At 42.0% G+C, this 72,089-nt stretch overlaps 1 protein-coding gene across 2 annotated transcripts; it reads left to right on the forward strand.

The window, feature by feature from the left end:
• Positions 1-3,868: 3,868 nt before the first annotated feature.
• On the forward strand, positions 3,869-48,424 carry LOC112234358 (glycophorin-C). Of its 2 annotated transcripts, none has more exons than XM_024402413.2 (4): positions 3,869-4,206; positions 6,975-7,186; positions 46,319-46,360; positions 47,354-48,424. In XM_024402413.2, the coding sequence occupies exons 2-4, from the start codon at positions 7,105-7,107 to the stop codon at positions 47,548-47,550; spliced, it is 321 nt and encodes a 106-aa protein (XP_024258181.1). In that variant the 5' UTR covers positions 3,869-4,206; positions 6,975-7,104; the 3' UTR covers positions 47,551-48,424. The 2 variants fall into 2 exon arrangements, with proteins under 2 accessions (XP_024258181.1, XP_024258182.1); XM_024402414.2 differs by having other exon boundaries at positions 7,049-7,186.
• The last annotated feature ends 23,665 nt before the right edge of the window (positions 48,425-72,089 follow it).

Genomic DNA, 72,089 nt, shown 5'->3' on the forward strand with positions numbered 1-72,089 from the left:
TTCAGTACCGATTGCCGCGCGTTAGCAGAGAGAACAGTCTATGACTGGGTGGCTGGAGTCTTTGGCAATCTTTAGGGTCTTCCTCTGACACCTTTTAATAGACATTTCGAGGTCCTAGATGGCAGGAAGCTTGGTCCCAGTGATGGTATATATCAGGCTATTATATGGGGTTAGGTATATATCAGGCTATTAAATTGGGTTAGGTATATATCAGGCTATTAAATTGGGTTAGGTATATATCAGGCTATTAAATTGGGTTAGGTATATATCAGGCTATTAAATTGGGTTAGGTATATATCAGGCTATTATATTGGGTTAGGTATATATCAGGCTATTAAATTGGGTTAGGTATATATCAGGCTATTATATTGGGTTAGGTATATATCAGGCTATTATATTGGGTTAGGTATATATCAGGGTTGTGGGGTTATATGGTGTTAGCTACTGTAAATATCAGACTACTACAGGAACCTACAGTATGCAGACACTTCATCACTGCATATGATATGACTGATATGTGTTATTCTTATCACTTAGCATGCCATGCTCTGTGACTGTGTAAATTCACGAGGGTAGGTGATGCAAATAAATGAGCTTTTATGCTCATGTTTAGTATCACCACTTCAGTAACTCAATGCATGCAGTGAAACAATGAGGTTTCTAGGTAATTAATGTAATAGCTAAAATGGCAGGCAAACATCTGGTGCCACCAAGACGGATATAAAAACTGTTTGCCTGGCATCTGTAGTCCCTGACAGTCACCAGTCACCCCCATTTTTTAAAGAAAATGACTGCAATTAAAAAGCTATTCAGTTCCAGCTAGCCAAGCTTTATTTAAATTGCAGTCCATCAATGTGTCGAGGACCCCCGCAACACTCTCCGCTCAATGGGTGATGTGTACAATATAACTCACTTTTTATCTTTAAACAGCCTCGATTCACTTATTTCAGGATAAATTACATTTGGCCTGTATTTCTGTTTATTACTATTATTTTGTATATAAGCAGGTTGTGAACCCCATAGTATTAGATATTTTCCTGTCTATCGGTGAGTCTGAGGCTTGTTTCTTAGATACTATTCCTCAGCTACAGAGAAAATAAAACGTACAGTATGTGATTAAAAGACAGGGGGTGATCTTTCCTTCTCTGTTAGTTACTGATTCTGGTCTTTATTTAATGAAAAACTGAACATTAAATGTATTACAGGTAATACAATTACATCCAGTTTCCAATTGTCTTTTTTCCTGAAACTATTTCCCAAGTCGCTGCTGCAAATGATAATGTATTCTCAGTCAACCTGATCAAATAAAATAAAAAATAAAAAATTGTTTACCATTTACCAGGTTGGGTTGACAACAATGCTTCAGGAACACAGAGTTGAAGTTGACAACAATGCTTGAGCAAGACAGAAGTGAAGTCGTGGCAATCAAGAGGCACTTGAACAAACCTAGATAGGAAGATTGGGTCATGAAGATTTCTTTTTTATTTTTTACCTTTATTTAACTAGGCAAGTCAGTTTAGAACAAATTCTTATTTTCAATGACAGCCTAGTGGGTTAACTGCCTGTTCAGGGGCAGAACAACAGATTTGTACCTTGTCAGCTCAGGGATTTGAACTTGCAACCTCCTGGTTACTAGTCCAACGCTCTAACCACTAGGCTACCCTGCCACCCAAAATGATTTAAGAATTTGCCAGAAGGGTTTAGTCAAATCGTGTGTGTCGGTGTGGAAGTAGAGCCAGAGAAAAGTATTTTATAGAGTGCAAGACATCTTAGATATATGGCCAGATTGATGAGCAATCCCACTGCATGTATATGTCAAAATGAATATAATGCTGTTGAATAAGAAATATTATCGCTCTCAGAAAACAAACACCCTAGAAAATCAGACAGGGAGGAATAAAGATGTTTGTCAACTGTAAACCGAGACAATGAGTTCAGACATCCCCTGAAAAAGATGTGGAGGTGGTGCATTGTCAATTCTTATTTTAGTACAAACATGTTAAAACAATGTTAACATATATCTTATTATCTTAGGCTTGGAGCAGCACAAGATTTTTTTTTAAATGTGTCATGAAACAGGAAACCTATTGAAGTTGTCCCCATCTACACCTAGTGGTAGTGCCACTAGATTCACAGACACAGATCCCACATGTTCAGGGCACCTGAACCAAACAACACCAAACAACACCTGCCTTTTTTCATACCTCAACGTTTCTCTTTGCCACTAACCAGATGAATGCGCCGAAGGAAATATTTTCTAAATATAAGCAAAGGACAATAAAATAAATGTTTGAAATGGTGGTTTAACAAAACAAGATTAAACATTAATTGTCAGTTAGTGTTTATTGAGTAGATGTAACAAAGCCATCATTGATGCATTCATGGGTATAGCATTCTTGGCTCAATCTAAAATTATATATTCAGTCTATTGCCTCATTGACCGTCAGTAGTAAGGCAATACCCTTAGCCTACCTTCCTACTTTGATCATGAAAAGATGACGTCATCCTTTCAAAACATGTTTTGCTGTGTTGAGGGTATTGTTGTGTAATCATGCCAATTTTCTATGCATAATTCAGTAATCTCAGAATCGTATAGTTGGGTCCTTGTGCAGAGATGAAAGACACCTAGGTTCTATGTAGTCTGTGGGACGTGGAACATGAATAGAGAAGGACGAGATTAGCTTCGAGCTTGGCAGAGGATCTCTGCAGAAGTCAGGAATAATGAGAATGAACTGACACATGGAGATCAGATACATATCTCCCACCTCTTTGTCATTCAGTCATGGATTGGTTATGTTCACAATCGAGTCTTGCTGAGGTGAAAGTTGACCGCGCATAATGAGCCAAGCATGGCCATTAAAAAGGATTCTGGCTTCGAGTTGGAGCTAACGTATTATGTGTTACATGAATACACTTTTCAACGATTGTTACACTGAGTGAATAGCATGTTTAAATTGCCAGGTTGACAACAGACTTGATACATCAGACCAAACGAAAGTCGACATCTACTGTAGGGAGAGTGCATTAAGTCTTAATAATCTGATTGGATAATATCCCTCGTTAGTCTTAGAACACCTGAAGAATTCTTTAGAATCTTTTCCAGAATGATAACAGAGGCAGATATGGTTTGCACTGTTCTTGCTACATGTTCTGTGTAGTGCAACTGGAGATGGCGTTTGGATGAACTCTCCCTAAGTATTGTGCAGCTGTTCACATTCCTGTCCCGTTCTCTCATCGCTCTCCCTCATTCCACGCAACTGTAACTCTAGAGCCATGGATTTAATTCCCTATAGGCTCAAAATCCTCTCTGTTAATGGGGCAATCTGCTATTGGTACATCCATTTTTGGACTTTAAAATTCATTATTGACCCATTGATTCTTGATAAATACAACTTACGAGCTTTGTTCAACAGTTGTACCACATCGGAAGCCAAATATGAGCTTGCTTTTCTTTGTTTGTCAAAAAATGTATTGTAAAGAAATTGTAAACCCTCAAAACATGGTTAAAACTATAATTTTGATATAATGTATTGTCAGTCCTTGGATCCACAGCTCTGTTTAATGAATTTGAGAGAGGTTCAAATGTTCCAGTCATATCCCTCAGCTGTTTACCAAAACAATACTGGGGTGACCCTTTGTTATTGCTCCTTCATGTCAGTTTGAGCAAACCTTGCCCCCGAATCGATCCCAGGGTTCTGGACTACATAAATCCCATGATGAATGTGTTTCTGCTCGGTCCACAGCCTTAACAGTCAACGGCAGTCCTTCACAGACTACATTTTGGATAGTCAATGCCCTACCCCTTCTTCTCCTCCCTCTTCCTGTCTCCTCCCTCTAGCCTACCCTGGCCTAAATGAAACTTGGGAATCATTTGCTTGTTGCTGGGAGGGGCCTCTCGGTCCATTGGTTGAGCAGAAGAGATCATTAGTTAGGGGATTGAGTTTACAGGCACTGGGGGGGAAAAGTACAGTTCACATGCTGCACAGCACACCCGGTTTTCAGGGCGAGATTTTTAAAAAGGAGTGTTGTCTACAGACAGTATTTGAGTGAACGATATAAGGTGAAAGGTTGGTGAAAAGGGAGGACTGACTGACTTTAAATATTCTGTTGCTCTGTTCTGAATAACAGTTTCTTCTTGAAGAGTGGAGTTAGAGAGTGTAGGCAGGAATTCTTGGAAACGTGGTGCTGTGCAGCTCTGGAAATTTGGTGAGTGCATGCTCCTTTTAAGGTCCTTTGTGAAAACTACTTCTAAAGTATGTTTTTTTTCTTCTTCTCAGCATTAATGCTGTTAGAGGATCATTTGGACAGGGGCCGTCTCCCCTGTCTGCCGTCTCCCCTGTCTGCCGTCTCCCCTGTCTGCCGTCTCCCCTGTCTACCGTCTCCCCTGGACAGGGGCCGAGTGAGAACGGTCTGAGACGGCTCTTGACAGATGACGTGTTGTCATAATAAAAGAGCCGGTGAAGGCAGAGATATACTATACGGTGACATCATAGCTATTATTGAAGGAGGAAATGACGAGGCAACTTGTTGATTGGTTGTTTACTCACACAAGCTACCATTTCCATTTGGAGATTTGTGACATCCACAAGACTCTTTTCTCACCTCAACATTGGTCAAAGCGTGCCTGTGTCTCCTCACATAAGACACTTCTGTTAAGTTATAATGGAGGCAGACAGTGGTATGTACAATAACCTACATAGGTCTATGCATCTAAGATGCAGTAGTCTGCGTTTTTATGAAAACGAAAGTCAAACTGCCCTTTCAGCTCATGTGACAGTGCAGCTGGGTTTGACATCTGGTCCTCGTAGTGGCACCCAGTCAGCCGTTAGACACCAGACACTGAAAACGTTGTTCAAAATTACTTCTGTGGTAAATTAAGTTCAGAATGAATGCTTGGATTCTACAAGAGACCCTGGAGTCAAAACATTTTGATTGTTTACTAACATTGGTTGGGTACTGCAAGACTCTCCAAGACACAGCAGTTCTGAGATGAAATGATCCAGGACATTCGGTCCCAATCAAGTTGATTACTGTTACTGACATTTTCTGTGTAACCATGGTGATGTCAGAGCATCACACCTGCCGTGCGTGCTGAACCTAAATCAAATCAAATCAAATTTATTTATATAGCCCTTCGTACATCAGCTGATATCTCAAAGTGCTGTACAGAAACCCAGCCTAAAACCCCAAACAGCAAGCAATGCAGGTGTAGAAGCACGTAGAAACCTAATGTTCTGTAGTCGCATCCGCTCTTACTTTCAAAGCACAAAGGCCAAAATATTAGACCGTTAGACACATTCATTATTCCTTTGAACAGAGGAAGCTTGATCACACAGAAGATCGTCTATTGTGACATAAGAGAGGCTGACTGAGTAACATAGGAAGAGAAGTAGACAGGACAGACAGGACAGACAGGGGAGACGGCAGACAGGACAGACAGGAGAGACGGCAGACAGGACAGACAGGGGAGACGGCAGACAGGACAGATAGGGGAGATGGCAGACAGGACAGACAGCGGAGACGGTAGACAGGGGAGACAGTAGACAGGGGAGACGGCAGACAGGGGAGACGGCAGACACAACAGACAGGGGAGACGGAAGACAGGACAGACAGGGAGACGGCAGACAGGACAGATAGGGAGATGGCAGACAGGACAGACAGCGGAGACGGTAGACAGGGAGACGGTAGACAGGGGAGACGGCAGACAGGGAGACAGGCAGACACAACAGACAGACAGGGAGACGGAAGACAGGACAGACAGGGAGACGGCAGACAGGGGAGATGGCAGACACGACAGACAGGGAGACGGCAGACAGGACAGACAGGGCAGACAGGACAGACAGGGGAGACAGCAGACAGGGGAGACGGTAGACAGGGGAGACGGCAGACAGGGGAGACGGCAGACAGGACAGACAGGGGAGACGGCAGACAGGGGAGACAGGGGAGACGGCAGACAGGACAGACAGGGGAGACGGAGAGACGGCAGACAGGACAGACAGGGAGACAGCAGACAGGAGAAACGGGGGAGACAGCAGACAGGGGAGACAAGGGAGACAGCAGACAGGGGAGACGGCAGACAGGGAGACGGCAGACAGGGGAGACGGCAGACAGGACAGACAGGGGAGACAGCAGACAGGGGAGACGGCAGACAGGGGAGACGGCAGACAGGGGAGACAGCAGACAGGGGAGACAGGGTGACGGCAGACCGGACAGACAGGGAGACGGCAGACAGGGGAGACAGGGGAGACAGCAGACAGGGGAGACAGGGTGACGGCAGACCGGACAGACAGGGGAGATGGCAGTCAGGACAGACAGGGGAGACGGCAGACAGGGGAGACGGCAGACAGGACAGACAGGGGAGACAGCAGACAGGACAGACAGGGGTGAGGGGGGTAAAGTGGAGAGTTATTCAGCTCTCAAGAGTATACTGTATATCTGACTGTTTGACTATGATAAGGCTGGGCTCCATGCTTCCTCAAAGCTGCACTTCCTCTGTTTGTTAGAAAGGTGTTGGGTCAGCAGCAGGCTGCAGATACAGGGAAGCAGAGGGAGGGAGGAGGGATTATGGACTACGTCCAAGGGAATGGAATAGGATAGGTAGCCTCAGATTCTTGGTGAGCCACGACCCACTGTGATTTGATTGACAGTTTGGAGTGAGATACTTGCAAAACTTCTTAGATATTGTCTATTTAGAAATGAGAGATGTGATCTGTTATTCATATACCTAAGTCTGGGACAGAACAGCATGATCTAGTGAGTGCAACAGCGCAACTGTGTGTGTGTGTGTGTGTGTGTGTGTGTGTGTGTGTGTGTGTGTATGTGTGTGTGTGTGTGTGCTCAGTAGAAGTTTATTTCACCTATACCAAACAGGCTAAGAAGAAGGATTGAGAGATGAATATACTATTTCCCCTGACTTCTATTCTTATAGAGATTTGATACAGAACCCAAGTAACACCCCTACACTCCTCCTTCAGGATCCCCCTTTACCCTCCAAATTCCATCTCTCTATTGCTCTCTCTCTTTCTCCTTCTCTTCCTCTCCCTGTCAGCTGTCCCGCTCAATCCCCCTCTCCTGACGTCCTGCCTGACACCCGCTCTGCTCGACATGGAGAACTCCACGGCTGTGGCCTTTAACGCAACCCCGGACCAAGCGAAACCAGAAGCTATGACACAACTCATGCCAACCAGTGAGTATTCTTCCACGGTCAGGTCTGGTACCGTTGAACCACCACACACCACACCACTCTTTACCTGTCTGAGCTGCCTGGTGGCCTGGGTCTTGCAGATCAGAATAATCCCTAAGCATGCGTGACATTCCACAATGACTGACTGCTGTGTCATCCTCTGCTGCTGCACTGTAAAACACAAAGGAGAAGAGTTTGGAGTAGAAGTACTGAAACAGACTCGCTGTACTGTAACTCCTGACAACTCCCCATACTCCACATTGTAAAGCACATGACCACTGACCTTGTTGACCCCTGAGAGAGAGAGAACTCCTGAAGCATAACATGTATCCAACACGTGGTGGTCCAAGAGGCATGTTGAGTGCTGCTCGTATAACTGGGAGCTCAGGAGTGTTGCAATTAAGAAAAAATAAGAAAAAGAAAATGAACAACAGCAAGCAGCTGTTTTATTATACTCCGTTTTGTTCAGTTGACAGGGGTTTTTTGTTCATTTTTTTTACTCCACCCATGTGTTTCCTGTCAAGAGCTGCCTTGTAAAGTGGCCAAACATTGACAGAGCAGGAAGAAGAATGATACAATTGTTAAACTGAATTAATCATTGAATATGCTTTGACAGACAGGTTGCCACCTGCTATCAGACCAAATAGATGCTGGAGGTGTATGGTTATGTATAGAAAAATACCTGAGGCACACAAATATGGGGGAAAAGGAGGTAGATGCTTGTCTGTTAGAAATGCTTTCACTTTTCAAAGTCAGGGGAGACTCCAGCTATGCTGTCCCTTGTGCATGCTACTGTTGTCTCCTCGGGTGTCGGGGAGAGGGAGCAGCCAGGCGATATGACAGGTGTGAATGTAGACCTTCTCAGATCCCTGGGCCCTGGCCTGACAGCAAGGGACCCATTGCCAGAGAGGCAACTAGAAACCTGCAGGATAAAAACAGCTCTCACAACCAGGCACTTTAACACTGCTGTTTAATGGGACTTTTATCTCTGATTTAACAAGGCGCAATCGCATCATGAGATAAAATGTACACTCTCATTAGCGATGCAATGACAAACAATCAGTTAATCTGACTGGATATGAGAAGCAAAGCAAATTTCTCAGGCTTGTACCCTAGCATCCCTGGCTGAAAATGTAGTAGCCAGTTACCGTGTATATCCATCTCTGTGGGTTTCAGGATTACACTGGGGTACCAGTGTAAGAAATAACACGTAAAAAAACAAAAAACTGCATAGTTTCCTAGGAACGCGAAGCGAGGCGGCCATCTCTGTCGGCGCCGGAAGTGTGTCGTACTCTCATGCCACTTGGTTTACATACTCATCTCATATGTATATACTGTACTCGATATCATCTACTGTATCTTGCCTATGCTGCTCTGTACCATCACTCATTCATATATCCTTATGTACATATTCTTTATCCCCTTACACTGTGTATAAGACAGTAGTTTTATGGGGGGGGAATTGTTAGTTAGATTACTTGTTCGTTATTACTGCATGGTCGGAACTAGAAGCACAAGCATTTCGCTACACTCGCATTAACATCTGCTAACCATGTGTATGTGACAAATAAAATTTGATTTGATTTGATTTGATTTGATAAATGGTGGAACCACAAAGGGAGGCTGTGATTGGAATGTAGAGAACACTACCACGTCCGCCATTGGCTTTAGTTAGTGTCTCTCCAGCCAGTGCTTAGATCCCGTTTTCTCTCCATACATCGTACTCTCAAACATTTAAGGTAATAATGTAATAGCAAGTCTTATCACACAATACACCTGTAGGCTACACAATGACAGAGACAGCTATAGGCCAAGGAGAGAGGGAAGCAAGCGCCTTTAGAATTTATAAATCGGTCTTTCAGGACCTGACTGTTCCTATTTTCTGTTGATGCATTTTTTTTAAAACTTCATTTTGGTAACAGAGGAGCGACAGCAGGAAATATAATGGTCTTCCGCTACATTACATGATTTGCACAACTTATTATTTCTCCTAGTAACAGATTCATTTTACTCAGCACACCCCCCCCCCCAAAAAAAAATCTGTAAAATAATATTTGAGGGCTTTAAGATTTAATTTGATATTGTGCAGTAACTACTGACAGGAAGTTGAAGCAAAAGAGGTCCGGTTATTTCAGAATCCACGGGAAAAAGACCCAACTTTAGAGACTGACTTGTCACTTTTGAGTGAGGATGAGCTCCAGTAACTCCCTCTGTGAAATGATCATGATTAAGCGAGCATAAAATGTGCCATCAAGCTTGGCTGCTGATGTTCCTAAAGTGCTATGGGGCAAATTTTTATGTTAATTGACAATTACATGCCACCATGCCTACAGGTTGAATCATTCCCTACCTATAGCACAGGGCAACGTTTGTGAACCTCAAATAAAGTAGATGTGTGTGGCAGTCATAACATTGCATTGGAGTCATCCTTGTGTAGTGATGTATCCTTCTCCGTACGACTGCAATATGACCTTGTAGGGGACATCTTGTTGCTGAGGTCAAATAAAAAACTGGCAGAGTGAGGCATTCTGTTGTTTGTTTTTTACGTAAGGCTTTGAGTTTATAACTCCCTGACTGCACACACAACCCTGAATACAAGGTTGATTTAACCACACACGTCTATATGTATGCAGGACTGTTAACAATCCATTTGCAACAAGCACCAATTGTGGGCCAGGACACATTGAATAGGTGTTGAAGAATAATGATCTGTTTTGCAACCAGCTGGTAGTAGTTGTACAAAAGCAGTGTCTGTGAAGCAGCCGGTGCCTGATGTTTTTTGTTTGCAGAAACAGCTCTGCTGGCTGTCAGTCAGCTGGTCCGGTGGCTGTCAGTCAGCTGGTCCGGTGGCTGACAGTCAGCTGGTCCGGTGGCTGTCAGTCAGCTGGTCCAGTGGCTGTCAGTCAACTGGTCCGGTGGCTGACAGTCAGCTGGTCCGGTGGCTGTCAGTCAGCTGGTCCGGTGGCTGACAGTCAGCTGGTCCGGTGGCTGTCAGTCAGCTGGTCCGGTGGCTGACAGTCAGCTGGTCCGGTGGCTGACAGTCAGCTGGTCCGGTGGCTGACAGTCAGCTGGTCCGGTGGCTGTCAGTCAGCTGGTCCGGTGGCTGCCAGTCAGCTGGTCCGGTGGCTGACAGTCAGCTGGTCCGGTGGCTGACAGTCAGCTGGTCTGGTGGCTCTCAGTACTCATTAGCCTACTATAGAAAATAGGCCCTCTATGTGTGTTATTGGTGCACGTAGGTACTGTACCATGCTAACTTTTTGCAACAAAGAACAGACATGGAAACATTAAATCAAATAAAAAGTTATTTGTCACATGCCCCAAATACATCAGGTGTAGACCTTACTGTGAAATGCTTACTTACAATCGCTTAACCAACAATGAAGTTCAAGAATTCAAGAATAAGAGGTTTTTTTTTACTAAATAAACTAGTGAAAAATAAAAAGTACCAAGGTAAAGTAATACAAAGGCTATATACAGGGGGTACCGGTACAAAGTCAATGTGCGGGTGTACAGGTTAGTCGAGGTAATTTGTACATGTAGGTAGGGGTAAAGTGACTATGCATAGTAAAGCAAATATTCATGTCAGTGTAAATAGTCCGGGCGGCCCTTTGATTAATTGTTCAGCAGTCTTGTGGCTTGGGGGTAGAAGCTGTCAAGGAGCCTTTTGGACCTAAACTTGTCTGGCGATCCAGGTCTGCTTGGCGTGCAGTAGCAGAGAGAACAGTCTATGACTTGGGTGACTGGAGTCTTTGACAATTTTCTGGGTCTTCCTCTGAGACCGCCTAGTATACAGGTCCTGGATGGCAGGAAGCTTGGACCCAGTGATGTACTGGGCTGTACTCATTACCCTCTGTCGCGCCTTGCGGTCGGAGGCCAAGCAGTTACCATACCAGGCTGTGATGCAACCGGTCAGGATGCTCTCGATGGTGCAGCTGTGGAACTTTTTGAGGATCTGGGGACTCATGCCAAATCTTTTCAGTCTCCTGAGGGGGAAAAGGTGTTGTCATGCCCTCTTCACAACTGTCTTGGTGTGTTTGAACCATAATAGTTTGTTGGTGGTGTGGACACCAAGGAACTTGAAACTCTCGACCCACTTCACTACAGCCCCATCGATGTGAATGGGGGCATGTTTGGCCCTCCTTCTCCTGTCGTCTACGATCATCTCCTTTGTCTTGCTCATGTTGAGGGAGAGGTTGATGTCCTGGCACCACACTGCCAGGTCTCTGACCTCCACCCTATAGGCTGTCTCAGTTGTCTGTGATCAGGCCTACCACTGTTGTGTCATTAACAAACTTAAAGAGGGTGTTGGAGTTGTGCTTGTGCTTTACAGGAGGGGACTAAGCACGCACCCAAGGGTGCCCTTGTTCAGGATCAGCATAGCAGATGTGTTGTTAACTACACTTACCACCTTGGGGTGGTCCATCAGGAAGTCCAGGATCCATTTGCAGAGGGAGGTGTTTAGTCCAAGGATCCTTAGCTTAGTGATGATTTTTGTGTTAAACGCTGAGCTGTGGTCAATGAAAAGCATTCTCACATAGGTGTTCCTTTTCTCCAGGTGGAAAAGGGCAGTGTGGAGTGCGATTGAGAATGCATCATCTGTGGAGGTATGCAAATGGGTGTGGGTCTAGGGTTTCCGGGATGGTTTTGGTGTGAGCCATGACCAGACTTTCAAAGCCCTTCATGGCTACCAACATGAGTGGTACGGGGTGGTAGTGATTTAGGCAAGTTACCTTTGTTTTCTTTGGCACAGGGACTATGGTGGTCTAATTGAAACCTGTAGGCATTACTGACTCGGTCAGGGAGAGGTTGAAAATGTCAGTGCTTAGTCCCCTCCAATGAATATACTTACCAGTTGGTCTATGCATGCTCTGAGTACACGTCCTGGTAATCCATCTGGCCCCGTAGCAGCAACATTATGTACAAAATAAGTTAAACAATGTGAAAAAGCACAGTTGGTTTGGAGGCCCTAAAACGGCAGCCATCATTTTCCCCAGACATGGAGATAGAGCTATACCCCCGAACACTAACCCCCGCACACTAACCTCTGTTGTAGTTCAGAGACCTTTATGTGGCATCTCAGACAGTAAGGAAAGGACACAGAAAAATGGAGACTCTCCATTTTTAGCATGAAAGCATGTGTCTCAAAGGAGCTGAGAGATGACAGAGCGGACCTTGAATTGTTTGGGCTGCTGGAGCAGTGCGTTCAGCCGTGGCGCTAGCGAGGGAGATTTTCCCCTTCCTCTACTTTGACCTTCAGGGTTTTTACTGTAGAAAAACCTAAGTTCCAAAGGCTGGGCCTAATATAGTTTAAGAGGTCATACAATAAGTTCTGTAGTGAATCATATGTTGATGACGTAAAGAATATTTGCTGGTCTGTAATGAGGAGCAACCAGACGCTGCACTTGACACATCTATGAAATTGCTTATTCCAGTTACTAATAAGCATTGTAGCAAGATCAAAGGTGTGGGGTTACATCACCAAGTTCAATAACAAAATAGGCACCAGTAGCACAAATAGGATGCAAAGGGGAAGTTTATTAGGTATGTTCATACATGGGGAAAGAAGGGGGAATTCACCAATCACCTCACAGTCCACAAGCCGTTCTCTTTGTCTGTTCCGTTTTTCAGGGGTCCAACAGTCCAGGTCACAACGGGCAATCACACAGATTTCATTCTCTTTCCTCTCACTCTTCACACCGCTCTTGTTTCTCTCACCTCCTCTGCCCCTTTATGCAGGCTGCTTCCTCCTTTATCCCCAAGCACTCCCTGGCTTAATTAATGACTCGCAGCCTTTCCTCGTTGGGACAGGAAATCCATATAAGGCCCGGGGGCGGAGCCAGCTACCTGCAAGATATCGCTTAATTACCACTCCCCTCACCTCTCCCTGCCGTCTGCCACAGCATGCACTAATTAAGAAAATGACTGTAAAAACGATTAAATCTCCTTGAGTAATTTAAGCATTTTATGGTAGAGAGGGATGAGACAAAAGGTATGACAAATAAGTCTGATAAAAATAAACAAATACAAATACAAAGCAAATAAATACAAATACTCTACTTTCAAAAGAAAGAAGACAGGTGAAAAGAGGGAGAGAGAGAGTGAGAAAGGAGAAAGGAGATGCGAGATGAGATGAGAGAGTGAGAGGGAGGGAGAAAGAGTGAGGGAGAGGAGAGGGGGAGAGAGAGTGAGAGTGTGAGAGAAAGAGAGTGAGATAATTAGGCAGACAAAGATAAAGAATCAGAGAGTGACAGAGGGGAACAGTGCAGGCGAGGCTGAGAGAAAGCAGTGTTGTAAAGTACTTAATAAGGGGGTATCTGTACTTTAATTGACTTATTATATTTTTGACAACTTTTACTTTCACTACAATCCCTCACTACTTTCACTACACGCCTAGCCTAGAAAATAATCTACTTTTTACTCCACACATTTCCCTGACCCCCCAAAGTACTCCTTACATTTTGAATACTTAGCAAGTCAGGAAAAAATTCCAGTTTACGCACTTTTGAAGAGAACACGTGGTCATCCCTACTGCCTCTGATCTGGCTGACTCACTAAACTCAAATGCATAATTTGTAAATGATGTCTGAGTGTTGGAGTGTGCCCCTGGCTATCCGTACATTTTTAAAACAAAATGGTGCTGTCTACGTTGCTTCATTTAAGGAATTTTAAGTGATTTGTACTTTTGCTTTTTGCTTTTGCTTTTTCTTTTGACTATATTTTAACAATTATATTTACTTTTGATACTTGAGTATATTTAAAACCAAATACTTTTAGACTTTTACTCAAGTAGTTTTTTAAACTTTCTATTAAGGTATCAATATTTTTACTCAGGTATCACAATTTGGTACTTTTTCCACCACGAGAGTGTTGCAGAGATATATAGTTGAAGTCGGAAGTTTACGTACACTTAGGTTGGAGTTATTAAAACTCTTGTTTCAACCACTCCACAAATGTCTTGTTAAAACCTCTTTGGGCTAGGCGTGCCGCTCGACAACATCCGGTGAAATTACAGAGTGCAAAATTCAAAATACAAAAATCGTAATATTAAACATTTGTGAAAATACAAATGTCACACATTGTTTAAAAGCTGAACTTCGTGTTACTCAAACCACTTTGTCAGATTTCAAAAAGGCTTGAAGGTGAAAGCGATTATCTGAGGACAGCGCACCGCATACACCAGCATTAAAAACATTTTCCAAACCAGCAGAGGTGTCACAAAAATCAGAAATAGCGATAAAATAACTCACTTACCTTTGAAGATCTTCCTCTGTTTGCAATCCCAAGGGTCCCAGCTATACAACAAATGGTTGTTTTGTTCGATAAAGTCCTTCTTTATATCCCCAAAAAGTTAGTTTAGTTGGCGAGTTTGATTCAGTAATCCACCCATTCCACTCGTTCAACATACAGACAAAGGAATCCCAAAAGTTACCAATAAACTTTGTTCAAACAAGTCAAATATCGTTACTAATCAATCCTCAGGTACCCCAATATGTAAATAAATGATAACATTTAAGACGGAATGTAGTATGTCGACTTTGTGCATGACACAAGTCATTTTTCCAACAATTGTTTACAGACAGATGATTTCACTTATAATTCAATATATCACAGTGGATCAGAACATGACACATACTAAGTTGACTGTGCCTTTAACCAGCTTGGAAATTTCCAGAAAAGGATGGCATGGCTTTAGAAGCTTCTGATAGGCTAATTGACATCCTTTGAGTCAATTGGAGGTGTACCTGTGGATGTATTTCAAGGCCAACCTTCAAACTCAGTTCCTCTTTGCTTGACATCATGGGAAAATCTAAAGAAATCAGCCAAGACCTCAGGAAACAGAATTGTAGACCTCCACAAGTCTGGTTCATCCTTGGGAGCAATTTCCAAACGGCTGAAGGTACCACGCTCATCTGTGCAAACAATATTATGCAAGTATATACACCATGGGACCATGCAGCTGTCATACCGCTCAGGAAGGAGACGCGTTCTGTCTCCTAGAGATGAATGTACTTTGGTGCGAAAAGTGCAAATCAATCCCAAAACAACAGCAAAGGACCTTGTGAAGATGCTGGAGGAAAACAGGTACAAAAATATCTATATCCACAGTAAAAATAATTCCTATATCGACATAACCTGAAAGGCCGCTCAGCAAGGAAGAAGCCACTGCTCCAAAACCGCCATAAAATAGCCAGACTATGGTTTGCAACTACACATGGTGACAAAGATCGTACTTTTTGGAGAAGTGTCCTCTGGTCTCATGAAACAAAAATAGAACTGTTTGGCCATAATGAACAAAAGTGGAAGGCTTGCAAGCTGAAGAACACCATTCCAACCTTGAAGCACAGGGGTAGCTGCATCATGTTGTGGGGGTGCGTTGCTGCAGGAGGGACTGGTGTACTTCACAAAATAGATGGCATCATGAGGGGGGGGAAATGATGTGGATATATTGAAGCAACATCTCAAGACATCAGTTAAACATCAAGTTAAAGCTTGGTTGCAAATCGGTCTTCCAAATGGACATTGACCCCAAGCATACTTCCAAAGTTGTGGCAAAATGGCTTAAGGACAACAAAGTCAAGGTTTTGGAGTGGCCATCACAAGCCCTGACCTCAATCCTACAGAACATGTGTAGGCAGAACTGAAAAGGCATGTGCGAGCAAGGAGGCCTACACACCTGACTCAGTTACACCAGATCTGTAAGGAGGAATGGGCCAAAATTCACCCAACCTATTTTGGGAAGCTTGTGGAAGGTTACCCGAAACGTTTGACCTAAGTTAAATAATTTTAAAGGCAATACTACCAAATACGAATTGAGTGTATGTAAACTTCTGACCCACTGGGAATGTGATGCTGAAATAAATCATTCTCTCTACTATTATTCTGACATTTCACATTCTTAAAATAACGTTGTGATCCTAACTGACCTAAATGTCAGGAATTGAACTGAGTTTAAATGTATTTGGCTGAGGTGTATGTAAACTTCCGATTTCAACTGTAGGTAACTGCCAAAATAAAGGAAACGTGAGTAAATTTCGGATACACAGTGGTGTCCCATCCCTCCGATAGAGTTCCAGACATTTGTAGAATCTATGGCAAGGTTCATTGAAGCTGTTCTGATGGCTTGTGATGGCCTAACACCCTATTAAGACACTTTACTGTATTTTGGAGTTTCTTTTATTTAGCTGTAGATTGAGGCTTGGATGTATGGGGTAGTTGGAAAAATCAATAACATAGTAAATGAATATAACTGGAGTAAAAGTAAACAGTAAATAACCCTTCCTATCTTCTTGGAGCAGGATGTTGGCTTTGGAACCGCAGGGGTTGGAGGTATTTGTCCAAAAGGGAATTGAGGAGAGATGGGGGAGTTCTAACCCAGTGTCCCGAGACGGGAGAGACCCAACAACAATCCCAGAGAGGCATCTCTGTAGTGTCTGTTTATCTTAGCCCCCCCAGAGTCTCCTCCCCCATCCCCCCAATCCCATCAGCTCAATGCTCCTGAGATAACAGGACAGATGTGCTGCCCCCAGCATCACCAACTACCTCACACTCTCCCTCTCTGCCTCACGCTGCTGCTAGCTTCACACCAGGGAGAGCCAATCAGGGGCCTGGCAGGGAGGCTGGATGCTGGTCCTGGAGGATAGCTGTCCACTAAGTTTCCAATTCCCTTGGAGTGTCCGTCTGCCAGGATCTGGAGACAGGAGAGGTGTTTAATTGATTCCAGCCATGGTAAAAAGAGACAACTCTGAGATGTTTATAGCACTCCCATGCAGTGTCAATCCCACTGCGAAGTGTCACACACATCACTATCTAAACACAAACTAAATGTTATTAGTTATAACTAAAAGTTGGTTCAGATTTGAACTACAAATACACATATATATATATATATATATATATATATATATATATATATATATATATATATATATATATATATATATTTCAATTAATCAAATGAAAAGGGTTCTCCACAGGTGCAGAGTTGAGAAACAGTTAAATAGGTCTAAACCATGGCAGCAAACTTTCAAGGCTTTTCTCTGAAAAAGCAAAAGCCTTTGCCAGGCACTGAACCTATCTGCCACGGTCTAGACAGTTCTGTTTATCTATTTATCTGTCTCAGTCTCTCTCCCTGATTCACTGTTCTGTCTGTTTGTGTCTACAATAGTTAGCCCGGCAGAGAACAAACGTCTTTACACATCCCCATAGGCGGTAAGGCAACGTGGAGCACGGGACAAGGAACCATCTGTCCTTAATCAGCTTCAACCATGCCTGAAGCAAGTCATCTGATCCTGTCATAAGATTTCATAGCCATTAAAAAACTGGCACAGACCCTTCCCAATCCCCCTTTACCTGGTCCGCAATGGTACAACTGCTGCCTTTACACAACAAGGCAAGGAAGAACAGGAAACGGGAAAAGGGAAAGCAGTGTTCTACAGTTGCCAGTGCCATATGGTGGGAAGCGATAGAGTCTCCATTTTATATTCCAGACAGATATGACCCTCCAAGGCAGCCAGTAAAGAGAGGGATGAGATCTCTGCAAACCAGGAAGAAAGAGGAGAAAGACACAGGAAAGGGTGTGGACGTTTAGCGCCTTCAGAAAGGATTCACACGCCTCGACTTTTTCCACATTTTGTTGTGTTACAGCCTGATTTAAAATGGATTTAAAATGGATTACGTTTATATTTTTGGTCACTGGCCAACACACAATACCCCATAATGTCAAAGTGGAATAATATTTTTCAAAACGTTAGAAATTAATTACTAATTAAAAGCTGAAATGTCTTGATTCAATAACTATTCAACCACATTGTTATGGCAAGCCTAAATAAGTTCAGGAGTAAATATTTTCTTAACAAGTCACATTATTTTATTTTTTAGAAACATTTTATTTCACCTTTATTTGACCAGGTAGACCAGTTGAGAACATAATTTACAACTGCAACCTGGCCAAGATAAAGCAAAGCAGTGTGACACAAACAACAATACAGAGTTACACATAAACAAACGTACAGTCAATAACACAATAGAAAAATCTATGTACAGTGTGTGCAAATGTAGAAGAGTAGGGAGGTAAGGCAATACATAGGCCATGGAGGTGAACTAATTACAATTTAGCATTAACACTGGAGTGATAGACGTGCAGAAGATGATGTGCAAGTAGAGATAATGGGGTGCAAAAGAGCAAGAGGATAAGTAACAATATGGGGATGAGGTAGTCTAGTGTGCTATTTACGATTGGCTGTTTACAGGTACAGTGATCGGTAAGCTGCTCTGACAGCTGATGCTTAAAGTTAGAGAGGGAGATATAAGACTCCAGCTTCAGTGATTTTTGCAATTAATTCCAGTCATTGGCAGCAGAGAACTGGAAGGACAGGCGGCCAACGGAAGTGTTGGGTTTATGGGTGACCAGTGAAATATACCTTCTGGAGCGCGTGCTACAGGTGGGTGTTGCTATGGTGACCAGTGAGCTAGGCGGGGCTTTCCCTAGCATAGACTTATAGATGACCTGGAGCCAGTGGGTTTGGCAACGATTATGAAGTGAGGACCAGCCAATGAGAGCAAACAGGTCGCAGTGGTGGGTAGTTTATGGGGCTTTGGTGACAAAACGGATGGCACTGTAATAGACTACATCCAGTTTACTGAGTAGAGTGATTGAGGCTATTTTAAATGACATCGCCAAAGTCAAGGATCGGTAGGATAGTCAGTTTTACGAGGGTATGTTTGGCAGCATGAATGAAGTAGGCTTTGTTTGCGAAATTGGAAGCCAATTCTAGATTTATTTTTGGATTGGAGATGCTTAATGTGAGTCTGGAAGGAGAGTTTACAGACTAACCAGACACCTAGGTATTTGTAGTTGTCCACATATTCTAAGTCAGAACTGTCCAGAGTAGTGATGCTAGTGGCGCGAGAGTGTGCGGGCAGCAATCGGTTGAAGAGCATGCGCTTAGTTTTACTTGCATTTAAAAGCAGTTGGAGGTCACGGAAGGATTGTTTTATGGCATTGAAGCTTGTTTAGAGGTTTGTTAGCACAGTGTCCAAAGAAGGGGCAGAAGTATACAGAAGGGTGTCGTCTGCGTAGAGGTGGATCAGAGAATCACTAGCAGCAAGAGCATCGTTGATATACACAGAGAAAAGAGTCGGCCCGAGAATTGAACCCTATGGCACCCCCATAGAGACTGCCAGAGGTCCAGACAACAGGCCTTCCAATTTGACACACTGAACTCTATCCCGAGTATACTCGCCAATGTCCAGTCTCTTGACAACAAGGTACATGAAACTCGAGCAAGGGTAGCCTTCCAGAGAGACATCAGAGTAACATTCTTTGTTTCACGGAAACATGGATACGTTTTCAGAGTCGGTACCGCCACCTGGTTTCTTCATGCTTACCGCTGACAGAAACAAACATCGTTCTGGTAAGAAGAAGGATGGGGGTATAAGCTTTATGATTAACGAGTCGTGCTGTGATCATAACAACATACAGGAACTCAAGTCCATTTGTTCACCTGACCTAGAATTCCCTACGATCAAATGCCAACCGCATTATCTACCAAGAGAATTCTCTTTGATTATAATCACAGCCGTGGTTGATGTCCTTGATGATCTTTATGGCCTTCCTGTAACATCGGGTGGTGTAGGTGTCCTGGTGGGCAGGTAGTTTGCTCCCGGTGATGCGTTGTGCAGACCTCACAACCCTCTGGGGAGCCTTACGGTTGTGGGCGGAGCAGTTGCCGTACCAGGCGGTGATACAGCCTGCCAGGATGCTCTCGATTGTGCATCTGTAGAAGTTTGTGAGTGCTTTTGGTGACAAGCCGAATTTCTTCAGCCTCCTGAGGTTGAAGAGGCGCTGCTGCGCCTTCTTCACGATGCTGTCTGTGTGAGTGGACCAATTCAGTTTGTCTGTGATGTGTATGCCGAGGAACTTAAAACTTGCTACCCTCTCCACTACTGTTCCATCGATGTGGATAGGGGGGTGTTCCCTCTGCTGTTTCCTGAAGTCCACAATCATCTCATTAGTTTTGTTGACGTTGAGTGTGAGGTTATTTTCCTGACACCACACTCCGAGGGCCCTCACCTCCTCCCTGTAGGCCGTCTCGTCGTTGTTGGTAATCAAGCCTACCACTGTTGTGTCGTCCGCAAACTTGATGATTGAGTTGGAGGCGTGCGTGGCCACGCAGTCGTGGGTGAACAGGGAGTACAGGAGAGGGCTCAGAACGCACCCTTGTGGGGCCCCAGTGTTGAGGATCAGCTGGGTGGAGATGCTGTTGCCTACCCTCACCACCTGGGGGCGGCCCGTCAGGAAGTCCAGTACCCAGTTGCACAGGGCGGGGTCGAGACCCAGAGTCTCGAGCTTGATGACGAGCTTGGAGGGTACTATGGTGTTGAATGCCGAGCTGTAGTCGATGAACAGCATTCTCACATAGGTATTCCTCTTGTCCAGATGGGTTAGGGCAGTGTGCAGTGTGGTTGAGATTGCATCGTCTGTGGACCTATTTGGGCGGGAAGCAAATTGGAGTGGGTCTAGGGTGTCAGGTAGGGTGGAGGTGATATGGTCCTTGACTAGTCTCTCAAAGCACTTCATGATGTCGGAAGTGAGTGCTACGGGGCGGTAGTCGTTTAGCTCAGTTACCTTAGCTTTCTTGGGAACAGGAACAATGGTGGCCCTCTTGAAGCATGTGGGAACAGCAGACTGGTATAGGGATTGATTGAATATGTCCGTAAACACACCGGCCAGCTGGTCTGCGCATGCTCTGAGGGCGCGGCTGGGGATGCCGTCTGGGCCTGCAGCCTTGCGAGGATTAACACGTTTAAATGTCTTACTCACCTCGGCTGCAGTGAAGGAGAGTCCGCATGTTTTCGTTGCAGGCCGTGTCAGTGGCACTGTATTGTCCTCAAAGCAGGCAAAAACGTTATTTAGTCTGCCTGGGAGCAAGACATCCTGGTCCGTGACTGGGCTGGATTTCTTCTTGTAGTCCGTGATTGACTGTAGACCCTGCCACATGCCTCTTGTGTCTGAGCCGTTGAATTGAGATTCTACTTTGTCTCTGTACTGACGCTTAGCTTGTTTGATAGCCTTGCCGAGGGAATAGCTGCACTGTTTGTATTCGGTCATGTTACCAGTCACCTTGCCCTGATTAAAAGCAGTGGTTCGCGCTTTCAGTTTCACGCGAATGCTGCCATCAATCCACGGTTTCTGGTTAGGGAATGTTTTAATCGTTGCTATGGGAACGACATCTTCAACGCACGTTCTAATGAACTCGCACACCGAATCAGCGTATTCGTCAATATTGTTATCTGACGCAATACGAAACATATCCCAGTCCACGTGATGGAAGCAGTCTTGGAGTGTGGAGTCAGCTTGGTCGGACCAGCGTTGGACAGACCTCAGCGTGGGAGCCTCTTGTTTTAGTTTCTGTCTGTAGGCAGGGATCAACAAAATGGAGTCGTGGTCCGCTTTTCCGAAAGGAGGGCGGGGCAGGGCCTTATATGCGTCGCGGAAGTTAGAGTAACAATGATCCAAGGTTTTTCCACCCCTGGTTGCGCAATCGATATGCTGATAAAATTTAGGGAGTCTTGTTTTCAGATTAGCCTTGTTAAAATCCCCAGCTACAATGAATGCAGCCTCCGGATAAATGGATTCAAGTTTGCAAAGAGTTAAATAAAGTTTGTTCAGAGCCATCGATGTGTCTGCTTGGGGGGGGATATATACGGCTTTGATTATAATCGAAGAGAATTCTCTTGGTAGATAATGCGGTCTACATTTGATTGTGAGGAATTCTAAATCAGGTGAACAGAAGGATTTGAGTTCCTGTATGTTTCTTTCATCACACCATGTCTCGTTAGCCATAAGGCATACGCCCCCGCCCCTCTTCTTACCAGAAAGATGTTTGTTTCTGTCGGCGCGATGCGTGGAGAAACCCGCTGGCTGCACCGCCTCCGATAGCGTCTCTCCAGTGAGCCATGTTTCCGTGAAGCAAAGAACGTTACAGTCTCTGATGTCCCTCTGGAATGCTACCCTTGCTCGGATTTCATCAACCTTGTTGTCAAGAGACTGGACATTGGCGAGAAGAATGCTAGGGAGTGGTGCACGATGTGCCCGTCTCCGGAGTCTGACCAGAAGACCGCCTCGTTTCCCTCTTTTTCGGAGTCGTTTTTTTGGGTCGCTGCATGGGAACCATTCCGTTGTCCTGTTTGAAAGGCAGAACACAGGATCCGCGTCACGAAAAACATATTCTTGGTCGTACTGATGGTGAGTTGACGCTGATCTTATATTCAGTAGTTATTCTCGACTGTATGTAATGAAACCTGATGACCTGGGGTACTAATGTAAGAAATAACACGTAAAAAAACAAAACACTGCATAGTTTCCTAGGAACGCGAAGCGAGGCGGCCATCTCTGTCGGCGCCGGAGTCTGGGGTGAACTAAGGGCTATATCTGTTCTTAGTTCTACATTTCCTGAAGCTGCATTTTTTTGTAGCTGGAGATTTAAAGAAGGCTAATCTGAAAACAAGGCTCCCTTAATTTTATCAGCATATCGAATCGATTACGCGACCCGGGCTGGCAACACCCTGGATCATTGCTACTGTAATTTCCGCCATGCATACAAAGCATTCCCTCTCCCTCCTTTCGGCAAATCTGACCACGACTCCATTTTGTTACTCCCAGCCTATAGACAGAAACTTAAACAGGAAACAACCATGCTCAGGTCTGTTCAATGCTAGTCCGACTAATCTGATTTGATGCTTCAAGATTGCTTCGACGCGGACTGGGATATGTTACGGATAACATCGGACAATAACATTGATGTTTACGCTGATCCGGTGAGCGAGTTTATTAGCAAGTGCATCAGTGATGTGGTACCCACGGTGACCAATAAATCCTTCCCCAACCAGAAGCCTTGGATTGATTGCAGCATTCACGCAAAACTGAAAGCGCGAACCACTGCTGTTAATCATGGCAAGGCGACCGGAAACATGACCGAATACAAACAGTGTAGCTATTCCCTCCGCAAGGCAATCAAACAAGCTAAGCGTCAGTATAGAGACAACAGCTCAGACACGAGACATATGTGGCAGGGTGACTTTTAGTCAATCACAGACTATAAAAAGAAAACCAGCCCCATCGCGGACACCAATGTCTTGCTCCCAGACAAACTCAACAACTTCTTTGCTCGCTTTGAGGACAATACAGTGCAACTGACAGGGCCCGGTACCAAAACTTGAGGGTTCTCCTTCACCGCAGCCAACGTGAGTAAAACATTTAAACATGTTAACCCTCACAAGGCTGCCGGCCCAGATGGCATCCCTAGCTGCGTCCTCAGGGCATGCGCAGACCAGCTGGCTGATGTGTTTATGGACATATTGAATAACTCCCTATCCCAGTCTGCTGTTCCCGCATGCTTCAAGATGCCACCATTGTTCCTGTTCCCAGGAAAGCTAAGGTAATTGAGATAAATGACTATTGTCCCATAGCACTCACTTCCGTCATCATGAAGTGCTTTGAGAGACTAGAAAAGGATCATATCACCTCCACACTACCTGACACCCTAGACCCACTCCAATTTGCTTACTGCCCCAATAGGTCCACAGACGACGCAATCACAACCACACTGCACACTGCCCTAACCCCCCTGGACAAGAGGAATACCTATGTACGAATGCTGTTCATCGATTAGAGCTCAGCATTTAACACCATAGTACCCTCCAAACTCATCATAAAGCTCGCGACCCTGTGCAACTGGGTCCTAGACTTTCTGACGGGCCGCCCCCAGGTGGTGAGGGTAGGAGGAGGCTGAAGAAATTTGGCTTGTCACCAAAACACTCACAAACTTTTACAGATGCACAATCGAGAGTACCCTGTCGGGCTATATCACCGCTTGGTACAGCAATTGCTCCGCCCATAACCGTAAGGCTTTCCAGAGGGTAGTGAGGTCTGCACAACGCATCACCAGGGGCAAACTACCTGCCCTCCAGGACACCTACACCACCCGATGTCACAGGAAGGCCATGAAGATCATCAAGGACAACAACCACCCGAGCCACTGGCTGTTCACCCCGCTATCATCCAGAAAGCGAGGTCAGTACAGGTGCATCAAAGCAGGGACCGAGAGACTGAAAAACAACTTCTATCTCAAAGCCATCAGACTGTTAAACAGCCATCACTAACATTGAGTGGCTTCTGCCAACATACAGACTCAATCTCTAGCCACTTTAATAATTAATATTGGATGTAATAAATGTATCACTAGTCACTTTTAAACAATGTCACTTTATATAATGTTTACATACCCTACATTACTCATCTTATATCTATATACTGTACTCTATACCATCTACTGTATTTTGCCTATGCCGTTCGGCTATCAGTCATCCATATATTTATATGTACATATTCTTAATCATTCCATTACACTTGTGTGTATAAGTGAGTTGTTAGATTGTTAGATTACTTGTTAGATATTACTGCATGGTCGGAACTAGAAGCACAAGCATTTCATTTCACCCTGCATTAACATCTGCTAACCTTGTGTATGTGACCAATAACATTTGATTTGATTTGATAAGTAGTTTGTGAACCAGGCGAGGCAGTCATTTGAGACGCCAAGGCTATTGAGTCTGCCGATAGGAATTGACAGAGTCGAATGCCTTGGCCAGGTTGATGAAGACGGCTGCACAGTACTGTCTTTTATCGATGGCGGTTATGATATCGTTTAGGACCATGAACGTGGCTGAGGGGCACCATTGACCAGGTCGGAAACCAGATTATATAGAGAAGGTGGAGAAGGTACAGTGGGATTCGAAATGGTCGGTGATCTGTTTGTTAACTTGGCTTTCGAAGATTTCAGAAAGCCAGGGCAGGATGGATATAATAGGTCTATAACAGTTTGGGTCTAGAGTGTCTCCCCCTTTGAAGAGGGGGATGACCGCGACAGCTTTCCAATCTTTGGGGGTCTCAGACGATACAACAGAGAGTTTGAATAGGCTAGTAATAGGGGTTGCAACAATTTAGGCAGATCATTTTAGGAAGCGAGGGTCCAGATTGTCTAGCCAGCTGATTTGTAGGGATCTAGATTTTGCAGTTCTTTCAGAACATCAGCTGTCTGGATTTGGATGAAGGAGAATCGGGGGAGGGGGCTTGGGAAAGTTGCTGCATGGGGTGCTGAGATGTTGGCCAGGGTAGGAGTAGCCAGGTGGAAAGCATGGCCAGCCATAGAAAAACGCTTATTGAATTTATCGATTATCGTTGAATTTATCAGTGGTGACAATGTTTCCTATCTGCAGTGCAGTGGGCAGCTGGGAGGAGGTGCTCTTATTTTCCATGGACTTCACAGTGTCCCAAAACCTTTTGGAATTAGTGCTACAGGATGCAAATTTCTGTTTGAAAAAGCTAGCCTTTGCTTTCCTAACTGACTGAGTATATTGGTTCCTGACCTTCCTGAAAAGTTGCATATCACGGGGGCTATTCAATGCTAATGCAGAACACCACAGGATGCTTTTTTTGCTGTTCCAGGGCAAACAAGTCTGGGGTTAACTAAGGGCTATATCTGTTCTTAGTTCTACATTTTTTGAATGGGGCATGCTTATTTAAGATGGTGAGGAAAGCACTTTTAAAGAGCAACCAGGCCTCCTCTACTGACGGGATGAGGTCAATCTTAGGGACGGCAGGGTAGCCTAGTGGTTAGAGCGTTGGACTAGTAACCGAAAGGTTGCAAGTTCAAACTCTCGAGCTGTCGTTCTGCCCCTGAACAGGCAGTTAACCCATTGTTCCTAGGCCGTCAATGAAAATAAGAATTTCTTAACTGACTTGCCTAGTTAAATAAAGATAACATTTTAATAAATATCCTTCCAGGATACCCGGGCCAGGTCGATTAGAAAGACCTGCTCGCTGAAGTGTTTTAGGGAGCGTTTCACAGCGATGAGGGGTGGGCATTTGACCACGGACCAATTACGCACGCAGGCAAAGAGGCAATGATCGCTGAGATCCTGGTTGAAGACAGCCGAGGAAGACATATGGTGTCCAGGGCACAGCTGGGAGCTGACGGGGGTCTATAACAAGTGGCAATGGTGAGAGACTTGTTTCTGGAAAGGTGGATTTTTAGAAGTAGAAGCTTGAATTGTTTTGGCACAGACCTGGATAGTATGACAGAACTCTGCAATAGATTGCAACTCACGCCCCTTTTGGCAGGTCTATCTTGTCGGGAAATGTTATAGTTAGGGATGGAAATATCAGGATTTTTGGTGGCCTTCCTAAGCCAGGATTCAGACGCGGCTAGGACATCCGGAATGGGGGAGTGTGCTAAAGCAATGAATAAAACAAACTTAGGGAAGAGGCTTCTAATGTTAACATGCATGAAACCAAGGCTTTTACAGTTATAGAAGTCAATAAATGAGAGCGCCTGGAGGAATGGGAGTTGAGTTAGGGGCTGCAGGGCCTGGGTTAACCTCTACATCACCAGTGGAACAGAGGAGGAGTAGGATAAGGGTACGGCTATTAAGTTGCATGGCCTCTCACTCTGTGTGCAGTAATAGTGTTTAACATTACTTTGAATGACTACCTCATCTCTTTACCCCACACATACAATTATCTGTAAGGTCTTTCAGTCGAGCAGTGAATTTCATACACAGATTCAACCACAAAGACCAGAGAGATTTTCTAATGCCTCACAAATAAGGGCAAATAAAAAAGCAGACATTGAATATCCGTTTGAGCATGGTGAAGTTATTAATGACACTTTGGATGGTGTATCAATACACCCAGTCACTACAAAGATACAGGAATCCTTCCTAACTCAGTTGTCGGAGAGGAAGGAAACTGCTCAGGGATTTTGCCATGAGGCCAATTGTGACTTCAAAACAGTTACAGAGTTTAATGGCTGTGATAGGAGAAAACTGAGGATGGATCTACAACACTGTAGTTACTCCACAATACTAACCAAAATTGACAGATATTAAAGAAGGAAGCCTGTACAGAATACAAAATATTCCAAAAACATGCATCCAGTTTGCAACAAGGCACTAAAGCAATATTGCAAAAGAAATTGGCAAATATCCCCCTCTTGAGAAGAAGTCAATGAAACACACATTGTTCAGCTTTCATTAACAACAGTTCCGAGACTAGAACAACTGAACAGGATAGAGTATTTAATGACAGACAGGTTTACATAACGTTTTGGGTCGCCATGGTCTCAAACAATGTAAATGTTCAAAGTTCATGAACCCTAACGTTTCATTATTGTGTATATTTGCCTATTTTAGATTGTACAGTGCATGGTGCAGCCAGTGGATGTTCTCCAAAATAAAACAGATCCTTGTTATTGTTCATAAACCACTCTGTCTCTAAACATAATGCAACTACTTGCGTTCCTATAATTCACAGGGGGAGAGTTCTTCCTTACTGCAGCCAGTAACCCATTGCCTACATTTATTTCCCCTCTGTGTGATTTCATAATGATGTAGTGTGGCACTGCTATTGAACCTGCAGGAGAGCACTGAGGTAATTGAAAGGATCTGGAGTGATTTCATTTGTCAAATATCAATCTTTTAGAAAATATCTGAGGCAATGTCTCCAGGTGACAGTGTCTGATTTAAGGCTAATAAGTGTCTCAGCCGAGGGACATGTGTTAAGTTGGGTATGAATAGCCTACATTTCAGTTAACAACTGTGGGGGCTGGGCAAAGCTGTTGGCATAGCTGGGGGATTTGTTCACTTTGGTCAGTTAGGTCAAGTAAGGATTTCGGAACATAGTGGAATTGTAATCTGGTCTACCTGGCTAAATCATGTTTATTGGGGTGTCTATTTGTTTGAGGTTGATGATTGGCACGTATTTAGGGCACCACCTTTTTCTCTAAAGTTGTGTGACTTTCTACATCTATTCTGTCACTATTCCTCATTCCATGTTGTAACAAAGCAAAGGAGAAAGGGAAAGGATGAGGGAACAGGAGAACAATGCTGCTACTACTGCATGTGTCCAACACAATATCATCCCAAACCTTCATTAGATCCTAGGTCATCAAACTGTTTTGGCCGTAGGCCCGTGGGCTATCCAGCCATCGCTTCCCTTCTAGCTTCATTTTCCAATATGATCTCCCTGAAACATAATATTCTATCCCAGTCGCTAAAACTATATATGTAACCTGGTGACCAATGGGTCATTCACAATCTTCCACATGTCAAATCTCGCAGTAATTAACAATACATTTCCTCTATTTCTACCTCTCTAAAAGATCAAAAACAATCCTTCATGCACTTGTAAACTAACAATGTGCTTGGTACTATTTGAACGCTATTTGAACACTATGGTAAACAATATTTTAAACTGGCCTTGTGCTTGGTAAACAATATTTTAAACTGGCCTTGTGCTTGGTAAACAATATTTTAAACTGGCCTTGTGCTTGGTAAACACTATTATGAACTGACCTTGTGCTTGTTAAACACTATTTTAAACTGGCCTTGTGCTTGGTAAACACTATTATGAACTGACCTTGTGCTTGGTAAACACTATTATGAACTGACCTTGTGCTTGGTAAACACTATTTTAAACTGGCCTTGTGCTTGGTAAACACTATTTTAAACTGGCCTTGTGCTTGGTAAACACTATTATGAACTGACCTTGTGCTTGGTAAACAATATTTTAAACTGACCTTGTGCTTGTTAAACACTATTATGAACTGACATTGTGCTTGGTAAACACTATTTTAAACTGACCTTGTGCTTGTTAAACAGTATTATGAACTGACATTGTGCTTGGTAAACACTATTTTAAACTGGCCTTGTGCTTGGTAAACACTATTTTAAACTGGCCTTGTGCTTGGTAAACAATATTTTAAACTGGCCTTGTGCTTGGTAAACACTATTATGAACTGACCTTGTGCTTGGTAAACAATATTTTAAACTGACCTTGTGCTTGGTAAACACTATTATGAACTGACATTGTGCTTGGTAAACACTATTTTAAACTGGCCTTGTGCTTGGTAAACAATATTTTAAACTGGCATTGTGCTTGGTAAACACTATTTTAAACTGACCTTGTGCTTGTTAAACACTATTATGAACTGACATTGTGCTTGGTAAACACTATTTTAAACTGACCTTGTGCTTGTTAAACACTATTTTAAACTGACCTTGTGCTTGTTAAACACTATTATGAACTGACATTGTGCTTGGTAAACACTATTATGAACTGACATTGTGCTTGATAAACACTATTTTAAACTGGCCTTGTGCTTGTTAAACACTATTATGAACTGACATTGTGCTTGGTAAACACTATTTTAAACTGACCTTGTGCTTGTTAAACACTATTATGAACTGACATTGTGCTTGGTAAACACTATTTTAAACTGGCCTTGTGCTTGGTAAACACTATTTTAAACTGGCCTTGTGCTTGGTAAACAATATTTTAAACTGGCCTTGTGCTTGGTAAACACTATTTTAAACTGACCTTGTGCTTGTTAAACACTATTATGAACTGACATTGTGCTTGGTAAACACTATTATGAACTGACCTTGTGCTTGGTAAACACTATTTTAAACTGGCCTTGTGCTTGGTAAACAATATTTTAAACTGGCATTGTGCTTGGTAAACACTATTTTAAACTGACCTTGTGCTTGTTAAACACTATTATGAACTGACCTTGTGCTTGGTAAACACTATTTTAAACTGACCTTGTGCTTGGTAAACACTATTATGAACTGACATTGTGCTTGGTCAACACTATTTTAAACTGACCTTGTTCTTGGTCAACACTATTTTAAACTGACCTTGTTCTTGTTAAACACTATTTTAAACTGACATTGTGCTTGTTAAACACTATTATGAACTGACATTGTGCTTGGTAAACACTATTATGAACTGACCTTGTGCTTGGTAAACACTATTATGAACTGACCTTGTGCTTGGTAAACACTATTTTAAACTGGCCTTGTGCTTGGTAAACACTATTATGAACTGACCTTGTGCTTGGTAAACAATATTTTAAACTGACCTTGTGCTTGTTAAACACTATTATGAACTGACATTGTGCTTGGTAAACACTATTTTAAACTGACCTTGTGCTTGTTAAACACTATTATGAACTGACATTGTGCTTGGTAAACACTCTTTAAAACTGGCCTTTTGCTTGGTGAACAATATTTCAAACTGGCCTTGTGCTTGGTAAAGACTGTTTTAAACTGGCCTTGTGCTTGTTTAAACACTATTTTAAACTAACACTGTGCTTGGTAAACACTATTTTAAACTGACCTTGTGCTTGGTAAACACTATTTTAAACTGACCTTGTGCTTGGTAAACACTATTGTAATCTGAACTGAAACTGATTGTGCTTGGTAAACACTATTTTAAACACTATTTATAACTGGCCTTGTGCCAGACATTGTTGTGCTTGTTAAACACTATTTTAAACTGAACTGACATTGTGCTTGGTAAACACTATTTTAAACTGACCTTGTGCTTGGTAAACACTATTTTAAACTGACCTTGTGCTTGGTAAACACTATTGTAAACTGACCTTGTGCTTGGTAAACACTATTTTAAACTGACATTGTGCTTGGTAAATAGTATTAAATAGTATGTTAAACTGACATTGTGCTTGCTAAACACTATTTCAAACTGACATTTTGCTTGACAAACACTATTTTGAAGTGACTTTGTGCTTGGTAAACACTATTTATAACTGGCCTTGTGCTTGGTAAACACAATTTTAATTTGACCATGTGCTTGGTAAACACTATTTTAAACTGACCTTGTGCTTGGTAAACACAATTTTAATTTGACCTTGTGCTTGGTAAACACTATTTTAAGCTGACCTTGTGCTTGGTAAACACTATTTTAAACTGACCTTGTGCTTGTTAAACACTATTATGAACTGACATTGTGCTTGGTAAACACTATTTTAAACTGACCTTGTGCTTGTTAAACACTATTTTAAACTGACCTTGTGCTTGTTAAACACTATTATGAACTGACATTGTGCTTTGTAAACACTATTATGAACTGACATTGTGCTTGGTAAACACTATTTTAAACTGACCTTGTGCTTGTTAAACACTATTTTAAACTGACCTTGTGCTTGTTAAACACTATTATGAACTGACATTGTGCTTTGTAAACACTATTATGAACTGACATTGTGCTTGGTAAACACTATTTTAAACTGACCTTGTGATTGGTAAAAAAACTATTTTTAATTTACCTTGTGCTTGGTAAACACTCTTTTAAACTGGCCTTGTGCTTGGTGAACAATATTTTAACCTGACCTTGTGCTTGGTGAACAATATTTTAAACTGGCCTTGTGCTTGGTAAAGACTGTTTTAAACTGGCCTTGTGCTTGTTTAAACACTATTTTAAACTGACATTGTGCTTGGTAAACACTATTTTAAACTGACCTTGTGCTTGGTAAAGACTGTTTTAAACTGGCCTTGTGCTTGTTTAAACACTATTTTAAACTGACACTGTGCTTGGTAAACACTCTTTTAAACTGACCTTGTGCTTGGTAAACACTATTTTAAACTGACATTGTGCTTGGTAAACACTCTTTTAAACTGTCCTTCTGCTTGGTAAACGCTATTGTAATCTGGCCTTGTGCTTGGTAAATAGTATTTTAAACTGATATTGTGCTTGGTAAATAGTATTTTAAACTGACATTGTGCTTGGTAACTACTCTTTTAAACTGACCATATTCTTGGTAAACACTCATTTAAACTGGCCTTGGTTGTAACGTCGGGAGAGTGATGGGTGTAACTTAAATAACACCCATCCCAAAACCCCAACAAGGAACAGGTGAAAACAATTACACAAAAACAAACGAAAAGGAAAAAGGTGGCAGCTAGTAGACCGGCGACGACGGCCGAGCGCCACCCAAACAAGAAGGGGAGCCACCTTCGCGTTCTTGGTAAACACTATTTTAAACTGACTGTATTCTTGGTAAACACTATTTTAAACTGACTGTATTCTTGGTAAACACTATTTTAAACTGACTGTATTCTTGGTCAACACTATTTTAAACTGACCTTGTTCTTGGTCAACACTATTTTAAACTGACATTGTGCTTGGTCAACACTATTTTAAACTGACCTTGTTCTTGGTCAACACTATTTTAAACTGACCTTGTTCTTGGTCAACACTATTTTAAACTGACCTTGTTCTTGGTCAACACTATTTTAAACTGACCTTGTGCTTGGTAAACACTATTTTAAACTGACCTTGTGCTTGGTAAACACTATTTTGAACTGACCTTATGCTTTTTTTTACCTTTATTTAACTAGGCAAGTCAGTTAAGAACAAATTCTTATTTTCAATGATGGCCTAGGAACAATGGGATAACTGCCTGTTCAGGGGAAGAACAACAGACTTGTACCTTGTCAGCTCAGGATTTGAACTTGAAACCTTTCGGTTACTAGTCAAACACTCTAACCACTAGGCTACCCTGCCGCCCCTGCCGCTTGGTAAACACTATTTAAAACTGGCCTTGTGATTGGATAACACTGTTAAACTGGCCTTGTGCTTAGTAAACACTTTTTTAAACTGGCCTTGTGCTTGGTAAACACTTTTTTAAACTGGCCTTGTGCTTGGTAAACACTTTTTTAAACTGGCCTTGTGCTTGGTAAACACTTTTTTAAACTGGCCTTGTGCTTGGTAAACACTTTTTTAAACTGGCCTTGTGCTTGGTAAACACTTTTTTAAACTGGCCTTGTGCTTGGTAAACACTTTTTTAAACTGGCCTTGTGCTTGGTAAACACTTTTTTAAACTGACCTTGTGCTTGGTAAACACTATTTTAAACTGGCCTTGTGCTTGTTAAACACTTTTAAACTGGCCTTGTGCTTGGTAAACACTTTTTAAACTGGCCTTGTGCTTGGTAAACACTTTTTAAACTGGCCTTGTGCTTGGTAAACACTTTTTAAACTGGCCTTGTGCTAGGTAAACACTTTTTTAAACTGGCCTTGTGCTTGGTAAACACTTTTTTAAACTGGCCTTGTGCTTGGTAAACACTTTTTTAAACTGGCCTTGTGCTTGGTAAACACTTTTTAAACTGGCCTTGTGCTTGGTAAACACTTTTTAAACTGGCCTTGTGCTTGTTAAACACTTTTTTAAACTGGCCTTGTGCTTGGTAAACACTTTTTTAAACTGGCCTTGTGCTTGGTAAACACTTTTTAAACTGGCCTTGTGCTTGGTAAACACTTTTTAAACTGGCCTTGTGCTTGGTAAACACTTTTTTAAACTGGCCTTGTGCTTGGTAAACACTTTTTAAACTGGCCTGGTGCTTGGTAAACACTTTTTAAACTGGCCTTGTGCTTGGTAAACACTTTTTTAAACTGGCCTTGTGCTAGGTAAACACTTTTTAAAACTGGCCTTGTGCTAGGTAAACACTTTTAAACTGGCCTTGTGCTTGGTAAACACTTTTTTAAACTGGCCTGGTGCTTGGTAAACACTTTTTTAAACTGGCCTTGTGCTTGGTAAACACTTTTTTAAACTGGCCTTGTGCTTGGTAAACACTTTTTTAAACTGGCCTTGTGCTAGGTAAACCCTTTTTTAAAACTGGCCTTGTGCTAGGTAAACACTTTTTTAAACTGGCCTTGTGCTAGGTAAACAAGTTCCTCTTGTTTCTTTTTTTTCTTACCATGACTTAATTTGTTGTTTTGACGTGTGATATTGGACGTTGTCATCAAACAAGATGGGCGAGAGGACAGCCTTGCTTCATCCATTGACTCAGGAAGTATGTGTGTCCACAGTGTTATATATCAATCTTTAACTGGTCACTCAGGCCACTGACTATTATGACTGTACTTTTAATTACACATGAATTTTGACAAGGCGTTTTCTGACAACAAGGAATATATGTTACACTTTTAGATATATTACAATGTTTGGAATATACAGGATATAATTATCGTGAAATTATCCATTTTGTTATTATCCTTCTCACAATTATATGAAGTTACCACGGTGCTTCCCATGAGGTTTTGACCTAAAATATAAGGTTACTGGATAGGTTAGATGGCTCCTGGTGGTCTCGGAGAGGGGATCTGGGGCACACCCCAGGGAAGTGAAGCTACAAGGGGAAGAAAGATCATTTGTTTTATCTTAGTCAGTGCTGTGATGTTGGATCCAATGTTTTATTGAGAGCCGTCCTCATGGTGGCATCGTAAATGATCAGATGCCAATCTAGGGGCTTCCTCAACAGGGTTAATTACTTTTAGAGTATTCCATGGCAGTCCGACGATAACATTGTCATCGATCATTGTAGGAGGAGAACTTTGATCTTGCAACAGAACTAGCAGATGGAGCCTAGGGAGTCTAAGAGAGTGGGAGAGAGATAGCGAGAGGAAAGCCTGAACACAGCCGGATACAGACAAAGGAAAGCACAGAGAGGATGTGGGGGAGAAGCAAGATAAGTGAAAAGGGAGAGTAATGCCAAATATTTGAGACACAGTGTAACGGTTCAGTGTAATGGTTCTGGGGAGTGTGTGGAGGGGAGTGGAGGGGCACAGTATAGCCCACTGGATGACAAACAAGCGGTTCTGCCAATTCCTTTTAGCCTCAGCACGGAAGCCCCACCCCTCTATTTCCTCTCTACCTTGCACTCTTCCTCTCCCTGTCTTTGTATATACTTACAAGCTCATCTCTTTGTCCTCTTCTTCCTATATTCCTCTTCATTTCTTCCACTTTCTTTCCCTCACACTGTCAGCTTTCTTTCCCTCACACTGTCAGCTCTCTATCCCTCATACTGTCAGCTTTCTATCCCTCACACTGTCAGCTTTCTATCCCTCACACTGTCAGCTTTCTTTCCCTCACACTGTCAGCTTTCTTTCCCTCACACTGTCAGCTTTCTTTCCCTCACACTGTCAGCTTTCTTTCCCTCACACTGTCAGCTTTCTTTCCCTCACACTGTCAGCGTTCTATCCCTCACACTGTCAGCGTTCTATCCCTCACACTGTCAGCTTTCTTTCCCTCACACTGTCAGATTTCTTTCCCTCACACTGTCAGCTGTTGGCCTACTCGCTCACTTGCTTCCTTACAGAGCTGTGATTGAAATGTTTTCATTGAGAATTCTGATTCTGATCAGCATTTGATCCTCTGTCTGAAAACGGATAAGGGTTGTCAGGGTAGCAATGAGTAGGTAAATAGCCGTGGAAGGAAAAGGGGCATTTTGGATGATCGTGGCACATGGGTAGGTTTCCAGAAACCAACATTGAGCATAGTTAACTTGCTACAGAACAACACATAACATGGTCAGGTCCCAACCTCAGGTCCCAAGAAGCGTTCCCTCAAGGACACATTTTCTGATAGGATCTCTCTTACAATCACGCCAGAAGAAATATGCTTTTCGCCCCAGGTTGATCGGAGGCCTGATAATAAAACGTTTTCAACACTGAAAATACAGGTTTGTGAAGTCTGTGCAGTTTAACACAAAAAGGTGTCTGACAAGCAATAAACTCCAACTCAACACTTCACCCACTAACTGGATGAGAAATTGGGCTTTTACTCCACTCCCCTCAAGGCTACAATGAGGCCTGGCCTTCCTCTGTATACATAATTTCACTCGACAAATTACCTTCACTTAGTAACCTTGGCACAATTACAAGACCTCAGACGACATCCCAATTTACCTTAAACACAGACAGTGCATTATCTACTGTTTCTAGACTAAGGTTACTGATAATTGTGTTTGTTCAGTGGACCCTAATTCACTCATAACAGCTGGCTGTTTTGATCCCACATATAGAAAATGCCCTCATGTATCTGCAAAATAGATTGAGTAAAAGAAGATGAGTTGTTTTGTACACTCTGTGTTGAAACCTTGAAGCTGTTTTCTTTAAACTGCCTCCCTGTCTCTCTCTGCCCATGTAGACAGAACTATTCTGATAATTGCTTTGCGGTAGTTTGTAAAGACCTCATTGCAAGTTCATTAACAATGTTCCCATATTGCTAGATTGCACTGGTGTAACACATGGGGATGAGTGAAAGGTACTTCTCAGCCTGAAGTGTCCCCACTTGTGCCAGGGAATAGCTTTCTTTTCCCGTGACATCAGCTGTTGTTAAGAAGCTTCCTGGGTTCAAGCTTCGGTGTGAGCCGAATCAGGAAGAAGTGGTACTCGCTAAGCAAGCAGCGTGACGTCCTTTACACTGGCATTGCTTGCGTTTCATCAAAGAATCTACTGCTATTGAAAAGAGATTGCACTATTGCTCCTCCCAATCAACTCAGTCTAAAGCAGCAGAAGAAAGAAACTCATTAGAATGCGTTGATTAGTTATGACTGGCAGGCCGTTTTCAGAGAGATAACTTTATTCAAATGTGAAGTCGTTCTGCTGCTTCGTCCCTCAGGCGGTCATTAACCTCTATTACCAAGACCCGAGTGACGCAGCGGTCTAAGGCACTGCAACTCAGTGCAAGAGGCGTCACTACAGTCCCTTGTTCAAATCCAGGCTATATCACATCCGGCCATGATTGGGAGTCCCATAGGGCGGCCCACAATTGTCTCAGCGTTGTCTGGGTTTGGCTGGGGTAGGCCGTCATTGTAAATATGAATTTGTTCTTAACTGACTTGCCTAGTTAAATAAAAATATGATCAACCTGCATCACTGATACAGAACGCACTAGAATACCAATATCTAGCTTAGCCTCGTCGAGACCCAGGCTTGGGAGGTGATTTTGGAGCTATAGCAACGCAAGACTATATCTAGCCTAAATGCCTGCCATGCAGCTTCAACTGTGTTTTGCATCAACACAATGCTTTCTGGTAATACTGAACATGTACAGTTCATCAGTGAAGATACTGTCCACTGTCAGTGCTGTCAGGGGCATGTCCTAAAGCAGAGTAACTAGCATTCACATTGTTAATTGGAGATATAAAGAAAACGTGAAATGGTGATTCTGTATTTAGCTAATGAACTCACAGAGGCAAATCAAACCTCTCATATGAATCCCCTTTCAAATTGCATGTGCGCATGGTTTTAGAGCTGATAAGATGCCTCCCTCCCACCCCTACCCTTCATTTCCTCCATATCCTTATCACAAGGTGACATGGAGGTCAGTGCATGAATAGAATATTTGAGGGGGGGGGGGGAATGTGTCTCGGACGTGACAGAGAAAAGGATGCTTTGGTCAGCTCAAACAAAGTAGTCGTTTTGATTAATGGGACTACGATTGTTTTCTCTGACAACAAAGTTTATATAACCAAGAAAATGGAGTGAGACTGGATTGCAGTCCATTGTACACACTCATACATGCCTGTCCATTCTGCCCTTTGTTTAGGCTCTCCAGAAGTTCCACTGTTGGACTTAATGGAATGGGAGCAGTAAGCTCAGCCTTTCAGGTCTTCAAAAAGAGCTTTGAACTGCTGACTCTGGTGATAAAATTAAATTAAAATTTTCACTCAGCAATTTGTTATCTAATCATTGAATAGTCTATTACGATATTATTTTAGTTGTACGGTACCATACCAGTCTTACTCTGACCGTGTTCTTACTGCAGGGGATAAATAAGAAATGTGTCATGTGATGTAACAAGGAAAATTAATGAGCAAGTCAAAGTGATTTTTTTTAGTACCTGCAGTGTGCAGGAGAGGCAGGGTTCAGATCACAAGTACATTAATTATAGATTCAAGTTTTTCAAAAGTCAAATATGTTTTGGAGCCCAGGAAAAGAGTCTGAGGGGGAGAGAAGATGCAAACTTTCCACATTAAAACTCATCTGCGCGGATGATTTTCCTTTGGCAGGCAAATTTTAACATTGAACGTTTTCCTCAGGAGCATTATCTTAATGCTTTCTGCGACCCTGACGCTGGGAGGAAGTTCATTGTTTTTATGGAAGACTTGCAGTCTCAATACCAGAGGAGTATTTGGTGTGAGTGGTTATCATTGTTCATGGTTACTTGTTTAACATATAACTAAGAATTGCGGTGTTAATAATGGTTGGTGCTTAGCACATCCACAAGCACAAATGCTGTATATTGAACATGCAGTAGGCTTTCTCGACATGCAGTATTTACATATTCTGAAAATGAAGTACACAGTAAAATAAATAAAAACATAAAGAAATAACTCTTAGCACCGGAGGAACTGCAATACGATTATGTTTAACGAAGGTAAAGCCTCTCAACCTGCTCCACACCTCTAAAGGTGTGCATTTCATTTTAAAGAACACTTAGTATTTTTATTTTTAGACAGCTGCTCTCCGTGTGTTAAATAATACAAGACGAGCTTCCATCTCTGTGGAACGTCACCCAAAGAGGAAGAGCCGAGAGAGATGGGGAGAGAGACAGTGGTGTTTAGCCCAGCATTTAGTGGCTGTTTTCAACCTAAGTTAGGCAGAGGCAGCGGGCCACGGCTGTTTGCTGAAGGAAATCAGGAGTCCGTCACATCCACCAGACAACAACAGGAAATACGGTAGAAAGAAACGCCCTTTCAATTACCGAGACACGGTGAAACTATGAAATCTGTCTTTGACCGCTGTCTGTCCATCCTTGAAATTCGAAATAAGTACTGAAGAGTTGGTATTTTTTATATTTCCATTCCCTTTGCAGTTTTAGCAGAATTCATATCTATCGCCTGCATGTTTAACGCTTCTGATGTTAGTCTCCCAAACTCATGTTGTTTGATAGGCCCTACTTCTCAGACTGAGATGAAGATTATTCCCAAACTCCTTCTGCCACTTTATTGGGGCCAATAAACTAACAAAATGAACATCTCAACTCACCCAACAAGTACAACTTACCAACAACGTGACGACTGTTGATTTGATTTCTAAACATTATTGTGTTGCCACAGCACTGATGGCCTCATTGACTGCTGCCAGAAAACCAAGAGTGTTGTTATTGTCATGGTTACCTCTCAAGACTTATCACAATAATATACAATATTATATTAATGACATGCCCTGTGCCAGCTGGCCCAGATAGGGAACCAGGAAATGGACTGTCCCACTGCCATACTCCCATACTAGAAACTACATTAGAGAACCAACTGCACTACGCAATATAATTTTCATTAAGATTGGTCCATGCTGTGTGATATGCTTCCATCTTGCTTCTCACAGTATCTAACATTTAAATTAATATGATTTACTTTTCTTTACAATGGCCACTAAATTGGTACTGGGTCTGACCCTGTATACAGCTTACAATCTTTTTTTTCCTAATTTTTCTTGTTATTGTTTTTATACAGCGCTATTGGGAAGGGCTTGCAAGTTAAGCATTTCACTGTACTTGCGCATGTGAAGAATAAAACTTGGAAACTTGAAATTGGACCACCATTTAGGGACGAAGAGCCACTGGAGCTAGATTGCAGCCAGGCTTTATTTATTTCCTGGGAATACCATATCAGCCCGGTGTCAGCCATAGACCTGCAGGGTGGAATTAATTTGGCTTCCAGTTCCCTCTTCCTTCCTACAGGGAGACACTTACCAGCTCTGCTTCACAGTCGGCTTTCGGCAAGATTAACACCACTTCTGGGAATGCGATGAAAGCAGTGTATCTCGCTCCCAGGGCAAGGTCTTCTGCGGATGTGTTGGTGAAATGTGTGAAAGAAGTGAAAGAAGGAGGAGGGGATGAATGATGGTGCTCTCATGCTCTGTGGCACCCGATACCCACCACCACCCTCCAACACCCTCCAACATGCCTTGGCCTGCCTGTCAGCCCCTTTGGGTACTGGTGATGGGAAGAGAAATCTGCCCTTGGGTGTGGCTCAGCTGTCTCCATCAGGCGGTGCCGCTCTCCATGTTGCGGCGGCGAGCGGATCTTGGATCTGAGGCTAATGAGGGGACAACTCCGGGCAAATTTGGCAAATTTATCAGGGATTTGAACTCTCTCCTCGGCTCCCAGATCTACAAATAAATAAAGTCAAATGTAATTTGTCACATGCTTGGTAAACAACAGGTGTAGACTAACAGTGACATGCTCATGGGTCCAGTACCAACAACGCAGAGTTAAAGATAGAAATAGTGAAATACACAGTGAATAACAAATAACAATTATGAGTCAAAAACAACATGGCTATATACAGGAAGTACCAGGTAATAACATGGCTATATACAGGAAGTATCAGGTAATAACATGGTTATATACAGGGAGTACCAGGTAATAACATGGCTATATACAGGGAGTACCAGGTAATAACATGGTTATATACAGGAAGTACCAGGTAATAACATGGTTATATACAGGGAGTACTAGGTAATAACATGGCTATATACAGGAAGTACTAGGTAATAATACAGCTATATATGGAAAGTACCAGGTAATAACATGGCTATATACAGGGATTAACGGGTAATAAAATTGCTATATACGGAAAGTACCAGGTAATAACTTGGACATACACTGGGAGTGCCAGGTAATACCATGGCTATATGCAGGAAGTACCAGGTAATAACATGGCTATATACAGGAAGTAATAGGTAATAGCATGGCTATATGCAGGAAGTACCAGGTAATAACATGGACATACACTGGGAGTGCCAGGTAATACCATGGCTATATGCAGGAAGTACCAGGTAATAACATGACTATATACAGGAAGTAATAGGTAATAACATGGCTATATACAGGAAGTACCAGGTAATAACATGGCTATATAAAGGAAGTACCAGGTAATAATACGGCTATATACAGGGAGTAAATCATTATGGCGTATTGTATGTGGATTGAAAAACATTTATTTAATCCATTTTAGAATAAGACTGTAATGTAACAAAATGTGGGAAAAGTCAAGAGGTCTGAATAATTTCCGAATACACTGTACAACTGAATACAATCAACTGAAATGTGTCTTCCACATTGGAGCAGTAGCATCAGCGCATGTGGTGAGTGTGAAAGTGTGTGTGTGCCGTCATTATGCATGTGTGTGCATGTTATGGATGTGTAGGCATGTGGATAGACTCCAGTGTGTGTGCACAGAGTCATTTAAAGCGTTTAAAACCAAGATATGGGCACTAAGCCAGGCTTCTCCCCAAATAAGATTGTCGCTGCACCACATTGCCGGCTGCGCCACTATGTAAAGATTGATAAAGTGAAAGTAATATTTAGTAATAAGAGTACATTTGATCGCCAATGACAATGTTGTGAATTGCGAAACAGGCCATTCATTCCGAGCGTTATCATGTTGCTCAATTAATTCAGCACATCCTCAGCTGTAGGCCTAGGCTATCTCGACACACAGAGGACGCACAGAGCACACCCTGTGTAGGCGATAGCGTTGCCGATTCATTCAAACTTTCTAATGGCAGTCAAACAAAAGTCAACTGACAAAAGTTGCTATGCTTGCTAGATAACCTCCAACGAATGACAGAATATCTCCCACTTGGCAAAATCAAGTTGATGACTATACAGATAACGGGAAGATGAAAAGTGGAAATAGTTTAAAAAATATCAAAGTATCAGGGACCAACTCTGTTATATGCACATCTAGTCTCATACAGTTTTATGATCACACATTCTCTACCGAAGATCTCATGTTATGGGCAGCAGTACGAGGAGGTGGACATGTTACAGTGGTATTTTGACATGCATAGTACGCAACGTATGGATTACAGAATAAAGTTAGGAATTTTCGTGCAACACAGGAGTTAGTATTTGGAGTTTTAGTGGGATTGGGACAATAGGAAAATAGCCTAGGCTCTATATAAGGCTATATGCAGTAAGGCTACCACGTGACTCAATAGATACAAAATACACTTGATTCAGGCTACATTATAGCATGCTAAATGTTTCTGATCAGTGATATAGACTACATTATAGCATGCTAAATGTTTCTGATCAGTGATATAGACTACATTATAGCATGCTAAATGTTTCTGATCAGTGATATAGACTACATTATAGCATGCTAAATGTTTCTGATCAGTGATAGATGAGCAAACAAATAAATTAGCTACCACTTCCACTTGTCCAGCCAAAGGTTAATTAACCAAATATACAAAGAGATTTAAGTGAAATAAAATAACATTGATTGATTATCAGACACAGGCCTTTAGTAGGGAGTAGGACAGGCGGAAGAGAAAAATCCACTTGTATAAAATGCTAGCACAATGTTCTGATCAGCTAATATATAAGCAAACTAGAAAAGAGATGATCGGTAGCACTCACCTCAATTTATCTAACATTTCCTCAGCCTAACTGTTACCAAATATCAAAACAGATAATCAGTGAAAACAAAAATCTGACATTGATTGATTTATCAATTTATTGATTTCTCAACCCCCCCACCACACACACATAGTTGTCCGAAAGCAGTGAGATGGCGCTGTCTCAATCAAAATGGTACTGAAATGATCATCTAGGTGACCACACACAACTTTAAATTAGTATGGTGGTTTTATATGACAGTAAGTTTCAGTATAAGCAAAAATGTTATACGTGACTTCAATTGCACTAGCCTACTTTACTCCAATATTTTATTTTATTTTTATATTTTACCCCAATTTCAATTACGATCTTGTCTCATCGCTGCAACACCCCAACGGGCTTGGGAGAGGCAAAGGTTGAATCATGAGCCCTTCGAAAGTAAAGCCCCCCGTTGTTCAATATCTTAATCATTCAGTTGATCATAACTAGAGTGAGTTTTCCTCTCTCTGAGCTTTTTCCTCATCTCCTCACTCCGCTGCCAGCTGAGGTGGCACCAGTTTAAATACCTATAGCCTATTGTTGGACTAGGCCTGGGCTCGGGCTATGTAATTTCCTGGGTCTTGTCATTTAATATTTTCAGGAAATGTGAATAGTGGTCCCAGGACAATCCCGGTGTTAATCCCTAGTGATCAGTCCAACCACCATCGTTTCGTCAGCACTTGATGATGGTGTCATGGTCATGTGTGGCCCCGCAGTCATGGGTAAACAGGGAGTACAGGAGCGGACTAAGCACGCACCCCTGAGGGGCCCCAATGTTGATGGGCAGCATGGCGGATGTGTTGTTACCTACCCTCACTGCCTGGGGGGCAGCCCATCAGGAATTCCAGGATCCAATTGCAGAGGGAGGTTTTTAGTACCAGGGTCCTGAGCGTGGTGATGAGCTTGGAGGGGACTATGGTGTTGAATCTTGAGCTGTAATCAATGAACAACATTCTTACATATGTATTCAATTTATCCAAGTGGGTGAGGGCAGTGTAGAATACAATAGAGATTGCGTCATCTGAGGAGTCGGTATGCGAATTGCATTTCATGGCTGTAGATGTGAGTGCTACGGGGCGATAATCACTTAGACAGGTTACCTTGGCGTTTCTAGGTACGGGGACTATGGTGTTCTGCTTGAAACACGTAGGTATTATAGACCGGGTCAGGGAGAGTTTGAAAATGACACTTGCCAGCTGGTCATCCTGATATTCAGTCTGACCCCACGGCCTTTCGAATATTAACCTGTTTAAAGGTCTTACTCACATTGACTATGAAGAGTTAACCCGTTAACCCATTCACTTACCCTGAATTATAGATGGATATATTTTTGCTTTTAAAATAGGATAGGATAGGCTGCCTGCCTGCCTCTGAATTTCACCAAGCATCTTAGTAGCAACTTGAAGTAACTGTCCAGTGAAAATCTCACTTTTAAAAGTTAATATTCTGTTAACTAAAGATGTTGTTGCCAAAGCACAAATTTGAGAAATAAACACTTCAAAAACCCCACCTCAAACTTGTATCTCAAACAGACCATTTAAAAAATGCTTGCTATTTCATCAGTAAAGGAGGATGACCTGGCCAATTAGCAGCCTACTCGCATGAATATTGTTATTTTTTTATTACCAGTATACACCCACACCATTCTGTTGTTGGGGTATGCCTACACCATTCCAACACAGAAAAGCAGCTTTTTAACATACTTAGTAAATACACATTTGGAAGGAAAATTCCGTCACTCGTATTGTAATTAATTATAAGTAATATTTCATAAAAATCTGGAAACACTGGATAGTTACCATGGATGGGCAACATTGATAAAGACACGGTGGTTGGAACCAAAAATCTCATATTTGGACTCATCCGACCAAAGCACAGATTTCCACCGGTCTAATGTCCGTTGCTCGTGTTTCTTGGCCCAGGCAAGTCTCTTCTTCTAATTGGTGTCGACCATGAAGGCCTGATTCACGCAGTCTCCTCTGAACAGTTGATGTTGACATGTGTCTCTTACTTGAACAATGTGAAGCATTTATTTGGGCTGCAATATGAGGTGCAGTTAACTCTAATTAACTTATCCTCTGCAGCAGAGATAACTCTGGGTCTTCCTTTCCTGTGGGTGTCCTCATGAGATCCAGTTTCATCATAGTACTTGATGGTTTTTGCATCTGCACTTGAAGAAACTTTCAAAGGTCTTGGAATTTTCCAGATTGACTGACCTTCATGTCTTAAAGTAATGATGGACTGTCGTTTCTCATTGCTTATTTGAGCTGTTCTTGCCATAATATTGACTTGGTCTTTGTAGGGCTACATTCTGTATAGCACCCTTACCTTGCCACAGCACAACTGATTGGCTCAAAAAAATTAAGAAAGAAAGAAATTCCACAAATTAACTTTTAACAAGACACACGTGTTTATTGAAATGCATTCCAGGTGAATACCTCATGAATCTGGTTGAGAGAATGCCAAGAGTGTGCAAAGCTGTCATCAAGGCAAAGGGGGCTACTTTGAAGAATCGCAAATATATTTTGATTAGTTCAACACTTTTTTGGTTACTACACAATGCCATATGTGTTATTTCATAGTTTTGATGTCTTCACTATTATTCTACAATGTAGAAAATAGTAGAAATAAAGGAAAACCCTTGAATGAGTAGGTGTTCTAAAACTTTTGACTGGTAGTGTAAGTATTCACACCCTTGAGTCAATACATATTAGAATCACCTTTGGCAGCGATTACAGTTGTTACAGTCCTTCTGGGTACGTTGAAAGAGTGCAGTTTTGTCACGAAATATTGAACAACATTACCTACCTCCATTTTGTAAGAAGTATATCAGTTATACCAATTGTGTAATTATGTAAAAAATATTGTTTCAGCAAATATTACTACAAAAGTAAGACAGTGAGGAGACTAAACGTTGATTAAACGTTGATTAAACGTTTCTGGAGTGAAAGCAATATTGTCTTCTTACTCTTCCTCTGCATTCCACAACCAAGTCCTGCCTGCTATTCCAGTACATTCACAGGTCTGAGTGTACAGTAGTAGCAGCCTTCATAACTACTGGTGGTGGGTTCATTTTTCGATTATGTGTTTTGAGTTTTCACATTCCGAATAATGTAATGCAGTCCAGGAAGCAGAGAGGGTCTGTGAGTCTGCATCTAAAATAGCCAATCAAGAGTTAATGACGGTTCTGGGATTCATGCATGCATATCGAGGCCACCTGGAACAGGCAAGCATTTGTCAATGTCCATAGTCCTAAAGCTCTTCGTTTTTTACTGAATTGAAGAAAAATATTGTGATTTAGTTTCTGAAAGAGCCACACCCATGGTCATGTTTAGAGTTGTCCCTTTCCCAGCATGCATTGCTGCTTCGCTTAGGCTGTAACTACAGTACACACTAGGATCTGTTGTTTAATTTCTCACCCTTCGTCCCAAATGGACAGGTTCTGTAATGCCCCTTTATTTGCTGAGAATCTGTCCACATTGTAAACATTGCATCATGATGAGGATCTAATGAGTGGGCGAACACCTAGATGTTTTGGGTGATTAGGCATTAATGAGGCTGCCTTTTAATTGTGCACTTCGGGGAAGTAATGAAAAATATATATATTTCTTTAGCTATAGCTCTCTCTCAAGCTTGCGAGGATCGACCTCCATTTTGGATCTCACGTTGCATTTTTATAGATGACATAGTTTCATCTCTGGCTGACTGACTCTTTCACTGTCCTTCAGAGAAAGTCAAGTCAAGGCGGGCAGATGTTGCATGCGCTATAATTCATGATGACCTTTAATCACTTTCTCCAATGATAGTTTTGTCTGTCCCCTGGTGACAGATACAAAAACACCTCTCTGCACACACACCAGGGAGATAGCTGTCTATAACAATTCTCCTGAAAGAGTCACATGTTAATAAAAAGTCTGGGGTTCAATGTGGTTCAAGATACATGGCATAAATAACGACACACTGTACTGTATGTAACTTATGTATGTAACCTAAAGTATATTAGCACATGATCTGAAAACACCATTTATTTTTGCCTTCTTAGATTACGATGTGGACGATGGATACTTGGATGCCATACTAGGCGGTGAGTTATAATAGAGCTCCTCTCATGTTCAGAACATTCAAAGGCCTTCCATGCCTTGCATCCCTCTGCAAACCTCATCCACATCGATGTTGCTGATAGATTTGATGCTGGAGGCAGACATCCCCCCCTAAATTTAATGATGGTGATGCATGCAACACAAAGACATCTCTTTTCTCTTTCTTTCAGATAGCAAGCAGAGTCTGCTAAATGTTTCGGAACAGAGCTATATAAAGCCATTTTTTGAAGTCAGTCAACCAACGGGCCAAATTTAAAATGTAATGCTACTGTTATTTTTATGGCACAAAATATTGCCGTTGTCTGCCAACAGCTGTAACAGACCACGAAATATGCATTTAAAAAGACACTGTTCTTCTTCTGCCAGTAATGTGTTCAAATCAGAATCTAGCCTGAAACTGCCTTTTTATTACCAAGAGACTGGCATTCCACAAAATAGACAATTAAGTCACAAAACATCTTCACAAGTTGTGGTTTTCTGCCTCAGGCAGTTCTTTCAAACTTAACGGTTCACTGTAGGACAAACTGTCTCTCCTATCAGAGTACTGCTAATATTCACTGTTGGCAAACCATCACGTTGAACTTTGAACAATTCTTAATTGAAAATAACAGAGAAACAGCTGTTTAGGCCGGTACACCCTGGTTAGGCCTGTACACCCTGGTTAGGCCTGTAATCTCTGAACACTACAAAACCAACTTTGTTTTGCACTGCACTCTGTTGGCAGGTTGGAGCTTGATGTGTATTTTAGAGATGTATATCCCTTTTGGGTTGGTGTTTACCAACTAATCAAGGAGCAGTCTTCTTCTGATCCACATACATTCCAATGACCTTGCCATTTCAAAGATCAATGACACTTCAAGGTCAAAGTCCTACCTGTGCAGAATCGTGGGCTATTCTCAAAACCATCCCCATTGTATTTTGCCATTGTCATTGTGAGGCAAAAGTCATTGCTATAACATTCTCATCTCTATTTGCAGCTGTCATTGCTGCTGTGGTCCTGGTGTTGGTGTGCCTGGCGGTTGTAGTAATTCGCTATATGTACCGGCACAAGGGCACCTACCACACCAACGAGGCCAAGGGCACTGAGTTTGCCGAAACAGCGGATGCGGCGCTCCGGGGTGACCCGGCTCTGCAGGATGCCATGGACGAGAGCAAGAAGGAGTACTTTATCTGAGCAGTGGCGTCCCCTGCTGTTTACAGTGGACTTTAGGCTATGGACCCTAGGTATTTTGGGTTTGGAGAATAGAAAGTCTGGAGACTGGATGAAAATGACCTTGCTGTACTTAAGTGAATAGTGCCCTTTCAGTTAAAGATGATATGTTTCTATAGCTAAAGGCCTCTTTTCCTGATGAGACTGGCTAAAGGTCTCTTTTCCTGATGAGACTGGCTAAAGGTCTCTTTTCCTGATGAGACTGGCACTTGATGAGACTCTGATCAGTGACTGAATAGACAACAATTTACCAAAGATGCATCTTAATAACAATAATATTAATTCAGTATTCTTCCCCCCCCCTACCAGTTTTCCTCTTTAATATATTTGGCATATCACCTAACAGATAGATACAAAACATTGCTTACATAGACTTTGCTATTAGGAGGCTATATTTGAAGAGTTGATTTCCAAAATGTTATATCCACCAATTTTTCACATTTGTGTTTTTTCATCAGAAATGATTGCTTATACATGTGTGTGTAAAATATTACTGTTCTCAGATTTTTTTATTCATTGATTTTAGATGTGTATAAAAATGTGTTTCTTTTTGCCAAGCGCTACATATCAATTGTTTAGCTACAATGGAATGTTCATATCCTGTTTATTTGACTGTGATATGTGGTTGTGTCACCTAGCTATCTTAAGGTTAATGCACTTACTGTAAGTTGCTCTGCATAAGAGACTCTGCTAAATTACTTAAATGTCAAATGTAAACATATGGAATTGTTTTAAGATGTCATACCATGGATCATTTATCTATTGGATTTAAATTTTTAGGATCCCTGTAGGTATCCCCCCAAAAATATGTTTCAAAAAATATATGATAAAAATAACAGTATTGAATTTGATCTTTACTACTACAGCCCATGGAGACTCATTAAATAACATCATCATCAATTGCAAAAAAGACAGTCATCATCTATTTTTTAAGGAATAAGGTTTTGAAGAGTCTGTCCTAAATCTAGGAGATATAAGAAAGCTCGGGAAATATTTTAGTTTTTTGGACACATATTTACCCCTTTTATTTGTTTGTTGGCACAAAACTACCTCCATACTTCCATTCATTTTTTAACCAGTACCTGGTGACCTTCAGATGAGTCCCATGGCACTTGTGTCCATAGTTTGTAGCCAAAATGGTTTGGACACTACAGACAGAAGTTGGCACATTGGCGGTACAAACTTCAGATGAGTCCCATGTGGGTCATAGAGGAGAACATCATCGTGTTCATGAGAGTCTCATCTTTACATCTTTCTATTTGGTTATATTAGTTAGTAGGCCAAACCGTTCGGACACTACAAACGTTTTGATGAGAAGAGTGATTTTTGGGACGTGTCCTGGTCTGACAAACAGCGCCGTAGCTCTGCCACTTTCCAGCGCAGATACGAAAGGCCGACAGATAGATAGATACAGTGGATTGAGACGCAGCCGAACTCAGGATGACTGATTTTGAATTTCTTATGTTAATTAGATTGACGCACAGGTGTGTGAATAGACTATAAATATTCTTTCAAATGTATCATTTGTATAGTTCTTTATTTAAAAAAAATGCTATTTGTTACATTTGACTGTGTAAAACGTAAAAAATATACATGATTTGTTTCTCTGAAATAAAACAATCAAGTGATACATTTGATACAGAACACTAAGTATACCAAACATTAGCAACACCTTCCTAATATTGAGTTGTGAAAAAACACCAATCTCTTCCATCATTTATTTTAACAGTAAATGCTCATTTTCCAACATTTCTGAAAATGGATATATTTTGTTTTTTGAAAGAAACTCTTAATTTGTCATGCGGAACGTCTTCCTTTGGGGACCTGTCAGAAAAAAAGCATCTCATGAGGATCTAAGAAACCATAGCTATGCCTTCTGTGGAAAAAGCATTCCTGGAATACAGAATTGGAATTCACAAACAGCGAAAGTGGCTATTAAGAAAGTCAAGGAAGTGAACTGACACAGAAGTTCTCTGCAAGCTCACAAAACAAACTGTATTGACTTACTGTAACAAAAGATATTCTGGAATGAAGAAACTTCTCAACAAATTGTCAAATTTGTCAGCAAGCTCAAATTCTTCCTCTGCTCTCAAGTGAACTGACAGAGGAAAACATAGAACAAACGATGTCTAAGGAAGCAACTCTGACTGTACGAATTGAATCACCAATGTGCCCTTACCAAAATACTGAATATGACATGTTGCTCCCTAAATTACTTTTGAATTAACTTTGTTTGGAATGTGAATGTCAATTTGTGAATTACCAATTTCAAGGGAACGCATTTATTATTGGTTAATAACTAGTTAATTACATACACAAAGAGATAACGAGAGCGCTAAACCAGCTACAGTGCCTTCAGAGCGTATTTATACCCCTTGACTTATTTCACATTTTGTTGTGTTACAGGCTGAATTCAAAATGGATTCAATCTGTATTTTTCTTACCAATCTACAAACAGTACCCTATAATCACAAAGTAAAAACATGTTTTTAGAAAATGTTGCACAATTATTGAAAGTTAAATACATAAATATCTAATTTACATAAGTATTCACACCCCTGAGTCAATACTTTGTAGAAGTACCTTTGGCAACGATTACAGCTGTGAGTCTTTCTGGGTAAGTCTTTAAGAGCTTTCCACACCTGAATGGTGTAACATTTGCCCATTGTTCCTTTTTAAATTCTTCAAGCTCTGTCAAATTGGTTGTTGATCATTGCTAGACAACCATTTTTTTAGATCCTGACAGATTTTCAAGCATATTTAACTAAGAACTGTAACTCAGAAACATTTGGTATTTTATTAGGATCCCCATTAGCTGTTGCAAAAGCAGCAGCTACTCTTCCTGGGGTCCACACAGAACATGAAACATAATACAGAATTACATAATACAAAACATCATTAGACTGTGTTGTTGGTAAGCAACTCCAGTGTAGATTATGCCTTGTGTTTTAGGTTCTTATCCTGCTGAAAGGTGAATTCATCTCCCTGTCTCTGGTGGAAAGCAGATGGAACCGTGTTTTCCTCTAGGATTTTGCCTGTGATTCTGCTTAGCTCCATTCCGTTGACAGAGATGGCCGCCTCGTTTCGTGTTCCTAGGAAACTATGCAGTATTTTGTTTTTTTGTGTTATTTCTTATTGTTACCCCAGGTAATCTTAGGTTTTATAACATACACTTGGGAGGAACTATTGGTTATAAGAGCAACATCAACTCAATAACATTACGACCAGGAATATGACTTTCCCGAAGTGGATCCTCTGTTTTGCCCACCACCCAGGACAATGGATTGGATCCCAGCAAGTGACCAAAAAACAACGACGCCTTAGAAGGGGCAGACAGAGCTGTCTTCTGGTTAGGCTCCGTAGACGGGAACATCGTGCACTGCTCCCTAGCATACTACTCGCCAATGTCCAGTCTCTTGACGACAAGGTTGATGAAATCCGTGCAAGGGTAGCATTCCAGAGAGACATCAGAGACTGTAACGTTCTTTGCTTCACGGAAACATGGCTCACTCGAGACACGCTATTGGAGTCGGTACAGCCAGCTGGTTTCTTCATGCAACGCACCGACCGAAACAAGCATCTTTCTGGTAAGAAGAAGGGCAGGGGTGTATGCCTTATAATTAGCGAGATGTGGTGTGATCATAACAACATACAGGAACTCAAGCTCTTCTGTTCACCTGACTTAGAATTCCTCACAATCAAATGCCGACCGCATTATCTACCAAGAGAATTCTCTTCGATCATAATCACAGCCGCATATTTCCCCCCACCCCCCCCAAGCAGACACATCGATGGCCCTAAACGAACTTCATTTGGCTCTATGTAAACTGCAAAACACATATCCTGAGGATGCATTTATTGTAGCTTGGGATTTTAACAAGGCTAATCTGAAAACAAGGCTCCCTAAAATCTATCAGGGCTGGCAAAACCCTAGACCATTGTTATTCTAACTTCCGCGACACATATAAGGCCCTCCCCCGCCCTCCTTTTGGAAAAGCTGACCACGACGCCATTCTGTCTTTTTCCCGCCTATAGACAGAAACTAAAACAGGAAGCTCCCTCGCTCAGGTCTGTTCAACGCTGGTCCAACCAATCGGATTCCACGCTTCAAGATTGCTTCGATCACGTGGACTGGGATATGTTCCGCATTGCGGCGAACAACAACATTGAAGAATAGGCTGATTCGGTGAGCGGGTTTATTAACAAGTGCATCGGCAATGTCGTACCCACAGCGTCTATTAAAACATTCCCAAACCAGAAACCGTGGATTGATGGCAGCATTCACGTAAAACTGAAAGCACCAACCACTGCTTTTAATCAGGGCAAGGTGACCGGAAACATGACCGAATACAAACAGTGTAGCTATTCCCTCCACCATTGTTCCTGTTCCCAAGAAAGCTAAGGTAACTGAACCAAATGACTACCGCCCCGCTCCGTCATCATGAAGTGCTTTGAGAGACTAGTCAAGCTACCATATCACCTCCACCCTACCTGACACCATAAACCCACTCCAATTTGCTTACCGCCCCAATAGGTCCACAGATGACGCAATCGCAATCACACTGCACACTGCCCTAACCAATCTGGACAAGAGGAATACCTATGTGGGAATGCTGTTCATTGACTACAGCTCAGCAATTAAAACCATAGTACCCTCCAAACCCTGGGTCTCGACCCCGCCCTGTGCAACTGGGTCCTGGACATCCTGACGGGCCGCCCCCAGGTATTGAGGGTAGGTAACAACATCTTCACCCCACTGAGCCTCAACACTGGGGCCCCCTCAATCATCAAGTTTGCAGACGACACTACAGTGGAAGGCTTGATTACCAACAACGACGAGACGGCCTACAGGGAGGAGGTGAGGGCCCTCGGAGTGTGGTGTCAGGAAAATAACCTCACCCTCAACGTCAACAAAACAAAGGAGATGATCGTGGACTTCAGGAAACAGCAGAGGGAGCAGCCCCCTATCCACATCGACGGGACAGTAGTGGAGATGTTAGAAAGTTTAAAATTCCTCAGCGTACACATCACGGACAAACTGAAATGGCCCAACCCCACAGACAGCGTGGTGAAGAAGGCGCAGCAGCGCCTCTTCAACCTCAGGAGGCTGAAGAAATTCGGCTTGTCACCAAAAACACACAAACTTTTACAGATGCACAATTGAGATCATCCTGTCGGGCTGTATCACCGCCTGGTACGGCAACTGCTCTGCCCATAACCGTAAGGCTCTCCAGAGGGTAGTGAGGTCTGCACAACGCATCACAGGGGGCAAACAACCTGCCCTCCAGGACACCTACACCACCCGATGTCACAGGAAGGCCAAAAAGATTATCAAGGACAACAACCACCCGAGCCACTGCCTGTTCACCCCGCTATCATCCAGAAGGCGAGGTCAGTACAGGTGCATCAAAGCAGGGACCCGAGAAACTGAAAAACAGCTTCTATCTCAAGGCCATCAGACTGTTAAACAGCCATCACTAACATTGAGTGGCTGCTGCCAACATACTGACTCAACTCCAGCCACTGGAAAAATTGATGTAATAAATGTATCACTAGCCACTTTAAACAATGCCTCTTTATATCATGTTTACATACCCTACATTACTCATCTCATATGTATATACTGTACTCTATACCGTCTACTGCATCTTGTCATCTTGATGTAATGTATCACTAGCCACTTTAAACAATGCCACTTTTACATGTTTACATACCCTACATTACTCATCTCATATGTATATACTGCACTCGATACCATCTACTGCATCTTGCCTATGCCGTTCTGTACCATCACTCATTCATATATTATTTTATGTACATATTCTTTATCCCTTTACACTTGTGTGTGTATACGGTAATTGTTGTGAAATTGTTAGGTCAGATTACTTGTTGGATATTACTGCATTATCGGAACTAGATGCACAAGCATTTTGCTACACTCGCATTAACATCTGCTAACCATGTGACAAATACATTTTGATTTGATTTGATTTTGATTTGATTTTTTTTTTCTTTGACAAACTCCCCTGTCCTTAATGATTAATATCATACCCATATCATGATGCAGCCACCACTATGCTTGAAAATATGGAGAGTAGTACTCCGTAATGTATTGGATAGGATTTTCCCCAAAAATAACACTTTGTATTCAGGGCAAAAATTTAATTGCTTTGCCCAATTGCTTTACAGTATCACTTTAGTGTCTTGTTGTAAACAGGATGCATGTTTTGGAATAATTTTATTCTGTACAGGCTTCCTTCTTTTCACGTTGTCAATTAGGATGTTCCAACTTCCATCCTACGTTTTCTCCTATCACAGCCAATAAACTCTGTAGTTGTTTAAGTCACCATTGGCCTCATGTTGAAATCCCTGAGCGATTTCCTTCCTCTCAGGCAACAGAGTTACAAAGGACACCAGTATCTTTGTGGTGACTTGGTGTATTGATACACCATCCAAAGCGTAATTAATAACCTCACTGAAAAATTGGGTTAGGGTGGTAGAGAATCGAAGGACCATGAATATAATAAGAAGCCTTAGGTGCTGGCTTAAGGCCGGTAGCAACCACTACAGAATGTCCGGTCAGAACACGGATAAGGAGGATGTCCAGTTTAAGGGGAGTTTACTGGAAGAAGATGTCCACATTCACACGTCACACACACATCTGACCACTCACGGTTCAGATAACTGAGAATCATGTCCAGTGAGAACTGAAAGTAACTATGTGGTTCAGGAATTGAATCCGCAGGAGGAAAAGTTCAGCAGGTAAGCATGTTTATGACCACACAGCATGCTGATGTCATAGACCAACTGAAACTGAAGTCCCGGGAATCAAGGCTGCTGATAAGCTGAACGAGAGGTGGTGATACTGTAAGTATCTGGTTGAAGCTGCCCAACTAGAACTAACCATAAAGGATGGCTAGAATCAGCTGACTGAAGCTGTCCGTTTTAACACTCACCATGCTCTAAGCTTTTTTCTTTTTTACCCTTCTACCAACAGGTGCCCTTCTTTGCGATGCATTGGAAAACCTCCCGGGTCTTTGTGGTTTAATTTGTGTTTGAAATTCACTTCTTGACTGAGGGACCTTAGAAATAATTATATGTGTGGGGTACAGAGATGGGGCAGTCATTCAAAAATCATCTTAAACTAAATTATTGCACACAGAGTCAGTCCTTGCAGCGCATTATGTGACTTGTTACTGAGCAAATGTTTACTTCGGCAGTTATTTAGGCTTACCATAACAAAGGGATTGAATACTTATTGACTCAAGACATTTCATCTTTTCATTTTTTATTAATTAGTAAACATTTTGAAAAAAACATAATTCAACTTTGGCAATATAGGGTATTGTGTGTAGGCCAGTGACAAAACAATTGCAATTTAATCCATTTTAAACTCAGGCTGTAACACAACAAAATGTGGAAAAAGTTAAGGGGTCTGAATACTTTCTGATGGCACTATGAAAATGCAGGAAGATCTACCCTGATGGAGTTAGTTGTGAAGACCAAAGTGATGCTCTGTCCTAGACACGGAGAACCAGGGATCAGACCGGTTCCTAATTGCATTTTCTCACTAGCAGCCTGTCCACTGACTTGGGTCAATTCCATGTAGAAATTGAAAATGCTCTTTGGATAGCCACAGAAAACCAAACATATTGTGGTCTCCCCATCCTGATTTGGGCCTAATAATTTACACCTCAACATTACTAACTAACAACAACAAAATGATTTTTAATGCATTATTGATTCTTCAAGCATTGTGGGGTTTGTGTCCATAAAATGTGTTGAATGGACATTACAGACTATAATTTTGGGGGGGGATTGGTGCACAACTCAATGACGATGTCAGAGCCGTAGAGTCCTGTACAAATGTCTGAGGATGGATAAGTGCTGTAACCCTGTTTGTGGAACTATTTGTGGGATTATTTCTTGGAACATTGTAATGATGCTTTTTTAAATTGCCTTGCCAAAAAAATACAATATTAAAGTACACCTCATTTATAGATATAGCTGCCCTGATTCAGTGAAAGAACATCTCCAATCATTAGATATTGTTTGTGACTTTCTGGCAGGACGATACTAAACAAAAATGAGAACACTAAGGAAATTCTTTTTTTGTCAATTAATTCTATTGTGGTGGAAATGGAAACTGGAAATACACCCCCAAGCTCCAAAACTCATTTTAATTTCCCAACCCCCCTATTCTCTGTTGGCTATGATTAATGTGAAAACTCTGCAGAACTTTTCTTTGTCTCCGTAATTGCCAAGTTTGAAAAGAAATGAGTTGTCTTGCTTCAAACAGCAGGCTTGTTTAGAGACCAAAAAGCTAGATGGCTCCTCTGCACATTTAGCTTTGATAACTAGTGCTGATGCAGGTATGATTAGGTATGCAGGTATGATTAGGTATGCAGGTATGATTAGGTATGCAGGTATGATTAACTCTCTGCAAACATGTATACGACACACACGCACGACAATATAGTTATTCACTCTCCACAGGGCGGACACTTTTTTTTAGATCACACGTTAAGTGGAGCGTAGGACACCTGCGACCGAAATCTTTTTCATCTCTGCTGAAGATAATGAAATTCTCTCTAGTAATTTCCTAACACAGGATAAAAAAATGAAAAGAGCTGTAGTAAGACCAGATGCATGGCTTTTCTATGGCATAGCCATGCCTCTCGCCCATCCATAAAGGGTTTTCTGAATCCTGAGAAGCGTGGGAGTGGGCGTATTTTCTTGTCCTTCTCGCCAGCCGTGATTCTGGGCATCTCCATGGTAAGAAATGTGACCGTAATGTCTTATCCCGGAGCTCGAGTAAATTACATTACTAAGTTGCTCCCGAATGTTCTACGCCAGGACATGGAAATCGATTCTATCGTAGTCCATGTGGGTTTAAATGACATTATGAAGGACAGTTCTGAAAAGTTGGATTTTAAAGAGCTGATTGACTATCTGCTAGACACTAATAAAAGACCCATCATATCTGGCCCTGTGGCCTCTCTGAATCATGGCATTGAACGCTTTAGCAGGATTCTTTCTCTTCACAACTGGCTACATGATTATTGCAGCTCAATGGGTGTAAATTTGTTGAAAATGTTGATACCTTTTGGAAATAAAACAGGTTTTATAAGGAGGATGGGATCCACCCAAATCATTTGGGATCCTGGATCCTTTCACAGCACTATAAGGCTGCGTTGAGACAATGACTTATCAATGACTCAATCCCAGCTCAGCTAATCCCTACGATTGTGACGCAGGTTCCTGGATCCTTTCCCAGCACTATAAGGCTGTGTTGAGACAATGACTTATCAATGACTCAAGCCCAGCTCAGCTAATCCCTACCATTGTGACGCAGAGTTGTCATAATGCTTCAGCAAATGTACATTACACCAGGAGCGTCAGTGGACACAATACAAACAACCTAATTTATGTCCATTTAACTGCCCTGAATGCCTCTACTGATCCTACAGCTATTGTATGCAGTAATCATGTACCTATGAACCAGATTTATACTGTTAGCACTAAGCCGGTGTGCCCTAGGAGGAAGTCCACTGTGAGCAGCTCACCCTGCACTAACATAAAAAAACATGAGCACATCTACTGCTGCTAAGCTTCCCAGTAAAGCAATGAAAGCAAGTAAGTGCCCCAGAAGAAAAGTGCTCAAATTAGCCCCACGTTAACATATTTAGCTTAAGAAACAATGTTTGTGAAATCAATAATTTGCTAGTAACAGATGACATTCATATTCTGACTATCTCTGAAACTCAATTAGATAAAACCTTTGATGATACACTGGTAGCCATACACGGTTAGAACATCTATAGAAAATACAGAAATGCCAAAGGTGGAGGTGTTGCTGTTTATATTCAGAACCACATTCCTGTACAGATTAGAGAGAATCTCAGGTTAAATACTGTTGAAGTAATATGGCTACAGGTTCATCTGCCTCACCTAAAGCCCATTCTGGTGGGAAGCTGCTATAGACCACCAAGTGATAACAGTCAGTATCTGGATAACATGTGTGAAATGCTTGATAATGTATGTGATATCAACAAACAGATATTTTCTGTGTGATTTAAAATTTGACTGGCTTTCATCAAGCTGCCCACTCAAGAAAAAGCTTCAAAATGTAACCAGTGCCTGCAACCTGATTCAGGTTATCAGTCAACCTACCAGGGAAGTTTTTATTTATTTTATTTTTATTTCACCTTTATTTAACCAGGTAGGCTAGTTGAGAACAAGTTCTCATTTGCAACTGCGACCTGGCCAAGATAAAGCATAGCAGTGTGAACAGACAACAGAGTTACACATGGAATAAACAATTAACAAGTAAATAACACAGTAGAAAACAAAGGGGGGAGTCTATATACAATGTGTGCAAAAGGCATGAGGAGGTAGGCGAATAATTTCAATTTTGCAGATTAACACTGGAGTGATAAATGATCAGATGGTCATGAACAGGTAGAGATATTGGTGTGCAAAAGAGCAGAAAAGTAAATAAATAATAACAGTATGGGGATGAGGTAGGTGAAAATGGGTGGGCTATTTACCAATAGACTACGTACAGCAGCAGCGATCGGTTAGCTGCTCAGATAGCTGATGTTTGAAGTTGGTGAGGGAGATAAAAGTCTCCAACTTCAGCGATTTTTGCAATTCGTTCCAGTCACAGGCAGCGGAGTACTGGAACGAAAGGCGGCCAAATGAGGTGTTGGCTTTAGGGATGATCAGTGAGATACACCTGCTGGAGCGCGTGCTACGGATGGGTGTTGCCATCGTGACCAGTGAACTGAGATAAGGCGGAGCTTTACCTAGCATGGACTTGTAGATGACCTGGAGCCAGTGGGTCTGGCGACGAATATGTAACGAGGGCCAGCCGACTAGAGCATACAGGTCGCAGTGGTGGGTGGTATAAGGTGCTTTAGTGACAAAGCGGATGGCACTGTGATAGACTGCATCCAGTTTGCTGAGTAGAGTGTTGGAAGCCATTTTGTAGATGACATCGCCGAAGTCGAGGATCAGTAGGATAGTCAGTTTTACTAGGGTAAGCTTGGCGGCGTGAGTGAAGGAGGCTTTGTTGCGGAATAGAAAGCCGACTCTTGATTTGATTTTCGATTGGAGATGTTTGATATGAGACTGGAAGGAGAGTTTGCAGTCTAGCCAGACACCTAGGTACTTATAGATGTCCACATATTCAAGGTCGGAACCATCCAGAGTGGTGATGCTAGTCGGGCATGCGGGTGCAGGCAGCGATCGGTTGAAAAGCATGCATTTGGTTTTACTAGCGTTTAAGAGCAGTTGGAGGCCACGGAAGGAGTGTTGTATGGCATTGAAGCTTGTTTGGAGGTTAGATAGCACAATGTCCAATGACGGGCCGAAAGTATATAGAATGGTGTCGTCTGCGTAGAGGTGGATCAGGGAATCGCCCGCAGCAAGAGCAACATCATTGATATATACAGAGAAAAGAGTCGGCCCGAGAATTGAACCCTGTGGCACCCCCATAGAGACTGCCAGAGGACCGGACAGCATGCCTTCCGATTTGACACACTGAACTCTGTCTGCAAAGTAATTGGTGAACCAGGCAAGGCAGTCATCCGAAAAACCGAGGCTACTGAGTCTGCCGATAAGAATATGGTGATTGACAGAGTCGAAAGCCTTGGCAAGGTCAATGAAGACGGCTGCACAGTACTGTCTTTTATCGATGGCGGTTATGATATCGTTTAGTACCTTGAGTTACAAACAACACAGGAATGAAATCATCAACATGTATTGATCACATCTTTACTAATGCTGCAGAAATTTGCTTGAAAGCAGAATCCAGATCCATCGGATGTAGTGATCACAATATAGTGGCCATATCTAGGAAAACCAATGTTTCTATGGCTGGGCCTATTATAGTGTATAAGAGCTCATACACAAAGTTTTGTAGTGATGCCTATGTTATTGATGTATAGAATATCTGTTGGTCCGTGGTGTGTAATGAGGAGCAAACAGACAATGCACTTGACACATTTATGAAATTGCTTAACACTATACAAGTCAGCTACTACAGCAACTGAAATTACTGCAACACTTAAAGAGTTTCAGTTAGATTCAGAGTAGAAGGCAAGGAATGAGTTAGTACTAAATGTTTCTAAAACGTAAAGCATTTTATTTGGGTCAATTCATTCACTAAAACCTAAACCTCATCTAAATATTGTAATAAATAATGTGGAAATTGAGCAAGCTGAGGTGACTAAACTGCTTGGAGTAACCCTGGATTGTAAACTGTCATGGTTAAAATATATTGATACAACAGTAGCTAAGATGGGGAGAACTATGTCCATGTTAAGGTGCTGCTCTACCTTCTAGACAGCACTGTCAACAAGGCAGGTCCTACAGGCCCTAGTTTCTACCTTCTTGACAGCACTGTCAACAAGGCAGGTCCTACAGGCCCTAGTTCTGTCGCACCTGGACTACTGTTCAGTCATGTGGTCAGGTGCCACAGAATTGCAATTGGTTCACAACAAGGCAGCACGGCTGGCCCTTGGATGTACACAGAGAGCTAATATTAATAATATGGACGATAACCTCTCCTGACTCGAAGTGGAGGAGAGATTGACTTCATCACTACTTGTATTTATGAGAGGTATTGACATGTCGAATGCATCGAGCTGTCTGTATGAACTACTGGTGCACAGCTCGGACACCCACGCATGCCCCACAAGACATGCCACAAGAGGTCTCTTTACAGTCCTCAAGTCCTCTTTCCACATACTCTTACATTACCATTACCATATTCTAAATTGTAATAAAAAAAGAGAAAATCCTCAACAATCTACACACAATATCCCATAATGACAAGGTGAAAAAAGGTTTTTACAAATGTTTACAAATGTATTAAATGTTTAAGACAGAAATACCTTATTTACATAAGTAGTCAGACGCTTGCTATGAGACTCGAAATTGAGCTCAGGTGCATCCTGTTTCCATTGATCATCCTTGAGATGTTTCTACAACTTGATTGGAGTCCACCTGTGGTAAATTCAAATGATTGGACATGATTTGAAAAGGCACACACCTGTCAATAAGGTCCCACAGTTGACAGCGCATGTCAGAGCAAAAACCAAGCCATGAGGTCAAAGGAATTGTCCGTAGAGCTCAGAGACAGGATTGTGTCGAGGCACAGATCTCGGGAAGGGTACCAAAACATTTCTGCAGCATTGAAGGTCCCCAACAACAAAGTGGCCTCCTTCATTCTTAAATAGCCATTATCACTTAAATAGCCATTGTCACTTAAATAGCCATTGTCACTTTCAAACCACCAGGACTCTTCCTGGACACCCGGCCAAACTGAGAAATCGGGGGAGAAGGGCCTTGGTCAGGGAGGTGACCAAGAACATAATGGTCATTCTGACAGAGCTCTAGAGTTACTTTGTGGAGATGGGAGAACCTTCCAGGAGCCACTCCTCAGTAAAAGGCACATGACAGCCCGCTTGGAGTTTGCCAAAAGGCACCTAAAGACTCTCAGACCATGAGAAACAAGATTCTCTGGTCTGATGAAACAAAGATTGAACTCTTTGGCCTGAATGCCAAGCGTCACGTCTGGAGGAAACCTGGCACCCTCCCTACGGTGAAGCATGGTGGTGACAGAATCATGCTGTGAGGATGTTTCTCAGCGGCAGCAACTGGTTGATGAGTCAGGATCGAAGCAAAGATCAACGGAGCAAAGTACAGAGAGATTGTTGATGAAAACCTGCTCTAGAGCGTTCAGGACCTCAGACTGGGGCGAAGGTTCACCTTCCACCAGGTAATCAACAACCCTAAGCACATAGCCAAGACAACAAAGGAATGGCCCAGCCAGAGCCCGGATTTAAACCTGAACGGACATCTCTGGAGAGACCTAAAAATAGCTGTGCAGCAACGGTCCCCATTCAACCCGACAGAGCTTGAGAGGATCTGCAGAGAAGAATGGGAGAAATTCACCAAAACCAGGTCTGCCAAGCTTTTAGCATCATACCCAAGAAGACTCAAGGCTGTAATCACTGCCAAATGTGCTTCAACAAAGTACTGAGTAAAGGGTCTGAATACTTATGTAAATGTAGTATTTCATTTTTATTTTATAAATTAGCAAACATTTCTAAAAACCTGTTTTTGCCTTGTTATTATGGGGTACTGTTTGTAGGTTGACGAGGGAGAAAAACGATGTAATACATTTTAGAATAAGGCTGTAACGTAACAAAATGTGGAAAAAGTCAAGAGGTCTGAATACTTTCCGAAGGAACTGTAGCAAAAGCTCTTACATAACTGTAGAATTGTGCTTAATCTGTTTGCTTTTCGCCCTCTTTGCAATAGGCCATTGCATTGACTTTCACTGTAAGTGTATTGCATACAGTAATAAATGCTTTCAAACAGAGAGCTCTCCATCCGACCCTCCATTTCATTTATTTGTTCCATTCGTAACTGACAGGAGACCACTGACATTGACAAATAGAGCAGAAAGATCCCAGCTAGCCTCAGCAGCAGTAAGAAATAAACTATTACTTGGTTTCTTTTGCTCTGCGGGATAACCGGATTCATGCGGGAGGAGTTTATTCTCAGTCCCCTTCACCACAAATGTTTTCTTAACTGGTGAAATATTAATGTTGACAAAATTATTTTGGAGCTCAAATATTTTATTCATTTCCTTCGAGGTAAATTAAACTAAAAGCAAATAAAAGGCATTCCGAGGCAAACATGTACTATTTCCAAGTTTTCAAAAATGTTTTCGAAAATGACATACTGTATGGGTCGTTCCACAAAATTAGTGCTTTTTATATTCCTTTGATAGTAGAAATTGTGCACCAATATTGATATCCAAATCAATAAAAGCGTGTTATATGAAATGAAGTGCCCTTTAATATAGACCAAAGACTTTTAGAAACATTTTAACCCACTTCACCCCCAAAATGTTTCAGTTTCAACATCATTGTAAAGCTCTTGTTATTATGATGCTCTGTCTGACAAAGTCATTTCTGAAGATTGTGATTTATTTCATGTGATTACTGATTCATTTACATATGTAACTCATTTTAAGGTCAAATAAGTGAACTTTAAGTGAACTGAACTCCTTTTTTAATGTGGTGAAACTACACATTGTTTAATATAACAACAACAACCAAAAACATTGAACATAGTCAAATCATAGTGTAAAAGCAGGTGAGCTGGTTCTTTTGTTTTGCCATTTGCTTGTGTTTTGTGGTGGAAAACTGATAGGGTTGCACACGTCAACCCTGTTACCCAATTGCCACTCCCTGTTGCACACAACAAGCTTCCATTCCCCTTGTTACAAGGTCAACCCTGTTACGGTCAACCCTGTAACTTTATTTGGCACTTACAGTTGAAGTCGGAAGTTTACATACACTTATGTTGGAGTCATTAAAACTCGTTTTTCAACCACTCCACAAATTTCAGGTGCGCGTAACGATGGTGACATGTGTGCGCCAGAATGAGCAGCCTGGTGATCTAGAGGCCGGAGAGGGAGCACACGTGACAATGTGACTGGCAGAACGGGTGTTGTATGCGGAGGATGAGGGCTACAATAGGTATATATAGGGGGGAGTGAGACCTAAGAGGGTTTTATAAACAAGCATCAACCAGTGCGTCTTGACTGGTATACAGAGATGACCAGTTAACAGAGGAGTATAGAGCGCAGTGATGTGTCCTATGAGAAGCATTGGTGGCAAATCTGATGGCCATACTTCAGCCTGGTTTATCCCCCCATCAGGGCCGGCTCCAGGCATAAGTGACAATGGCTAAATGTGTAGAATTACAGGAAATGTACTTTAAAATGGGGGGGGCCCAACCAAATCTTGCTTAGGGCCCCTAAAAGGCTAGAGCCGGCCTTGCCCCCATAAAAACAAGCTCTGAAGTCACCCATGTGGAGAGACACAATAAGGTCAGTTTGATTCGACAGGTCTCAGACAAGAGTTATGACCCAGACGTTTGCCTCGATTGATCTCTCCTCTCCGGGGAAAAGAGAATCACTGTCAATAACTCACAGTGTGGTCTAACAGACATGGCCGTAGGACACTTGTCAGTTCACTTCTCAGGCCGCCACTAACTTCACACTTTGAAAATGTGTGGCACGAGCTTGTAACTCCTCAGCAAGCAGGGACCAGAGCCAATAAGACAGAGAGAGAGAGAGAGAGAGAGAAGCAGCTGTATTTTTATGAGAGTCCCTGGGTTGTTCTGCACCATCACATGTGAAGCAAGGACATTTAATTTAGCTGTGAAGCCCCAATACAAGTCCCAGAAGTATTCATCTTTGGGATTTACACAAACTACACAGATTGATGAACGCTCCCCCTCCCCAGCCTCGCCTTTTGAGACTGTGTATTTTGAATCTCCCTTGGACTTTGGTGACGCACAGCAAACTCTTGCCAAAGACAAATTGCTTTCTTGAAGTTCATTTTAGAATAACATAAAACTCTAAAACATCCCCTTCTCTAAGAGTGAGCAAGATAAGGGGGGTGAAAAAAGAAAATGCATTTCAGTGTTCTCCTTTGTGATGAAGGCTTAGCGTGCCGTTTGATTTGTTCTTTGTGTCGCCGTGTGATGACATGGTGTGCTGGGGATTGTCATATCAAAGTCAAGATTCAACTGGGAGAATTGAAGCTATTTTTCATGACAACATTGCCCCACCAGCTAAATAGTTATTGATGTGTAATGACTGCTTTGTGTGTGAGTCAAAGTAGACAAAAGTTCAAGCTAATCTCTTTTGTCCAAAGCTTGTGTTTGGGATTTGACATTGATTTACCTTGATCACCCAGGGGTTTATGCGCCTTTGTTCAAAGGCAATGTTGATGTACTCTCCCTGTCGTTTTTTAACCAGTTTCATGGAGACTTGATTGTGTGTTTTGGATCATTGTCTTGCTGCATGACCCAGCTGCACTTCAGCTTCAGCTCACAGACGGATGGCCTGACATTCTCCAGTAGATTTGCTGATACAGAGCAGAATTCATGGTTCCTTCTATTAATAAAGACAAGTCGTCCAGGTCCTGAGGCAGCAAAGCATCCCCAAACCATCACACAACCACCACCATGCTTCAGCGTTGGTAGGAAGTTCTTACTGTGGAATGCAGTGTTTGGTTTTCATCAGTCATAATGGGACCCATTTTTCACAGCACTATAGCTATCTTAAGATAAATGCACTAACTGTAAGTTGTTCTGGATAAGAGCGTCTGCTAAATGACTAAAATCTAAAATGTAATTAGGCTACTCATAGATTCATATCTGCAAAGGCCTACTGTGTCAAGAGAATGACATTGAGAATTCATTGTTGCAGCACCCAGGAAATTGCTGTGTATCAAAAAATTATAATTAGTTATCTAATATGAATGTAGTGTTAGCAGATACTTATGAATAATATAAACTCAATAAGACTTTTTAACGAAGTGTAACATAAAATTTCACAAAGCTTAAGTGGGGGGGGACCGAATCGTTATAACTTACTTAACTATGCATCAAAAAGGACATGGGGAGAAAGAGCTGGTCGAGCAGATTCATGTGCTTTGTTGTTGTTCAGAGAATGAATTAAGCAAGAGGGGCACAACGTCACTACACTGAAGCAGCCGATATATAAAACTCAGGAGAATATTGAGATCTCATCAAAGGAAGTACTATACTCATTTAGATAGTTTACACAGTAATGACATGTCTTGGGTTACCAGGAAGATGTTAATTATCAGTGGATATAAGACTGTGAATGTTTTAGTTTATAGATAGTTTGTGAATCAGAAGTAAATAGTTACCACTCATTCATAGCTGATGTGTGGTAAGCACTGTGAAATGGCTGATGTGCACTGGACAACTGGCGCCAGGAGTTGCTATAAAAAAAAAAGAAATTTAAAATTGCGACTTTGATGATTATTCTACATCTCTATGGACATATTTTTTTAAATCTTTATTTAACTAGGCAGGTAAGTTAATTAAGAACAAATTCTTATTTTACCCTCGCCTAACCGGGACCACACTGGAACAATTGTGAGCCACCCCATGGGACACCCAATCACGGCCGGTTGTGAAACAGCACCGTATCGAACCAGGGTCTGTAGTGACGCCTCTAGGATTGAGATGCAGTACCTTAGACCGCTGCGCCACTCGGGAGCACATTGCCCATGTCCGTTGAAAATGACAATTTATATTACATTTTAAATAACTGGTAGTCAATTTATAGGAGAAGTTAAACAATTAGGTACAATTTGAGTATTGAGTTTGACTTTGTACACATACAGTAGGTACATACAGCCACATTTGATGCAAAGTTTTTTTGTGCTTTGAATTTCCATCAACATTTTCTTTTGAAGTTTGTGTGCATCATCAATAAAAAATTCAAAAATTGGCCTACCAGTTTTAGAAGTGATTACTTCACTTGCAAGAGATTGAGGGGTCATTTTTTGGAGAGCTGTCCACACTCCCCTGCTGCCTCTGTGACATCACAGGAGGGGGCGGGCCGTACATCACTTCTGTTATATGGTATGCCAGGACTACTGATGGTATTCTTAGACATGGAGATTAGCACTCTGCCAGAGGGGGGTGACTGACTTGAGGATCAACAAAGGAGGATGTGTTTGATTATAATTGTTTGGTTTTGTTTGGGGATTGTGTTAAACCCCTGAAAGGGGGAAATATATAAATAAATAAATCGCAGGGAGATGTAGCTTCAGGTTCTTTTTCATATAAAACCATCAACCATTTACCTAACTATAAAATATAATGTTTCACAAATGCACAAAATATATTCTCTCAAATCACATAGCTGTTACAATTGTTCAATAAACCAGTATTGTCTCATTTATACTGCAGCGACCCGCACAGACAGCTGTGTGTTATGAGTTATGCTGTTCCTCTGTTGTGTTGTACTTACCAGTACCCAGCGTTTTCGGGGTCCGACATGCCAGTCAAACTGCTATCTGCCAACCACGGGAATGCCTGGAATGTTCCTGTGGCAGGCATCCTTGTGGTTGGTGGAGCGGTGGGTGGATAAGAAGGGGGGTGGAGCACCGCAAGTTTAAAACCATAGGTAACCATTGTTCTCCCTCTTTACGTCTGGTCTTAACAAGAGATGGGTCCCCGTTGTTTGATACTGTTTTCCTTGGTTTATTTGGTGTGGGCTACAGCCAAACAGTAGCCTGTGTTGAGTTTGGTTAATAAACCAGGAATTGGTAAAAGCAACCCTCTGTCTGGAAATGTGTTCATTTAGCCAGGGCACTACATTACAATGGTTCAAAGAATCCTTCATTATCACTCTTTGAATTGACACTATGAAATGCAATGATAAACCTTCTAACCTTTTTAAATGCATCACGTTTCCCACTATTTATTATCACCATTAATTACCTATTTATATAGACTGTTCCTATATTACCTACTGTATGTATTCATTCCTATCAGTATGTAAACTCATCCTAATATCAAAAAAAGATGTATAACCTTGTGTTAATTGGTATTTAGTGCTTTAGATTAGAACAACATTCACATTTCCCGAAAGATTGCCATCATGCCCATTCACCCACACACACAGGCGCTGTACGCGAGGTCTCTCTCGGGCACGCTCTGATCACCAAGTTACCTCGTGCAAGTGAGCCTTCTAGCAATCTAGCTAGCGAAATGGCTAATTTCGAAGTGGACTAACCATACAATAACACATATACTGTTTTGACTGCTGCTGACTAAAAATAACACACAGTAACATCTGTAACAATTTGACATTAACAAAAAACCTTTAAAATGGCATTCATACTTGAAAGGGGGAAATATATAACTAAATCACACAGGAGAAATCACTTGTAATGAGTGAGCTGGGAAGCCCCATACACACCTATAGCAATTCCTAGGTATAACCAATCAAACTCAGATCAGACATCAATAGAGCACACAGAGAGTGTATAATCAATGCTTAGATTAATGAACATCATATTACTGACTGGTACACATTATGATTCTGTATTGTTATTATTTGTTATTATTAAGGCCATTTTAATTCTATCCCAATTGCATCTTTGAGACTAGTCTTTCGGTCCCGTTGTATTAGGCAAACTAAATCAAGTAAAGCTCAAGTATTTAGAAATATATGACAAATGTCTGATCTAGTCATTAGTATTAAGTATTGTCTCTCACTACCTGTAAATCGATCCAAGTTCCAATCCAAAATGTGCTCTGAAATCTACAGTACTGTACTTAGTTATTACTGTGCGTCATCTTGCAAAGTGCTCGTACGGTCTGTGAATCAAACTATGTAAAGCCTAGTCACATCAATAAATAGCCTCTTAACTGGAAGTTATCAACCTTCATTGATAAACAGCCACTGTTAGTTATTTCAATGTGAAGAGGATGCCCTCTCACCCCCTGTTTCTATCTTCATAGGCTAACCCTAACCCTCCCACCCCATGTATCTATCTTCATAGTCTAACCCTAACCCTCCCACCCCATGTATCTATCTTCATAGTCTTACCCTAACCCTCTCACTCCCCTCTATCCATCTTCATAGTCTAACCCTAACCCTCTCACCCCCTGTATCCATCTTCATAGTCTAACCCTAACCCTCTCACCCCCTGTATCCATCTTCATAGTCTAACCCTAACCCTCTCACCCCCTGTATCCATTGTCATAGTCTAACCCTAACCCTCTCACTCCCCTCTATCCATCTTCATAGTCCAACCCTAACCCTCTCACCCCCTGTATCCATTGTCATAGTCTAACCCTAACCCTCTCACCCCCTGTATCCATTGTCATAGTCTAACCCTAACCCTCTCACCCCCTGTATCCATTGCCATAGTCTAACCCTAACCCTCTCACCCCCTGTATCCATTGCCATAGTCTAACCCTATAACCCTCTTACCCCCTGTATCCATCTTCATAATCTAAACCTAATCCTCTCACCCCCTCGATCCATCTTCATAGTCTAACCCTCTCACCCCCTGTATCCATTGTCATAGTCTAACCCTAACCCTCTCACCCCTGTATCCATCTTCATAGTCTAAACCTAACCCTCTCACCCCATGTATCCATCTTCATGGTCTAACCCTCTCACCCCCCTGTATCCATTGTCATAGTCTAACCCTAACCCTCTCACCCCCCCTGTATCCATTGTCATAGTATTTTGAGCCTCAGCCAAAATAATAAAGGATTCTGCAGCCTTGTAACGCACCATTGAAGCCAGTGTTCACTCATTAAGAGAGGGAGGTAGAGAGGGAACATTTTGTAAACTGCTTACATGGCTTTTTTTTCTATCTATACCAGGGACATATTGGAGAGGAAATTATTCTGAAATGACATCTACTTCCCCAGGCCACCTTCAAAGGCAATGAGATGCCACATTGTTGTATCTGAAAGGATGTCTTCATTACTGCTCTGGAATCAAGGCTCTGTGACCAGTGTCTGTTCCACTCACCTTCATTTCATTACAATGGATCACATTCGCTACAAAGGACTACAATTTGTCCTCTTAGAGGCAATGGCCTTATTACTCAAGCCTTTTGTGTAGCCGTACCTTGTGCCCCGGCATTAAAGGTAAAGGAGTCAAAGCATGAGGAGTTATCATAAGAAGTTCAAAGGCATGTGAAATCATTATTTTCATTCAAAACCATAGGATGTAAATGATGTACTACATGTAAGATTTACGCAGGATGGGGAGGGAGTCCTTTCTTGTACATGATTTCCTCTGCATGCTGAATGAAATATTACTTTTGCAATGGGAGGTGTGTAGGCAATGCAAAAACTTTTACGTTTGCATATTTTTGGGGGGATGGACTTCAGCTCTCAAGCTCATTCAAAATATTATTTTTTTCATAAGTAAACATGACACAAAGATGATTCTCTTTAAGCCTCTTTAGGCCTGGACAACTATGGCTTTTCATAGTGTCAAAGTCAGATATTTTTAATTGCCGACTGGACCCGTTTGATGACATTTCCAAGGCTGTATGGCAAGACGGTTCACAGAATTGGGTAATATATAATTGGATGTATAAAGAGCCATAACTGCATAATGTATGGAACTATAGAATAAGGAATTAAGATGTACTGTACTTCTGGAACCAGAACAGTAGAAGTGACTCCCACAGCCTTGAGTGTCTGAGTGCTGACTCAGGCCCTAATTCAGCCCCACACAGACTCCGGGTGTTTCAGAGGGGCAATTATCTACAAACCATCAATCCCCTGAAGGCACAATTATCAGAAGAAAGCGCTTATTTATCCTAATTTGTCTGGTCCGGTTATTTCACAACCAGGGCCCATTTCAGCAGCAGCTTTCAGTTGGGGAATAGGGAGCTGTGAGGACTTGAAATTATATTAATGGCACAATATTGTCCTTGTTAATGAGATAATCCTGTACAGCAGCTATTTCTGTCTTCTCTCTCCCAATGGATCACGTTACACAGCAAACAGGCTACTGACAAAAGAATGGCGCAGTTGTCTGCTGACGTTACAGTGCACCGAGAGTGTTTGATGGTTGGTACCTGGTGACTAAGTGACATGATTACGATGTTAATACGAGTGGAATATTATTAATACATCTGAATATGGTTCATTAATATATTACAGCGGGTCATTGACATTTATTGTGCTCATAATGAAATCATTTTCTGTACATTCTTTCGCAGAGGAGATGGTGCTCAAATACAGTCAGATACCAATGAAGAACTCACTGAAAAACATCATTAGGCAACTGACCTTAGAATAAAAAGCTCAGCAGGTAGCATATATTTTTCACAAGGTTAATTGCTTTGGAAGTGAAAACATTGGTATGTTCACAGCAACAACAACAGTGGGTTTCCCTCCAGGTGTTGCCCCTGGCAAGCACCATTAAGTTGTTAGCCTTGAGGTGGGAATGGACAGCTTGCTACCATGCTGAATGGGTCAAAATCGACTTTTCTGCCTTGGGGTAATATAGCACTGCAGTTTCCACCCATCACCACTAGAGGTTGAGAGTCATAATACACACATGAACCAGAAGTAACCGTCATGTACAGTAGATTGTAAACTGGATGGTATGAGCCCTGAATGCTGATTGGCTGACAGCTGTGGAATATCAGACCATATACCACGGGTTAGACAAAACATGTCTTTTTACTGCTCTACTTACGTTGGTAACCAGTTAATAATAGCAATAAGGCACCTCCGGTGTTTGTGGTATATTGCCAATAGACCCTCTGCGTTGCGTCGTGCATAAGAACAGCCCTTAGTCGTGGTATATTGGCCATATACCACACCCCCCCGGGCCTTATTGATTAAATAGACAATTAAGGTCTCACAATCAACATCAACACAAGGTCACCTACATAGCTTTTCAAAATCCTTTGAGAATCCTTTAATCACACTCAGTGAATCTAATAGTTATCTATAAAAATGAAAACCAGGTAATAAAGAGGACAGAACCATAGGACTCTCAGAAAGCGGATAGCATAAAGCCTGCAGACCTTATGAGTCCTGTAATGTCAGACCTCAGGGCCATGTCTGAGAGTCCCTTTTCAAACACCTCGCCTCATTAACATTCATCACTGGGCTCTAATTGGCTGATAGAACAGTGGTAAAAGAAAGAGGAGGGAGCGAGGAGCCCAACTCTGGGGCTATTTGCCAAAATGAATTAGTAAGGCCAGTCCTCCAGCTTAGACAGGTCCATAAGGGACCACATGCTGCTTACATGGGCAAAACCCAGCTTCCTGATTTTACAGAGATCATTATCGGGGATCATTACACTGTCCTTCCCACAGGCATATCGGGAGATGGTGTGTGAGATGCCCCCTCATAAGAAGAATAATGACTCAACAAATCTGATGCTGGAGAAAAACATGAGATATCCTACATTTTTTAGCATAACCATAGCTACCCACTGGGCAAAAACTAATTGAATCAACATTGTTTCCACGTCATTTCAACCAAAAATGTCAATGCGATGATGTTGAGTCAACGATTGGAATTGAAAAAGGTCATCAACATAAGGGAATTTTGTCTTTTTTTCACACCCTTTTTAATTTTTCACACCCCTTTTAACCTAAATCCATTGACATGGTGATTTTTTTTGTTGATTTCACGATGAATTCACATTAGTTGACAACTCAGCAAAAATATAAATCCAAACTAGACTTTGAACTGACGTCTGTGCATATTTGGGACACCCTCATGTGGAATACTATCACTGCATCGGATGTTTGCCATGCCATTTCATATAAACTCAGCAAAAAAAGAAACGTCCTCTCTCAGTCAACTGAGTTTATTTTCAGCAAACTTAACATGTGTGAATGTTTGTATGAACATAACAAGATTCAACAACTGAGACATAAACTGAACAAGTTCCACAGACATGTGACTAACAGAAATGGATTAATGTGTCCCTGAACAAAGGGGGGGGGTCAAAATCAAAAGTAAAAGTCAGTATCTGGTGTGGCCACCAGCTGCATTAAGTACTGTAGTGCATCTCCACCTCATGGACTGCACCAGATTTGCCACTTGAGGGAGGAGGAAGTCTTCCCTGTAACACACAGCATTGA

Source organism: Oncorhynchus tshawytscha, linkage group LG26 (genome assembly GCF_018296145.1).
Source record: "Oncorhynchus tshawytscha isolate Ot180627B linkage group LG26, Otsh_v2.0, whole genome shotgun sequence".
Lineage (NCBI taxonomy): Eukaryota > Metazoa > Chordata > Actinopteri > Salmoniformes > Salmonidae > Oncorhynchus > Oncorhynchus tshawytscha.

What these genes read in the sequence shown, in the direction of transcription:
- LOC112234358 (XM_024402413.2), top strand. Translation starts at nt 7,105, where the DNA reads ATGGAGAACTCCACGGCTGTGGCCTTTAACGCAACCCCGGACCAAGCG. An exon ending in GACACAACTCATGCCAACCA is followed by an intron (nt 7,187 to 46,318) that starts GTGAGTATTCTT and finishes TTGCCTTCTTAG; the next exon opens with ATTACGATGTGGACGATGGA. An exon ending in CTTGGATGCCATACTAGGCG is followed by an intron (nt 46,361 to 47,353) that starts GTGAGTTATAAT and finishes CTCTATTTGCAG; the next exon opens with CTGTCATTGCTGCTGTGGTC.